This window comes from Periplaneta americana, chromosome 10 (assembly GCF_040183065.1).
Source record: "Periplaneta americana isolate PAMFEO1 chromosome 10, P.americana_PAMFEO1_priV1, whole genome shotgun sequence".
In the NCBI taxonomy this organism is placed as follows: Eukaryota; Metazoa; Arthropoda; class Insecta; order Blattodea; family Blattidae; genus Periplaneta; species Periplaneta americana.
Genome location: NC_091126.1, coordinates 175,545,215 through 175,606,162, shown reverse-complemented (window position 1 = coordinate 175,606,162; position 60,948 = coordinate 175,545,215). Strand labels below are relative to the sequence as shown.

General features: G+C 36.1%; 1 long non-coding RNA gene across 1 annotated transcript; it reads left to right on the top strand.

The window, feature by feature from the left end:
- Positions 1–2,060: 2,060 nt before the first annotated feature.
- LOC138707353 (uncharacterized) lies at positions 2,061–50,095 on the top strand. The gene is made up of 3 exons (XR_011334192.1): positions 2,061–2,507; positions 43,251–43,438; positions 49,569–50,095. It is a non-coding gene; the product is annotated as an uncharacterized lncRNA (long non-coding RNA).
- The last annotated feature ends 10,853 nt before the right edge of the window (positions 50,096–60,948 follow it).

Here is a 60,948-nt window from a genome sequence, read left to right as displayed (position 1 = left end):
CATAAACTAAGACATAAGAGGAGAAAATGGTGTGGGTCTCTGCCTGCCAAAGAGCTGGAACGTTTGTTATTTATGGCCTATTTAGGAAGACAAGTCACCCTATTCCCACCCCACTCTACCCTTGAGGCCGGCCCATGGTTGGGAGGAGTGAAACCTGACCAGGCCAGACGAATTGTGCCTCAGTTGCAACATTTTAAGCGCAACGTCAAAAGCCCGCGAAGACACACGAAAATTCAGAAGCAGACCCGGCACGAGCGATCCTGGCCTCAGGAACAAATTTTACTGCAAAACAGGTCTATATACATCAAAGTTTTCAAATGCTTCTACAGCGATATATGCTTCATTCAAATAACTAATACATTATATAGAAACATAAAATTTGATTTCAGTTAAGCCAAGTGACTGAGGCCCGGCTTCACTTGCCTCAGTCAATCAGCCGCCACTGCTATCCACCCGTTTGTTTATCTGTCGGTCTATTTATCTACCTATATACCTACCTGTATTATTCACCAATGAGGGAGGGGCACGGAATGGGGACTGCACTCGAACGTAGTCTCCTTGGGTGGGTTTATTATACTGCCCGGCATGGAATGGTGTGCATGCCATAGGGCCCCCGCACTAGAGACTCCCTTGCGGGCGCCTCCGAACTCCCCCATAGCTACAAAATCCTTTTTACCTTTCTGCGCATTCATCACCGCAGTCCCTCAACTCTGGTCCAACGAGCTACCGGAAGTCCAGGCGAGAGTCCACGACGCATAACACTACCACCAGCAACTAATGACCACATACCACGGGGTGTAAGTTCGGTGGCGGTCCGCAGCCGACTACATTTGAGAAATACAGTAATATTCTTATTAGAAGGCCTTGCCGTTCTCTATTGAATATTGTGTAATCAGTGACTTTGTGTAGACATCACGTAGGCCATTGACGATACAGAGGATGAGAATCCGGGTCTCGGCATAGCTCAGATGGTAAGAGCTATATAACGTCATTGAGAAAGAGCATTCAGCGCGTCAAGTTGAGGTCCTGGGTTCGATTCTGGGTGCCGGATCGAATTTTTCTCCAGTAATACGTAGATTGGAGAAAGCTAGGAATTTTGGAAAGAAACCGTGCGGTTTTTTTAAGCAAGACGTAAAGCGCTGCAGCAAGACGTAAACCATTCTTTTATTACATTTGCTTCACCGTCGCTGCAGCAGCGCTGTAGCAAGCGTGCAGCAAATCAAAACTTCGCTTTACGAGTTTGCTGCACGATCCATCATGGCGGAATGCGTGTTTTGGTCTTTTGCAACGTTTATTATTGTTAAAATCGTCTAACTTAGTAATGATAATTCCATGTCATTATCATGGAAGTCGAAACTATTTAACATGTTCGGTTCTTTTAGCGTTAAATTTATTACGGCAGAAATAGAAGCCAATATTAATTGTCCACCATTTTGCAGTCAGTTGACCTACTCACGTTTTTTTTCGACTCTCATTTTGCTGCAGCAAAGACATGAAGCGCTTCACTGAAGCGCTTTAAAAAACGCACGGAAACAGTGATGATGATGATGATGATGATGATGATGATGATGATGATGATGAAAGAGAAAAGTGTAATTATGATGGCGAAATGTGTTCTAAGTCCAACGCCGGAAGTTATCCAGCAATTCTGCTTAAATTATTTGAGCGAAACCTCGGAAACCAAGAGCTTGTCCCAACCAGAATTTGAACCTGGGTCAGCTCCTTTCGCGGTCAAACATGACATGCCTGTTACTCAATAGCGATTGACATAATATAGGTTTAAAGTGCCTACTTCAATGTTTTGCTATCCACCGCTGTGGAATTACGGTTAGCACGTCTGAACGTGAAAGAGCGAGCCCGAGTTCAAATGCTGGTTAGGACCAATTATTTGTATGAGATGCTTTCCGGTGTTTTCTCTCATCCAAATAACAGTAAACGCTGGGCAATTTTCGGCGCTGGACCCTAGACCCATTTCGCTGACACCTTAATTTCATTGAGACGCAACCATAGCAATTCTGAGACATCTCGTGGTGAAACTATTAACTACGCCTTCCGTTCATTTTATAGGACCGGTCATTCATCGATCTGAAAAGAGTATGACTGCTACAGAACATTAGTGCTAGTAATATTTGATACACCAATGCCCCTTTGGAATGAAATTTATATAATTGAAAAGAGACTAACAACCAACTGCATTACATTCTTCTAACCTAATCTGTAAAACTGGTACAGAGGCCGGTTCCGTCGCTCTCTCCCCAGCTTCCGAAACCAGTGTTGCTAGTTCGGCAGTTTTCCCGCTAGACGAATCTAGTTTACTTATTGGAAGGATATAGTGGTGTGTGAACTATAAACGCTGTTTGCTGCAGAGAATAGTAAGAATTATACAAGTGTTGAAGAAATTAAGTCTGTTTTATATATATGTATATATGGGTAATTCTTCAGAAGTGAACTAAAGAAGCCACAAATTCTAATTAACTATTGCTGCCTTCTGTGAGGTGCATACACAGGTAAACACGTGATCTTATTTTACTCTTGCTAATTCTTTCAACATAACTGTTATCCTAGATCATATATGATCTAGACTGTTATGCAAGACGGTAACTCCACCATACTGACTTACTAGGGTTGCCAGATTAAAAAAAAAATATCAAAGCAGAACATTTTAATGAAGCTGATACACAAGCGACTTAATAATAATAATAATAATAATAATAATAATAATAATAATAATAATAATAAATTACCTTGTACCAATGGTATACTTGAGCGGTCCGTGCGTAGGCCGTTATTGCACGCATGCCAATACTACGTGATTCATAAGTATTGCTATAATAATACAAGGCTGACAGTTTTATCCATAGACAAATAAATAGAAGTTTTGCAATTGAGAGCGTTGTTTACGAAGCCGACACTAGAGTCTCATTCTCTTCCGTTAAATCTCAATCTATAGTTTGAACCCAGTGACGGCATTATTTCCTGAGTTCGAGCCCCGAAATTTAATTATTCTTTATTATAGTTAAAATGGAATTCCTGGAAAAACCTAAAAATATCTATACACAATGTACCTCTCCCTGTAAGTATCTGTCTGTAGTTTGAACCCAGTGACGGCTATATTTCATCTCCGTCCTCTGTCCTCTCTTTTCCCCCTCTGTTCTCTCTGTCCCCTCACTATCTCCTATCCTCTCTGTTCTTTCTGTCCCTACTGTTTTATTTGTTTTCCCTGTCCTCTTTGTCCTCCATTTTATCCCTGTCCTATCTCTACCCTCCGTTCTCTCTGTTCCCTCACTCTTCCCTTTGTATTCAACTCCTTTCTGTCCTCTCTATTCTCCCTGTCCCTTCTGTACCTACTTGCCTACCCTGTCCTCCATTTTATCCCTGTCCCCTCTGAACTCTGGCCTCTCTGTTTCCTCTGTCCTCTCTCTCTTCTCGATTCTCCTTATCCTCTTTATCCTCACTTTTCTCAATGTTGACCATTTCCTCCCTCTCCTCTCTGTCATTCCTGTCTGCACTGTCCTCCCTGTCTTCTTTGTTCCCGTTATACTCAATACCACCCCTCTCCTCTCTGCCTTTTCTGTCCTTCCCCACTCTGTCCTCTCGGTGTTCTTTTTATACCTCTGTCCTTTCCCTGTCCTCATTTTTCTCTCTCTTTCCAGTTCCTCTACCCTGTCCTCACTGTATCTTCAGAAACAGATGGCAGAGAGAACAGAAAGGACACAAATAACAGAGGGGATAGGGATAAACGAGAGGACAGGGAGGACAGTGACGAAAAGAGAAACAGATACGAGAAAGAGGACAGAGAGAAAAGCGATTTCAGAGAGACTAAAGAATGCACAATGAGAGAACAGAGAGGATAGTGGGGACAAATAGAAGACAGAGGGCAGAGGGGACAGAGAGAGGAGGAAGTGAATAGAGAGGACAGAGTGTAAAGAGAGATCAGATAAGACAGGTGTGCGAGAGGACAGAGAGGAGAGCTAGAAAACAGAATAGAGGGCACAGAGTGAATATAGGGAGGACAGGGTGGAGAGCAGAGGGAGAATAGTGAGGTCAGAGTGAGGAGAAAGGGATTGGAGAAGACAGAAGAGTCTGACAGAACAGAGAGGACAGAAAATTTGAATTAGGTCAGGGAGGACCAAGAGAGGACATAGAGGGGACACAGAGGACAGAGAGAACATAGAGGAGACAGAGAATAGAGAAGACAGAGGGCAGGGAGGAGAGAAGACGGTGATAAGTAAGGGGCGGATTTCTATGACATGTCATATTTTTTCCTATGGGATTGTTTCGGTTTTCAGACTGATTTAAACTTAATTCCAAGCATGCTGAAGAAAATGGAATAGTTTTTATTGGACATATAAATGCATATTTGAACCGTTTTTAATTTTGTAGCATATTTAGTACGAAACTGCATATTAACCAGGGGCGGCTCGTCCATAAGAGCTGCGGAGCTGCAGCACTCCCTGCTTTGACAGGAAAATAAAAATAATATATATTTTAATTTGTAGAAGAATTGTTATAGCTTTTATTGGTAAATTGCTTTATATTTAATCTGGCCGGGAATATGTACTATTATCATCATCATCATCATCCTTCACGAATTAGGCCTCTGTAGACCTGTTTCGGCCCCATCTAGCAGTCTTCTTAGCGGTCTTCCTGGCTAAAAGTGGCAGCCCCACTACTGGACTACCTAACGATAAGGCTAGTAACCTATCTTAGGGAAAACTACATTACTTTCAAGCCTCAAACAAGCAGTATGTACTATTATCTTATGCATAATCTTTTTGCGCGTCGACTGTATTGAAATTGACGCTGCATTCAAAGTCGTCCTGGGATCTGCAGGGTGGGACAGCTCATAGAGAGTGTGTCTTGCATGGTCAGGGGGTAGAGAGGTGAAGAGAAGCAGAGGGAAACTGCCGCTGTTTAAAACCCATATTTCGCTGCAGTGGCTTGCAGAGCCAGGCGACAAGGGAAGATCTTTCCTCCACTCCCACACTGCTATTGTAATGCTACGTCAAATGGATTCTCTATTCCCTTGAAACTTAATAACAAAATTTTTATTTTCTTTTTACATACTTATTATTGTAGAATCCTTTCGAGTTAATATAACGAAATTAATATTCTCTTTTGCCTTATTATTACGTATATATCCAGCCTCCAGCAGAACCTAATATTTGCCTTCACTCAAAATGATTGCACGAGTATAATCCTTTTGATATAGCACGTAAAATACGAAAGGGACTTCTTTTCCAGTTTTAGAAAATTGTTGACCATCAGTATATCTGTGAGTGTTGCTTTGGTGTGACGTCTTAATACCGTAACTTAACCAGTGCAAATTTGCAAGCATGAGTGTGTGTGAATTACGGAATATTAATTTTATTTTTCTCAACTTTCCCTTGCGGAGAATATTGATGTAATGAAGTGAAATTAAAGGGTCGTCTGTAACCCGACTTAAATCTTACTTAAGCTTCATCCAGCCGAAATAGTGCATATATGTAAGGAAGTATAACAATGAAATTTACGCTAAGCATTTGTGGTTACGTGGATGTGAACAAAAAAATCTGTATTTTGTTTTCCTTGCCTCCTCTTCGGTGGTGATGCTGCATGGACTACGAGTGGTGTGACAGATTTAGGACATTTGCCCCTAAGAAGCAAAATGCACGAATCTTTGCAGTCTCACCTGAAAAATGTTGTTTCATTGGCTATGTTACGCAACTCATACTGCTGTGCAATTAAGTGAAACGAACAGAACAAACATTCTCAAACATAATCAAGAAGTGAGAAATAATCGTGAAATTATTTAAAAAAAAATATTGATTGTATCAAATTTTGTGGCCAATATAAACTTCCCCTTAGGGGACATGATGAAAAAACGATTCGAAGAACCCTGATGTGTTTCGTGGGTTGCTACAGTTCGTGAGTAATCTAAACGAGCCTCTCAAAAATCATTTGGAACATGCCACTATTTAAGGTTATTCTAAGACAATTCAGAATGATCTGGTAGATTGTAAGTTGAGTGTCTGCCGATCTGAAATTCAGACTGAAATCGATGGTATTAGTTTTTCTTAGGGATTAGCAAATGGTCCCACAGACATCTCCCAACTAAATCAGGAAGTTTTGGTTTTTCGATATGTAGTGCATTTATTTTTGTCCTATACTTATTAGTAATGGTATCAAGAAGTGAAATTTGTATGTACCGAAATCTACAGCAGCTCTCCCAATCCACAAGTTCACGAGCCGCCACTGATATTAACGTTATATTTTGGGAATAATACCCCTTATACTACTCACATTACCAGCCAGTACATCTCACTTGACGATGTGTCAGAGGAAGAACAATTGTTTTTATACATCTGAAGTCTGACTAGTGTAATATGTAGCTAGTCTGCGATGTATGCAATGGAGGGGAAAAGGAACTGGTCACTTTTCAGGAGAAGCAAAAAACATTCCATTAATAACACAAATTACATATCATTATGTTATAGAAGACAAAAGAATATTTAAAGATCTTAGTTCCTTCTTCCATTGTTCGATGCGCATGACATCTGTTGTTCAAATTGTTGCATAATCCAAAACTGCATATTTTGACTTAGTTCCTTTTAGCTTCGACCGATTCAATTAAACAAGAATGTCAATAATATAATAGAGAAACAGAAATAACTTATAATGTTAACACAATACTGAAGTAGGAGCAAAAGTAACATATACAAAAAGAGACTGACTTGTAAACAATAACATTAACTTTAATACACGAATCAGAATTATATAATTTCCATTATTAATCGTAAAGAGTTAAAAAAAAATCTGCTACAGTTTTTAGTGTTATGGTCACACATCACTATTTTTGGAGAGTACAGGCTACCAAACCAGCTGTTTTCTACTTTCAAGTTCATACAAAATCGACCCTAACAACTTGTTTTTTCCTTGCATACTTGCATAAGACAAAAGGTAAATAAGCTACCCACTATGTCCACAGACCCATATATTTCTGGAGAAATTTCTATACCCAAAATTATTTCAAATTTTCATTGAAAATTATTTTAAAATTTACCAGCATGTAGATATGAAAGATGATAGGGAATTACATACGTCAACTTAAACGGTACAATATATGAAATGTAGTCAAATTTTGGGACTATATAGAGAATGCACTTTGATTTCATTTATGTAAAATGTTATTATTTTGTTTTCATCGAGCCCAGTTCCTTGTAAAACTTTGTGTAGCAGAAATTTCAGCATTTTAATTTCATGTTTTTCTCCCCATGTAACAAAACCAAATCATCTGCACATGTTAAAATATTCATTTCGCACTCCATTCATCATCAACACTGTTTACTTTTATGAAAACGATGATGACATTAAAAGCTCAGTTTACTATTATTTGTGCTCACTTGCAACTGAAATTTGAAGTAGAAGATCGAAAATGGAACATAAAAAGTAATTTATTTCTTTTGAAATCGATCACTTGTTTCATAATTGCTTGCAAGTTGCAGAGTAAAAACATGTAACTTGCCATAAGATGAGCCTCAGAAATTTTCGTAACTGCGATTTATTTATTTCTGCAGCTGGGAAAGCTGAAGTACTGCACCTCTTGGCATATGGGACATGCGTTATGGAAGAAAATTGTATGAAGCATGAGATCAGATTTTGTTAAGAATATTTATGAGCACGTGGAGCACTGGAACTAATCAGGTTCAGAACGCTGGTATTCATCATCCTTCTTCTCTTGACTTTGCGTTTCTCTGTTCAGCTAGAAAGAAATAACATGATTTTAATAATGTATGTTGGAATTTCAAAAGAATAATAATGTATAATTTACAGTAGGCCTAAGTTATCAAGTACCATTAAGAGATATGTGATAATGCAGTCTCTTATTTATCTAAAAGACCACATATTTAGCAGCAGATATGTATTATATTAAATCTTCCTATCATTGTAAGTTGCATAATTTGACAGTGTACTGTACATAAAATGCTTTAATAAAACGAAAGTAGAGAAGTTCAAACATCGTGATTGCATGAGGGAAAAAATTCATACAGTAGGCCCTAATATCATTTATATTTTACATATTTTATAAATTATTTTGTATAAGCTTCAGAGATTGGCAAAATTGATGTATTCATTTGTAAGAATCCCAAGTGTTTTAAAGAAATCCACTACAAAGTGTGGTAATGTCCCACTCGCTCCTGTGAGAAGTTCTATTACTTTAATTGAGGAGATTTTGTATTTGTTTTTGAATAAATCGTTTTGTATAAGCTTCAGAGATTGGCAAAATTGGTGTATTCATTTGTAAGAATCCCAAGTGTTTTGAAGAAATCCACTACAAAGTGTGGTATTGTCCCACTCGCTCCTGTGAGAAGTTCTATTACTTTAATTGAGGAGATTTTGTATTTGTTTTTGAATAAATCGTTGGTTGTAAATCACCCATTTTTCTTTATCTACTTCTGGCTGACTGGCTCTGATCTCAAATCTAATGGCGGAGTCCAAAATCTACGCATTGCCCTGTGTACAGTTAAGGGGTTAGATACAGCTTACAGCAGTAAAATTTCGGAAATATTCAATATTTTTTTCCTCCATTACTGTATCTTGTAGAATAATGAAAATTAGTATGTGTAAAAGACTGTCCTTCTGCTATATGGAAAAATCATTTTTACGATTTAAAAAAAATTATATATATATATATATATATATATATATATTTTTCAAAATTCAGTTCACTGTGCAGTGATGAAGCGTTTCCCACATAACTCAAAAACTATCCAGCATTCTGTGGTGAAATTTCTTGTGTGTATTTATGCATGTCATATCTACAATATGATGCAAGATTACTTCTCTACCTTTGATAGATTGTTTGATAAAAAATAAATTTGTTTAAAATTGTTCAAACATCAGTATTTTCTTCTAACAAAAATTGAAAAAAAAAAAAATATATATATATATATATATATTATTAAGGAATGTAGTTGAAAGAGCATGATATTGTAAACATGAGTTTCAGCAATAAAATAAAAGAAAGAGTACATGAAAAAGTTAACAAGTTTATGAGTTATGAGGCAAATGCTTCATCACTGCACAGTGAACTACCATCATTATGAATTAAAAAAAGAAATATATATATATATATATATATATATGTATATATATATATATATTTTAAATCGTAAAAATATTTTTTTTCATATAGCAGAAGGACAGTGTTTTACACATAGCAATTTTCATTATTGTACAAGATACAGTAATGGAGAAAAAAAATGTTGAATATTTCCAAAAATTTTACTGCTGTAAGCTGTACCTAACCCCTTAATGGCAATGATGCCATCACTTGCTACATGTTTGATATATCCGAATGTCGTACATCTATCTGTCTGTCTACATCCACCCACCCATCTATCTACCTCAATGTTATCTCCTAAATTATGATAGTCAGAAGTCATTTCAATTGCATGCTAACCACCCTGCAATCAGACTGACTGCTCAAAGCAGTAGTTTACAAGCTGTCACCTTTTTCGCAGTTAGCACAGTGAACTTTGTACACTGAGGTTGTGTTATCAGGTTTTCTTTCTATAGTTTTTCCCTTTCCTTGTTTGTTTATTATCGGTATGTAAATGTTCCCCTAAGAAGCATACAGGACGCTTCATTTAAGCAGTCATGATTTGTTGTGTACGAAATGAGTCTCAGTCAAATCCTACAGTTTTAATTTTAGGCATACAGTAGGAAAACTTCACAATTAACAGACTTTGGTGAGGCAGTCATGAATACAAAACAAGTACTGTATATTTTCATGTCCGCCAAAACAGACGAGACCACTTGAGAACTAGACGATATTCCCGTATATTTTTAAATAATGTATTTATTTCGTACAAGGGAACATCACTCAATGTTAAGAAAACTTTATTTGGATCCAAAATTAGGATGGCACAAACACATAGAAAGTATATGTACTAAATTGTCGAGGGTAATTTTTGTTTTTAGGAAGTTAAGGCCATTGGTTTCAACAGAAACTCTCAGACAGGTATATTTTGCACTGTTTGAATCTCACATTAACTATGGAATTCATATATGGGGAAGTGCAACAGGAGTCAATAGCATCTTATTACTACAAAAAAGAGCACGAGGGTAATATTCAATAAAAATAGCAAGGAATCATGTCGACCACTATTTCCAGAGTTGAAGGTAATGTCAGTTTACAATCTATTCATTTACAGAACCTTGATATTCCTAAAATCCAACATAGATCTTTATCAGACTAGATCAGATATACATTCCTTTAACACTAGAAATAAAGATAAATTAGATTACACAAGGTGCAGATTGAGTGTGAGCTCAAATACCTGCTTTTTTAGTGGCATAAATATATTTAATAAGCTACCATTGGAGGCGAGAAAGTTACCAATAAATAGGTTTAAGTCCTGCATACATAGGTGCTTGCTGAACAGACCTTTCTAGTCAGTGAGTGAATTCATGGAGTGTGATGTAAATATTGTATTTTATAAATGTAACCCTTTCTTTATATTTTAATTTGTCTCTTTGTATTTTAATTATTCCTTTTGTACCTATATAAATGTGTTAACCTTCAGCTTACTCTGTTTATCTCTCAGTGTCTGTTTATTTGACTATGTATGTTTATTTGCTTATAATTATTTGTTTACTTGTCTATATTTATTCGTGCTAAGTTTGTTTGTGCATGTGTGAGTGTATGTGTGCATGTGTATACTATCGAACCTGACGATGTCATATCCAGGCCTTGTACACTGGTTTCTGAGAAATAAATATTATTATTATTATTATTATTATTATTATTATTATTATTACTGTTATTAAAAACAATTTATACACCATTCGAAAGAGCATCCTGCAATATGTTTAAATCTCTAATATTACTCCATTTTGAATCTTGCATACACCACTTTTAACACTTGAATATAATTAATTGATGAACTAGTGGACTTACTCGTGTTAAATATGAAATATCTGTCCGGCTTACAGCTGTTTCAGTGCTTCACGCACCATCATCAGAGCCTACTAGATCGCGGCGTCATCTCGAACTTCTCTGCCTGTTAGGAGGGTGTGTTTTATTGTTGGAAGGTGTTGAATTGTGGAGTCGAATAGTGTGTGTGTACTGAAATTGATTGACGCCAATCACATAACCAATACTAACCATACATACAATAACATAAATACGGACATGGAAATCCTACACACACAACCCAAGAACCAAAAACTCAACACACTGGAACAATATGAAATATACAAACACACTAAAACACACCCCGATCAAATCCTCAACACACAGATCAATTTCAGTACACACACGCTATTCGACTCCACAATTCAACACCTTCCAACAATAAAACACACCCTCCTAACAGGCAGAGAAGTTCGAGATGACGCCACGATCTAGTAGGCTCTGATGATGGTGCGTGAAGCACTGAAACAGCTGTAAGCCGGACAGATATTTCATATTTAACACGAGTAAGTCTACTAGTTCATCAATTAATTCTAATATTACATTCTGCCATGCACATATGGACCAACTAGAGGGAGTTAAAGAGGCGGGGGTGGGGGTCTCCACCATCCAATGGGATTATATTTGACCTGGTGGGCACGAGGATTGAATACATATGTTGTGTCGTCTGAAGCAATGTAGGGAGCGAGTGGCAATGGAAAGCATTGCATTTCCTAAACATGGCGAGGAGAGGTTACATACATTAAAAATAGTAAGGAAACACAAATCTACATTAAACATATGTCTAAACAATTTATGCATCATTTTTGAAACTATAATTCTGGGACGTATTAAAACTGCTAATTTCATATAGCCTACTGCTATTTTATTCCGAGCATGTGGGTGAGTGATCAGGAATTTTAAACACATTACAATGAATGCATATGAAATTCTCGAAACAAACATAAAATCAAACATGTACTCACCAATAATGTGACAGTTCCTGCAAATTCTCCTTCAGCAAATTAATTCTCCTGTGAATGATAATGATAGTTAACAAAAAAAAATGCTCGAAACAAATTCACTGCATAGATGGAAATAGTGTTTTTGAGAAAAATTGGATAAAAAATTTGACCGTGAGCAAGGAGTCAATTTCATAAAATATATATAAAAAATTTCATCATGTTTATTGAACAGACCCAGAAACAAAATTTGGGCCACCAGAATTTTCAAAGTTCCAGTTATAACATACTGCGCATGTTCAGTAAGCACTGAATTGCCCGAATTTCTTTTCTGGGACTGTACACTAAATTTAACGAAAAATTTGTTGAATTCCAATTACTGGTACTGGAAAAAAAGTACACTTTTTGATTACCTTTTGTTTTGGGAAAAGGCTTGTTGCCTTCATGTGGTGTCTGCAACTTAGCTGCCAGTTGTAGTCTAAGCTGGTCAATGCTGATTTTCGGAGCATTTGTTTCTCCTTGAACAGATTCCAGCTGTGCTTCTACGTCGATATTTTCGAATATTAGTTGTGGAACAATCATAAAAAGAACTTCTTCCTCACTCATTCCAGGACCTACAAATATATATGAATCAACACTGAATACGTATAGCTATTTATTAATAATGTTACAACAAGCTATTTCCCATAATTACCCACTTCATCCATTTTGTTTAATGTTAACAAATTCTTTGTAGACTGCAATCACTGTTCTTTACTTGAATTTGTGTTGCTTCAGTTAGCGGAATGTGTTGGTCCTGGCATACAGTGTGTCTGCATCAAGAATAATAATGAAAGTTGAGTAATTACTCAGATTCCTTTCCCAAAATAGCACCAACCAATATTGAAATGAAAGTAAGGTGAATTTCAGTGATTGTTTATTATGGAAATACCCACAGAAGAAAACATTTGTGATTCAAGTTTCACATCTAATTTTTTAGACGTTTCCAGTATGGTATTTGTTAAATATTGGAATTCATTTAGGCTTGAAACGAAAAACAACTTGACTGGAAGCAGAAGTAAAGTAAATTCCCCACCATTTCGCTGTAGCTCGTTTGTTTTTATTGTTAATTTAGTAATTGATTAACTAGCGGACTTACTCGTGTTAATTATGTAAGTCTGTGCAGCTTACAGCTGTTTCGGTGCTTCATCACACCATCCTCAGAGCCTACTAGATCTCAGCGTCATCTCGAACTTCTCTGCCTGTTGTGCGGGTGCGTTTGATTGTTGAAAGGTGTAAGCTGTGAGCTGCACAGACTTACATAATTAACATTTCAATACCTTTCAACAATCAAACGCACCCGCACAACAGGCAGAGAAGTTCGAGATGACGCCGAGACCTAGTAGGCTCTGAGGATGGTGTGTTGAAGCACCGAAACAGCTGTAAGCCGTACAGACTTACATAATTAACACGAGTAAGTCCGGTAGTTAATCAATTACTTATATTCAAGTGTTAAAAGTAGTGTGCGCAAGATTCAAAATCGGTTAATTTAGTGTTTTTTATGTCTCCTTATGTTTATTGTCGGTAATTTAATGCCTGTGAAAACCACTAGATTGTCTCATTAACCTAAGTATATGGGGATAGTATTTTGAGCCTGTGAAAACCACTAGATTGTCTCATTAACCTAAGTATATGGGGATAGTATTTTGAGCCTGTGAAAACCACTAGATTGTCTCATTAACCTAAGTATATGGGGATAGTATTTTGAGCCTGTAAAAGGCCAATGCATTTCTGTTTTGCTCTCTGTCTATATTCTGCAATTTCTCCTAATCATCCGAATTGATGTTTGATGAATTCCCTGTTCAGGTACCGGTATCTGAAAAATGTCTGCTTTTGATACATTTGCTAAACATGTTAACAGGTTTTTTTTTTTTTTTGCTGAGATGATATGATGAGGTGCAAGCGCATAGTCAAACCCATTTTTAATGAGTACAGAAATTGATGACTGTCTTAAAATTCAGCAGACAAGAAACACATTTTAAATATTTGTCAACAGAAACTGTTACACAGAGAATAAAAATTTGGAGCAGCAAATCACATTGTTTCACGAACACAAATGTTATTTCTCCCCATTTTAGTTAACTTACACTGAAAACAGAAACTCATATAGATATGCTTTGAACAGAATATTGATGTTTCTTTTACAACATGATTCTGAGAAAGATAATTTTAACTTTCCTCTACATTGGTGAACTCCAGATATCCAATTAAATAAACACTGATAGGGGAATTTGGAATGGTTTGCACCAAATAAACTTTGTTCTATGCAATTGCAATATATATTTATATATATTGTGAAAAAAATTATATACTTGTTGTAACAAGAAGGAATATGCGAGGAGTGTTTGAGAATAATGTGCTTAGGAAAATATATTGGGGCTAAGAGAGACGAAGTTACAGGAGAATGGAGAATGTTACACAATGCAGAACTCAAAGCATTGTATTCTTCACCTGACATAATTAGGAACATTAAATCCAGGCGAATCCAGAAATGCATATAGAGTGTTAGTTGGGAAGCCGGAGGAAAAAAGACTTTCGGGGAGGACGAGACGTAGATGGGAGGATAATATTAAAATGGATTTGAGGGAGGTGGGATATGATGGTAGAGACTGGACTAATTTTGTTGAGGATAGGGATCGATGGAGGGCTTATATGAGGGCGGCAATGAACCTCCGGGTTCTCTGGTGTAGTCCTTGGTATGACATGCATGGAAAAGATTATTATCATATAACTTGAAAGGTGTCGAATTCGGAAAAAATGGCATTAACATGTTTTGCAGCAAATCAGGTCCTCTATCACCTTCTATATCAGTGTGAAGAAGAATATATAGTATTCCATTTTATCACAAGATGAATACACTTTCTTGTTTACCTCCTTGGAGATATGAGTTGTTCTCTTCACGTGATACCAGCACCTTGGCCTGTTCTTTGAGCTCGGTGTTTATTTCTGGAACATTTGGCCCAGATTGAGAGTTTAACAGTATGTCTATTCCAAATTTGTGTGCAGGGTGGAGAGTAACGAAATCAATTTCATTTGTTTCTTCTGGACCTACAAATATACAAGAATCAATGCTGAATATATCTAAGAATAATTATACAACTGTCTATCTTTCCCATATTTTTCCCACATTATCTGTTTTGTTTAATCTGCACAAATTCTTCAAAGATTACGTTCACTGTTCTATCTTGAATTTTATTGCCACAGTTACGAGTAGTCTTGATCCTGGCATATGTACAGTGTGTCTGCATCAAGAATAATTACCGGTACTCAGCCTTCTTTACCAGAATTATAGAAATCAACGTTAATATGGAAAGGAAGATCACAGATTTGTTTATTATGGAGACACATACAGAACAACTCATTTGCAATAGTGAAATTTCGCAACTAGTTCTTCACAAGTTTTGTGTTTGGTAATTATTAGAATTCATTTTGGCTTGACTGGATCCAAAGGAGTAACGGCTAGTGCGTCTGGCCGCGAAACCAGATAGCTCGGTCGGGGCAAGTTACCTGGTTGAAGTTTTCTCTGGAGTTTTCCCTCAACCCATTATAAGCAAATGCTGGGTAACTATCGGTGCTGGACCCCAGACTCATTTCACCAGCATTATCACCTTCACTTCATTCAGACGCTGAGATGTTGATACAGCACTGTAAAATAACCCACTTAAAAAAAAAGAACCAAAGGAAAAATAAATTGAGAGTTATGTCACTGCAGATTACTTGATTTATTTGTTAATTTTTGCTTCCCATTTGTAATTATTTTTTTAAGTTGGTCATTTAATAGTGACAGTATCAACTACTTTTTTTAGTTTCAGGCTTAATAGATCGACTGTTGATAAGATTTTTTGTATTCGACAGATATTGGAAAAAAAATGGGAGTATAAGGGCACAGTACATAAGTTATTCATAGATTTCAAAAATACATATGACCCGGTTAAAAGAGAAGTTTTATATAATATTCTTATTGAATTTGGTAATCCCAAGAAACTAGATCGATTAATTAAAATGTGTCTCAGTGAAACATACATTATAATCCTTATAGGCCAGTTTCTGTCTGACACTTTTTCAATTCACTGCCGGCAAAAGCAATAGTGGCTCGCTGTAAAAAAATAGGTGAAGTGCTGTTCACATACACAAATGCATGAAGAGTTTACCAATATAATGAGTAGGCCTACTATTCGTGAAGTACGTATATTAAATTCAGATGTTTGTGATGGGCAGGTCATGTAGCACAGAAATGCATATAGAGTGTTAGTTGGGAGACGTGAGGTGAAAAGACCATTGGGGAGTCCGAGATGTAAATGGGAGGATAATATTAAAATGGATTTGAGGGAGGTGGAATGTAATGGTAGGGACTGGGTTAATCTTGCCTAGGATAGGGACTGATGGCGGGTTTGTGTGGAGGCTGCAACTGCAATGAACCTCCGGATTCTCTAAAAGCCATTTGTAAGTAAGTATGAACTACTAGGTATTCTCATTATTGTAAGTATAGATGGATAGTATAGTGATACTGCAGAAAGGCACTCCATTTGCCTAAGTGCCGCAGTTTTCCCTATGAACCAAATTGACATTTGATGAATGCCCTGTTCAAGAATCTGAAAAAAAAAATGGCTTTCTAATAAATTTGCTAAACATGTTAACAGCTTGAATAATTTCAAGGGAAAAATTGTTCCAGAGCTGGGTATCGAACCCGAGACCTTTGGTTGAGCGCGCCAAAGCTCTATGGACTGCTTATTCTTCAACAATATATTATTGTTTATATTTATATTTGATTCCTGTAAATTTGGGACAGGATTGTAGGTGAAATAATGGAAGTGATGTCTTGTGCAGAAAACATTTACTTCCTCTCTTCAAAGATAATAAATAATGATGATGATGATGATAATAATAACAACAACAACAATAAAAATATCACAATTATAAAACTAATTTATTAAAGTATAAACATTTATCTCACATTTTAGACATCAATATATAGAATGAGACATTTAAGTGTATAGTTTTGTATTTTTAATTGCTATTTAACCAGTGGTCTCTGTGACCACATCACAACTCAAGATTTAAGGCTATGAATCTTGTGTCACTTCATGGCAACTAATTGTGAAAACATGTCACTTCAAATTCTTGCTTAACAGAGACTTTGGATTTGGATATGAGAGTGTTGAGTTTTATCACTGCTGGAAATTATGCAATGAGAAACACCCTTCGGGAGTACACGGTGCATATTCATTTAATTAAAAGCACTTTAAAATATTTGTACACAAATCTAAATTGGAATATGTAGTATTCCATTTTATGGAAAGAGAAGTACACTCTTTTGATTACCTGTTTGAAAAAATGATCCAGTTTGAGGAGTTTGAAACTGAGTAGTATTTTTGGAAAATGTTAACTGATGGAGAATTACATAAACATCTTCATTACTGAGTTCAGCTGCATCTAAAAAAATAAATGAATTAATAATGCATATATTTAATACAGTAGTTACAATACATCAATCCATTTTCCAACATCATTTACATTTATTAGAAATATTTATTTTTCAGTCACTGACTATACTGCAATATTTGTAAGGTACAAAACCTTTACATTACATGTTTTAAAAATCGTATGCGAGTCCTCACATAGCCATCGTACAGCCACCATCCAACAAACACACACATCTACATTAATTAAACTTGACAGCTGACTTGCACCTTATTACATATTTTACCACAATCACAATATTTGGATACCGATTATAAAATCATCTTGGGTGATTAGCATCACCGTCCAATTAAGCATATACTGCTAATCAACATAAAACAACCTAACATGGAAAATATTGTTGGACATTAAGACATCCATAATAATTTTGAACAAGCACCCAAGACAAACCTACAAGATATACACCACGATGCAGACACATATCTGAACAGTGCATCAATAAGAAATAAGAACACGAACTTAAACAAATTCACTAATATAGTTCAAATACTGTAATTGCATCTCTTCACATTTTACAATATGCAGTTCATTCCATTTTTATTTTTTATTATTTTACTTGTGAAGACTTGCAAACACATATATTGTAATTTACACGTGTACTTTTAACTATTTGATAATAAGGGCAGTCACACAAGAATAACATCTGTATCCTAATGTTGATTTTAGTATGGTTTATTATTCTGTGTGCGATTTAATATGTGTTGTATTTGTAGAGACTAATGATATTGCTAGAGTGAATGTTGTATCTGATGATGTTGGCATAGTCCAACGAAAATGTTCATACGATTTTTAAAACATGTAATGTAAAGGTTTTGTACCTTACAAATATTGCAGTATAGTCAGTGACTGAAAAATAAATATTTCTAATATATATTACAGACTTTTCTGAAAATCAATAAAAAATGAATTGCAAAATATCATTTACATTTTTTAATATGAACAAATTTGTCATAATTATTCAGTTTTTATTTACACAATTTTGACACTTTAATACCAATAATGGTTTTATTAAAATTGTTAAAACAACTTAAATGTCTTCACTGCTTTATATATTGAATCTGTAAGGTACTTTATCTAAGTGACTATTTTACGAAGTATGAAGATAGGATAAAGTTCCACCAGAACTACTCACTTAGGTAAAGTACCACATAGTTAAGATATTTAACACAGAGAAGATATTTAAGTTATTAATATAATAAAATTTAATAATGTGATTAGTGAATTTAGTCTTCATAGTCACTTTTCTATCTTTACTTGAATTTTTATTGCCCCATTTATGGGTATATATAGTCCCGGCATGCAATGTGTCGTCATTGGGAATAATAATGGAAGGTAAGAAATTACTCATCCTCCTGTTAAAGAATAACAGCAATCAATTTTAATATGTAAAGGAAAGTCACTGATTATCCTAACAAAATTTCGACATATCGTGAAATACAGAATAGAAATGTATTTCATTTTTTCCCCCTTCCTCGTCACTTTCGCTTTCTGCATCTGCTTCACTACTCCTACCTGTTGCTGCATCTGCTATCTTTTGGTCACTTGCTGAAAGCCTGGTTCATTCTCACTCGCTCACTCACTCACTCACTCACTCACTCACTCACTCACTCACTCGTTAACGCGTTAGAAGAAACTGCATTGTTTACTTCCATCTATATATTTCCAAACTTTATAATTCTCGATTGCCCTCTGTATGTTAAGCGTAATGTGCATAATCTTTCTACATGTTCATCCATTCATAATTATTCTACCCGTTCCAGACTTGACATATACTTCACCAAGTACAAATTCTGTATAGTATATCTTATAAACTTTATAATTCTTTACCATTGCACATAAGAAACACGTCATATTTTACTTTCAGAAGGATGGTGAGGAGGACATTGATGGCAAATCCAATCTACAGTGTCAGTGATTTTAGCAATATTACGTTTTAGATACTATTTGTTTTAACCTGATGTAATTGACAAATCTGTACATTTAAACCTGATTTTATACTATTTCTTTTAAAACTTTTAACCTGTTTGTGATTATCTGGTGATTGTATATTTATTTATTTTTTTTAATTTTTACATTTATTCATATTGTAGTAACCATGTGTGTGTATATATATATATATATATATATATATATATATATATATATATATATATATATATATATATAATGACATTAAATTCATCTATCTATCTATCTATCTATCTATCTATCTATCTATCTATCTATCTATCTATCTATCTATCTATCTATCTATCTATCTATCTATCTATCTATCTATCTATCTATCTATCTATCTATCTATCTATCTATCTATCTATCTATCTATCTAATCTATCTAAATCTAATCTATCTATCTATCTAATCTATCTATCTATCTATCTATCTATCTATCTATCTATCTATCTATCTATCTAAATCTAATCTATCTATCTAAATCTAATCTATCTATCTAAATCTAATCTATCTATCTAAATCTAATCTATCTAAATCTAATCTATCTATCTATCTATCTATCTATCTATCTATCTATCTATCTATCTATCTACCTACCTACCTACCTACCTACCTACCTACCTATCTAACTCATTTTTCTAAGCTTTGGATATTTTGTACATTTTCCTTTACTGAAAATACTACTCTACCTACAAATGTTGTAGATCGTGACTTTTTTATGCGTGTGTTCTTGACTGTGTGCTTAATAACATTTTCTATGAAGACTTCCTTCAGATCAATATTTTATGTCTATACAGTGCGTATACTAAGTGGCTCCACAGGAGAATTGGCAAGCAGAACGCCGGGACTCAAAGAGTTGCGTTGGTATCGTGCAGGTAAAGTGAATGACCTTGGCCGCATTTAATGGTGGAGGGTGGGAGGGAGCAAGAGAGGAGATGTAATATCCCTACGTGTTCTAACCAGGCGTTACACAGTACCAACTTTGCATCATTGCCGGGTCGAATACTGACTGCCGCTTGTTTCACTGCGGAGCCAGTTAGTATACGCATTGTATATATAAGTAAGTAAATAATGTATGAATTATTAATATTCTTGTGAATTTAAATGACATTGTGAAAAATCGCTACTCTTTTCACAAATTGAAGTTACAGGACAATGGAGAAAGTTACACAATGCAGAACTACATGCATTGTATTCTTCACCTAACATAATTAGAAACATTAAATCCAGATGTTTGAGATGGCCAGGGCATGTAGCACATATGGTTAAAACCAGAAATGCATATAGAGTGTTAGTTGGAACACCTGAGAGAAAAAGAGATTTGGGGAGGCCGAGACATAGATGGGAGGATAATATTAAAATGGATTTGAGGGATGTGGGATATGATGGTAGGGATTGGGTTAATCTTGTTCAAGATAGGGACTGAAGGCTGGCCTATATGAGGGCGGCAATGAACCTCCAGGTTCTCTAAAAAATACATAAGTAAGTAGTCCAGAAGTAAGTAGTCCAGTGACTTATTACAAGCCTTTCTTGGGATTTGTGAAGTTGACATTGTTCCTCCTGCTTGTTGCAGGTTGCCACTGATTGAATGTTTGTTTAACACGAAATTCTTAAAAAATATTTATGCTCGACCATGTCGAAATGTAGTAATTATACACCTGGCAGCAGCCCTTTAATGGACCTCATTAAATTACACCTATTCATTAAAGTTCAGGTGTTCCAACAATCAGAAAACACCATTGTAGCAATATGAAAGCACAAGTATCGATTATTCTCGGATATGCAATCGAAAGACAACTAGCGAAATGTCACGGAGGCTGGAAATCCAATACTGTCGCAGAAGGTTATGTTCTGTTACTATAATAATTAGCGTTAATTGTAAATAATATTCAAATAAATTCAATTCGTCATCTCGTTTTTCAATGTCTAAATCAATTTAAAGGTTATATCAAGATTAATGTTTATTTTACTCTCTAGATTATATCAAGGTCAATGACATTTTTTTCTCGGAAATAATCAATACTTTCGCGTCTGCGCACATCTCACAATTTACGAGATATTGCACAAGGTCAGTTCCGCTTCCCAGTCAGATAAGAATAACATGAATACTTATGAATAATTTCAAGTTATAAATATGGTCGAGCATAAAAAGTCGTATGAAACTTGCCTATAATGGTAGTAATTAAGACGCTCATATGAAAATTATGAAACTCACTTGTGCTCGTTTCATAAACATACTCGCGTCTTAATTACTACCATTATAGGCGTGTTGCATAATGTACTATATTGATTTTGGCTTCCCATTTGTTAACAGAATTAAAATAGGTCAGGTGTTTTATTTGTATTTCCTCTTTCATATGATTTTTTTAACATTGTTCATATTTTAAAATTTGTGTGCGGAGTACCGGTACCTTTGATTCTGGTGTAATTGTGCATTTACTGTAACTTTGCTCCTGTAAGCTGAACATTTTTGTAAAGATGTTTGCTTTTTTTTTATTAAATACTCTTACATATATAAGAGAAAGTAAAGAAACAGAGTAAAATAATTTCTGGTGTATGCTGGTGTGTGTGTTCTTTTTAGTTTTCTTTAACACAGAAATACTTACTGCCAATCCTCATTGCAGAAAAAACTCTGTCGATATTTCCCATCCGCTGAATGTATTTTGCAATCTCACGATAACAACTACTATTTTGACTCGTCATTACAACTACTAAATCATTCTTGCACTGCCCTAGAATAAGCAACAGACAATAAATTTTATCAGTGAACATGATTCAGAAACGATTGCATAGTGAAATGTATCTTGATTCCGAAGTGAAATAACTATACGTTAAGAATATGGCATTCTTATTTGACTTTGTGTAATACAATGTGAGAGTTCTATCATTATCGTTTGACAACTCCAGTCTTCTCGAGTTGCTCTCGAGTTTACATCCTGCAATCTGCTACTTCCCTTTGCACTTTGTTGATTTTGCCAAGCAAGCTCATTCGGTTTGCTTTCAAATTTTGTGCTTCTGCAAATGAAATTAAGTTGTCGCAAGTAATATTCCTTCCTCTCTTTAGGAATGGGCATGCAAGCTTCTTTTCTACAAAGTCAATAAGATTTTCAACACTAGGACGAGTTTCATGTACAGAAATGTATAGGCCAGGAATGTACAGGCTATGATAGTTTGCTTGAATCTGCCAAATATCACTGTCATGACAGCAAACTCGTCATATTTCAATTGCTCGAAGCGAATTGACCTCAAACTAAACCTCAAGAACGTCCACTGTGTTTGGTTGATTGTGGACCAATCATCTGTATCTCTGAAACTCAACAATTGACCCTCCAGTAGTCGCGTGCTCAAATCGAACGTTAGTGGTCGTGTGGACTTTGATCCATATTCTACATATAATTCTATTTTTTAACTTTCTCTGGTTAATTATTATGATTACACATTAACAGAATCTAAATATATTCATTTCTTCAAAATTCACAAAACAATTGTTTGTCCAATTACATATTATAATAAATGCTGTAAAGACATAAATTTAGAGACTGAGAACATCTGTGTGGAGCACAGTTGTGATCCAAGAATGCACCAACTTCATTATGCGCCAAAAAAACAATTGCTTAACACTCGTCAATTACAGCGCCTAGTTGAGAGTGTAGAGAAATATACGAACGAAAGATACCCAGATGACAGATATAATAAGTGCAGCCATCTTGGATCACCAATCATAAATAAAAAACTGGATCACTATTGTGACCTCAACAAACAAGAGAAACTGGACACATGTTTTGAACACTACCTGTAGCATGAAAATGATTAAGAAAATTGTTTTTCTGAGTGTATAAATAGAGCAGGAATATTATGGAACAAAATAGTCAAAATCAGTCAGAATGGTGACGTGTTTTGTTTGAGGCCCTTTGCTCCAGTGGCAGATGCAGGGATAAGTCAAGCAAGTCATTATTATGCATTTAGAAGGAAGCACATATCTGTTTCAATGAGTAGTTTTGAAGTCTGTAGCAGTCTCGGAGAGATACAGTTGCTGTTTGAGAAATAAATAGAGCAAGAATTTTCCATTCTTTGAGCATCCATGAATACGCCTAACGAATATCGTTGGTTCTCTTAGAGTGTCTTGATTACAGAATTTTTTACTAACGAGTATTAAAAATAATTAGCTTTGAGAGAGAGCATATAGCTTTCTTCTTACCAGATGTCCCCACTATCTCTGCCATTGTTTGAGTTCTCTGATTTCCCACTGGTTCTTCTGCAATTAATATATAAAGAACGTTTTAATATACACAATGCATGTAACATTGTGAAATACATGAGTTATCAAGTGAATAAGTTTTGTGGGACTGGCATACATTACTAATGACAGTTGTCAACTTCATGTAAAATTGTAAGCCCACCTCTTACTTTTCATAATTTAATTGTTTGAAGTTTTCATAATAATAATCCGTGGCGCTACAGCCCGTGAAGGGCCTAGACCGACCATCCGGCTGCTGACCTCACGCCCACATGCCGAAGCAGAGGTGGACGATCATCTAACCAGAATGGAGGTATCGTGTGGTTAGCACGATGATCCCCCCAGCTGTTATAGCCGGTATTCGCAACCGGATTTCGCTACCTATTGTAGCTCCCCAAGTGCATCACGATGCTGGGTGGGCACCGGTCCCATACACTGGCCGAAATTTCATGAGAAAATTTCTTCCCTCACGAGGACTCGAACCAGCGCGCATTCCGTAATGCGAGTCCTAGGCGGGATGCCTTAGACCGCGACGCCACGGCGCGGGACTTGAAGTTTTCATGTGGCAATAAAGTTTTGTAATTCTGCCACACCCACAAGACTTCACTGAATAACCCATGTTATATGCAATCTTTACATAATTCAAACTACGTTCTAAAATTAAAAATATTTTCTAATCTGCACAAGAGTTATTAAAAATGACTATTTATTACTCCCAATTACAGAATATGAAAGTCCAACACATAGGTCATTCGGAAATTCTGCTCCCCTAGTGGAGACTAATGTAAACTGGTGGTATGGGTTGGAGTTCATTCATTCATTCATTCATTCTATTCCATAGATCTTACATGAGCAATGAAGCTTTAAGATGTGGAACAAGTAAAAATTTTACAATATTACAATTACAATTTTTACAAATTTTTACAGTTTTACAATTTAGTAATTCTCTACAATTTTTACAATTTTGTGCAATTTTTTTACAATATTTTGGCGAGATGTAGTGAGATGAGGTGAGGTCCGAGGATATGCCAAAAGATTACCCGGCATTTGCCTTTTGGTTGGGGAAAACCTCGGAAAAACCCAACCAGGTAATGAAATCAAAGGGGTTGATGCCGAGGCCTTGCCATAGACCATCCGGCTTCAGTCCCACAGCTGGGGAAAACCTCGAAAGAAACCATTCAATGAGACCAAAGGGGGATCCAACCCAAGCCCGAACGCAGCTCCGAATCAGCAGCGCATCGAAGGCTCTACTAAAAGTATACAATACATAGCCAATCAGATTATTAAATTTACAAATGCAAATGATCATTCATCAGTTGAGCTATATGTATAATACAAAACAAGTAAGTAAGTGGTGCCTAATTTGTGTTATCTATAAGTTATAAGGTAATAATTTCATTGATATTGTATATGCAGTAATTATAATAATAGGACTGTTATTTGCAATGCCCTAAGGAAAAGTTTAGCAAATATGCGCAATCATGCTTCTTTAAAATACATGTTGCAGGGGCAAAATTGCTAACCAATATCATGAAGCATTATGGGAAGTTTGAGTCTCAGTGACTGTGATCTTTACCCAAAGTTGAAATAACCACTGAGTGGGATACTCTTCATTATAATAGCTGTAGAGCAGACAATTTGAAGCTTAGAGCAAAATAGTGCTGTGGATGGCATCTGTCGCCTTCCAGAAGCGTGTCATGATATCAGAGGAGATTACTTTTAAGTAGTCCACACCTGTGGAGTAACGGTCAGCGCGTCTGGCTGCGATACCAGGTGGCCCGGGTTCGAATCCCGGTCGGGGCAAGTTACCTGGTTGAGGTTTTTTCCGAGGTTTTCCCTCAACCCAATACGAGCAAATGCTGGGTAACTTTCGGTGCTGGACCCCAGACTCATTTCACCGGCATTATCACCTTCATATCATTCAGATGCTAAATGACCTAGTTGTTGATACAGAGTCGTAAAATAACAAAATAAAATAAATAAAAATAAAACTTTTAAGTACTGTACATATCGATGGTGTTTTGTAAAAAGGACACTATCAAGAAAATCAAGAGATCTAAAAAAAACTGTATAAGATCCATCATTTCATAAATACTTACATTATTTCAGTATTTTCACTATTCTTTTTTTAATTTTTCATACATCAAGGAAATGAGTCGATGGAGAAATTATTTATAACTGTTTATTAATGTAAAACCACAAAATTGTTGATAAAGCACTTTTTACAAAATACCCTATGTCAATTGTGAATAAATAAACTTTTGCTCTTAATTGACTCTTGCCACTAATTTTCGATTGATCCATGCATTACAATAATTTTACTGTTGAATGGTATTGGTTAGGTATAGATTGATCATTCAAATATACTGACTTTGTAGAGACTTCCTCCAAACCCTGGAACTGGGCATACCAATACAGTAAGGTGACCAGATTTACAAAATAAAAACGGGACATTTATTGTTGTGATGGTGCGGATAGGAAAAAGCCTGAGGGCAAGGACGGATTCATGTCAAAGCACAGATTTGAATTCTGTTGAGCATTTGTTAAGGCTGGTTCACAATAAACCTGGAACGGAAACGAGAACGAGAACGGAAATATTTTTAAAATAAATGTATTTAAATGTGAGCATTCACAATCGACTATTGTGAATGCTCACATTTAAATGCATTTATTTTAACATTATTTCTGTTCTCGTTACCGTTTCCGTTCCCGGTTTATTGTGAACCAGCCTTTAGACAAATTGGGAAGAATTAACCAGACACTCGGCAGAACCCGAGGGAGCCATTTTATCTATGTTTATTCATAATAATTACTTCATATCGGGCTGCAGTGTGTATGAAATTTACCATAATGATTTTAGATGACACTAGTTTGGCCCCATCAAATAATACGTTCTGGTATAGCCTATGGTTTTATTCTGCCTTTTAGACTTGTATAGGTATTTGCAGAGACTAGTTTAATAATTACTTGACGACAGTCCAAGGTGCTAGTAAATTGCCGTCCAAATAATGGTTTTAGGTCGCTTCCTTCGTCACTGATTTTGCTGTCGAAATGAACAAAGTAGCATTAGGAATTTACAATGACAGTATGCTACAAATGATTGTCAATTCACAATTATCTTCGATGCACATTTTTATACATCTTGATTACACAACTTTTAACACTGTATCACTTCGGAAGATGACCCAAATAGATCGAAACATGTTAACAAGGTACGTGAATAATATTTAACACAAGAAAGTTCTCATCATGCATATTCCGCACATTTTTAATTTAAATTTAACCCTAGCAATACCTAAGGCCTCTAAGGCCCACAGGTTCAGTTTTTTCATGAAATATTTCGAATCAAATTAATATATATATATATATATATATATATATATATATATATATATATATATATAAAATATTGTCAGTTGGACTGTAAACTGACAAACTGTGAAATATTTTTCAAATTATTTTCATAAAAAATAATAAAAAATTACAAATTTGTTATGGACCTTGGAGGTCCCCCCGTTGGAAAATTCAAGTTTTTTAAATTTATATTTTATTTTCCATTGTGATTTGAACGTTTGAAATAGATATTTCTCTTCAGCAATAGTATTAACAGCTGCGAGGTTTTTATTACAAATTCCTGCTTTTTTGAGAACTTGTCTTTCTCTTATTTTCTGTTCGTAGATATAGCCAGATAGTCTAGTTATGTCGGCGTGTGCAATTCGTAGAATCTCCATGGAGACGATATCTTAGATTCTGAAATTGAAAATGCTACACACAATGTGTCAGTTAGTGGAGAAATCTATACACCAAAATCTGGACGTGTATATGTTACACAACCTCAAGCACGATTCTCACGCCAATCTGTGCAGAATATTGTAGGCCTACGTGAAAAATTGGTCTTCGTAGACAGGGGAAAGTAAATTATATGACGGAAGCAGTACAGCTGTTCCTTACACCAAATATCATGAACCTGATAGAAGTCCACTCCAATGAATGAATACTGAGTCTGGTAGGCTATGTAATTTTTTTTTAATTATTGCAGATAAATAGCATTTAAAGCCTTAATTAATGATATAAAAGCAAAATAGCATAATTTGAAAAAAAATATATATATATTTTATTTCTGGACATGAGAGGCCCAGATGTAATGCACGTTACAGATTATGGATTAGTATTGTTAGTGTTAATACATCCACCTTAAATAGCTGAATTAGGATATTTGCTATGTTTAGTTCTTTTTCCTATTGGTGTATTAGACCCATGTTCAGTTTGAGATTTTCATTACGTCATAAAGAGCTGTGCGTCTGCAGCGACTCCATCAGTAATAAATTTGAAGTACGGATCGTAATTATGTAACCTTACAACACAAAATCGCGAAACACAGTCTTTGAAACTTTAACTTATCCATAAATCGCTGTTAAAATACACAAAATATTCATCAAATATTTCAAATTTCCCATCGACGCTAAATAATATAGTAGTTTATACAACATAGTTAAATAAAATGAATTAGATAGTAAATACATCGTAACAGAATTGAGAAAATAATAATATTGTAGTTGTAATACTTTTTTCTCTATCGCACGGCAAATTACCAGTGTCAGGGACGACAAATAAAATTAGAAGTTCGCAGTACCTGCTTCTGTCTCCCATAAATTTCTGGAAGATAAAAATTGTTACACAGATAAATATTCCATTTTTCCCTATTATAAGGTGACCCCATACTAAATTCAGTTCCGATGTGTTAGAAATATTACAGTATTCAACACTTTAGAAGAGTTTAATAAATCGACCTACCTCGGTGAATCCCAAACTTGTCTGATTCGGTGAATTAAAGAAGGTTCCAGTACGCGTCAATGTATCCTTCCGATCTATGATGTGGCATTAATAAGAAAATATATGGTGACAGTATTTAAAGTCTTGAATTCAGATCCTTTTCCTTGCGCTTAAACTTCACTTGATTGTAACAAAAGTATCGTTAAGGCACGAAATTAGACTATTTACTGTGTTTACGCTTGATTCCAATTATTGTATAGCCGCAGTTTCAGTATGCTTTCGCCGCGTTATGAAGTTCTACATTCGACACCAAACAATTTTACTACATAATATATACCGGTAGTTAAATCTTTACAGAACAGTCCTTCAACTTCAGGAGACACTATTAATATGTATTTCATATTTGGAACTTAATATATTCTGAAATAAACAATTCGATCTGTACTCTTAAAAATGCTTACGACGTTGAAATTTCACTTTCTGCTTTTGACGAATCAAACAAATTCTCTCTCACAGAAAACACGCCACTTAGTGCTGTAATTTCACTATTTTCTTCTCAGTAGTTCTAATGATGATTAATTAAAAACACACTGTAACCACTGATTTTTTATCATCTGAGATGGCGTACCTACCTGAGAGCTGGACGGCGGTATGCAAGCGCACCGGTAATTTTCAGGAAATAGTTCACTCTTATTTTATAGAATCTAATAATGCTCCAGTCGGCACGAAAATAATAAAACACGACTTGCAAAAACTGCCGATACTTACCCAAGAAACTGATGTCGAAAACCTCACGTTAGAGCTTCCAGCTTCGTGAATCGAGTGATCGGCTATGTCTTCACACGTATCTACGAATGGAAGAGAAGGGGGCAAGGTTCTTGGAACTCGATATTCTACACCAGTTCTTTTCATGTTTTCCGCACTTCTTAACTAATGCCGAATTTGCAGTACATGTAACCTCTGCTTCGCAGAAACAGACATGTCCCTGTAAACATGGTAAGGAGTAGGCTATAAGACCTCAGTTGTTGGATTTAATAAGATTACCATTTTCTAAAATATATATATATATATATATATATATATATATATATATATGAATTTATTATTGGATTCATTCTCTCTAAGACATGTTCATTATATATTCGTAAATCCGTTTCTCATAAGGTGGGTGCTCCTGTTATGGCCATGTTCCTGATATGGCCACCCCCCCCCCCCCTATTGTGAGTTGGTTAACCAAAAATTCCGTTAAATTGCAGCAGCATCCAGTGAAAGGACATCCTGGTATGTCACTTGATCGTTTTCCATCCAGTCAGGTTGAGCAATATGGCGTCAGTTGCCTGTTTTGCGGTTTTCATGTGACCTCTTCTTATTTTTCTCTGGTAAGTCTCCTTTTTCTAATACTTGTTTCATGAAAACCATCGTACTCCATTCAGTTTTTAATGTTCTGTTGATTGGTGTTGTAGTTGATGGCGTATCTTTTACGAGTTGTTCATAATCAAACGATTTTCGTGAAAGCTTACCTGCTCCTTATAGGGCCATATCAAATGCACCATGGCCATATCAAGTTCATTTCACTTTTATTTTTTCACCTGACAAATTTACATGCCTCATAGCTGGGATTACGCAAAAGCTTTGTATTTTAAGAAAAACAACTTAATTTTTTATGGAAAACCCTGTTTTGACTTTTGAATTATAAAAAAGATTATTAACTGTCATATTTATTCATTTTACACCAAAAGTATTTAATTTTAGCACAACTGCGCTATCAAACTGAAAACAATCACGATTTGTAGAACATGGAACAAGGGTGGCCATATCATGTGCACATGTTCCTGATATGGCCACTAAGTAGACTTTTGGAATTTGGGACTTTTTGGACAATTAAAGCTATTTTTATGGGGAAAGGAAATTGTTTTAAGAAAGTCCATTAGACTGAGAACGAGTAAGAAAAAACTGGTTTACATTTTCTTCAAAATGGCGGCTAGAAAAATTCTCAAACCTTAGCATGGCCATATCAGGGACACCTACTTTACATAGCATTATGGAATTAACTTACGTACTTTCGTAAGCTTTTGCTGGAAAGGAAAGAGGGTTGTATACCACTTAACCCTTAGCAGAAATTTCGAGAGTCCGAATTGATCTCAAAATAGCTGTAGTCATCGTCTTTCCCAGGGATCGACTCCACGCTCTTCCAGTCCACAGCCAACGGCTTTATTTACCCCTTCATACGCCGTTCCCATAGCCCAATGCCGAGGTTCTCTTCCAGCGTTGACTGGAATTATAAGTAAAGTATTAGACAATATGGGTAGCTGAAGTTTTCTACCATAATATTTATTTATATATATTATTTTAATGTATCGAAGTACATATGATATTTCCATGCAGATATTCATCGTATAATATTTATTGCACACAGCATTTCAGCATACTCTTCCTCGCTTTTTATGTCCTTAAGCAAAATAAAAATATTTCAAATTAAGGTGCGATGCCGGACAGAGACGTGCCGGACTACAGCTTCCCTCAGAGCGTGCATTCGTGCCTACCCCTGGAATTCGGAGTGTTCCCGTAGCTGCAAGAACGTTTTGCGATGATACTCTTCGACATCCAAGGGATGTCCGTGGTACTAGTGGACGCCATGTAAATGAAGGCACACCAAACATTCAGGCCGGGGTTTAGGTTAGAAAATAACATCTCAACACACAAAAAACACAAACAAATAAATACGACCACACAGGTGTATACAAACTCACATGTAATGGTTGCGACAAGTTCTACATTGGACAGACAGGCAGATCATTCCAAACACGCTACAAAGAACACACTAAAGCAATACCAGAGGACACAATACATCTACATACGCCGATCACATAACCAATGCTAACCATACATACAATAACATAAATGCGGACATGGAAATCCTACACATACAACCCAAGAACCAAAAACTCAACACACTAGAACAATACGAAATATACAAACATACTAAAACATACCCTGATCAAATTCTCAACACACAGATCAATTTCAATACACACACACACTATTTGACTCCACTATTCAACACCTTTCAACAATCAAACGCACCCACATAACAGGCAGAGAAGTTCGAGATGACGCCGAGATCTAGTAGGCTCTGAAGATGGTGTGATGAAGCACCGAAACAGCTGTAAGCCGCACTGACTTACATAATTAACACGAGTAAGTCCACTAGTTAATCAATTACTTATATTCAAGTGTTAAAAGTAGTGTACGCAAGATTCAAAATTGAATAAATAATTGTCGCAAAGTTATATTTGTGCAAATTGCGAAATGCTTGTGCAATATTATAAATAATTGTGCGGAAAGATAAAATTAATAAAGCATGCAGAAACAAAAAGTTACGTAATTTGTTTCTTGGAGTTCTGTTACTTTCAATCCATCTTATCACACTCTAGATATACTTATGTAAGTAAATCATTACACGTAGGTATGTTTAGAATCAATTACTGCTGAATTTACTTCACGTTAAAATACGTTATTTTATGGGCACTCTAAACATTGAAATTCTTTACGAGTAGGCCCTTCAAGATTTATTGTTAGCAGAGTGCTAACTCTTTTTACTGAAAGGCGGTTTCTAATTCCAGTTTTTACAAGATTCATGCAACTAAATCCTCGCTCACAATTTACAGTATGCGATGGAATTATATAAGTCAATTAGAAGAAATTGTTCACTTAACTTACATGAATTGCACCAATTCTTTGAAATCAATTCCTGAACATCTGTTGCTCAATACCTTTTCCAACATTGCTCATGCCATTATGATTTCATTTCATTTTAGATTAACTTACACTGTGGCGCTACTCACCTTGTAAGGCGTCTTCAAACGCCTGACAGTATAGGCAACTCTTTCACTTACACGAAAGCTTACATAAAAACAGGAATGGATCGCTAACAAGTGAACATTCTCATAATGCCAGATTTAAAAAGTTATTTTTTTTCTTCCATCATGTTAATAATGTCGAAACAAGTGATTATACAAAATTTGGCCACGCGAGCGCAATTACAAGGTCCGTAAAATAAGTTTCCCTGGGACCGTGTACAGAAAGGAAACACAATTTCATGGAAACATTTATTGAAACAGATACAGCAATCGTTGAGCTATTTTTCAACAAATTTTTCACCGGAATTGAGATATTTATCATACCGTGGGATAACTTTGTATCCCTGTATCGTACAAGTCTGCCGCCCGGGATGGGAACCAGTGTGTGACAGCCGTTTGCCCGTCTCTGTCCATCCCAAGGTATGACAAATGTCTCAATTCCAGTTGGGAATATGTTGAAAAATAGCTCAATAGTTGTATCTGTTCCAATAAAATTTTCCAATGAAATTGTATTTTCTTTCTTTAAACGACCCCAAGGAAATTTATTTTTTACGACTCTCGTAATTGCGGTCGAGTGGCCAGAATTTGAATAAGCGCTTGTTTTGTCATTAACATGGTGGTATTTTTTATCTACCCCCATGAGAATGTTTGCTTGTAAGTGTTAAAATTAATTTGTTAAATATACTTTGTATACACGCTGTTCTGAGTTTTTATTTTGTGGTGTAGATCTTCTTCCTGTCACGGAGGTGTTCCGGGTTCGAGTCCCGGTCAGGTCTGTGGTGACACTCGTCACGGACAAGGTCGCAGTTTGGGTTTTTCTCGAGGTTCTTCAATATTATCACCGACATCATTCCTTCTACATTCCACGGAGGGAGCCGGTCTGGGGACGAGGGGGGTTGCCGGCAGTCAGGTCATGTGTGCTGGAGAGCAAGCGCAGTAGATGTGCCCTTCTAAGTTCGTATTTACCTTTTCTGTTGAGTGGTTGAAGTAGAGTAGTTCATTAATGTGGCGAGAGATTTACACCTTAGTCCGAACCAGAACTTAGATAGGCCTATTCATTATTGTCGTGTTAGGACATATACATATATTATGCATATAATTATAACAAACGCAATACAAACTAACTTTCTTATATACAAAACATTAAATACACTATCCAGAGAACGTAGAATTACATGTAACTAAACTTATCATTGTGTTATTATTATTATTATTATTATTATTATTATTATTATTATTATTATTATTATTATTATTATTGGCGGCCGGGTATCTCAGTTGGTAGAGCAGCTGACTACGGACTGGAAGGTCCGGGATTCGATCCCAGGTGGTGACAGGATTTTTTCTCGTTGCCAAACTTTCAGAACGGCCCCGAGGTTCACTCAGCCTCCTATAAAATTGAGTACCGGGTTTTTCCCGGGGGTAAAAGGCGGTCAGAGCGTGGTGCCGACTACACCACCTTATTCTAGTGCCGAGGTCATGGAAAGCATGGGGATCTACCTCCATGCCCCCCAAGTGCCTTCATGGCACCTTTACCTTATTATTATTATTATTATTATTATTATTATTATTATTAATTGTATATTGTTCCTGTATTTCTGCCATTTTTATATTTACTATTGTTCTTACACTGGTTCATTGGAAGAGAAGGCTTTATGGCCTTAACTCTGCCAATAGAAATAAATCTACTAAATAAATAATTAATTAAAGAAATTGGTTAATATTGTAAAAAGGACTTTTTAAGCTAATTACTTGCTTACAAATGGCTTTGAAGGAATCCGAAGGTTCATTGCCGTCCTCACATAAGCCCGCCATCGGTCCCTATCCTGAGCAAGATTAATCCAGTCTCTATCATCATATCCCACCTCCCACAAATCCATTTTTATATTATCCTCCCATCTACGTCTCGGTCTCCCCAAAGGTCTTTTTCCCTCCGGCCTCCCAACTATCACTCTATATGGATGTCTGGGTTCGCCCATACGTGCTATATGCCCTGCCCATCTGAAACGTCTGGATTTAATATTTCTAATTATGTCAGGCGAAGAATACAATGCGTGCAGTTCTGTGTTGTGTAACTTTCTTCATTCTCCTGTAACTTCATCCCTCTTAACCTGTAAGTACCTTTTTAAGCTAATTATTGTATATAAAGCACATTTGAACTTACTGCATGTAGCTGAATGAGATTGAAATGGTAATTTGTTGAACATAGTAATACCAACATATGTAACCAATTCTTAATTTTAGTCAACGGTGCATGTAGTTGAGAGATTAGATGATTGTGCAATGTTGCGTATATCGCTTCTGGCAGTGAAATCGTTAAGATTATTCTTAACACAATTGAAACAATAAAAAATATACAGATTGATAACTGTTAAGATATAAGTTCTTGTCCACACCTGTGGAGTAACAGTTAGCGCGTCTGGCCGCGAAACCAGGTGGCCCGGGTTCGATTCCCGGTCGGGGCAAGTTACCTGGTTGAGGTTTTTTCCGGGGTTTTCCCTCAACCCAGTACGAGCAAATGCTGGGTAACTTTCGGTGTTGGACCCCGGACTCATTTCACCGGCATTATCACCTTCATCTCATTCAGACGCTAAATAACCTAAGCTGTTGATAAAGCGTCGTAAAATAACCAAATAAAATAAATATACGTTTTTAATTTACGTATGCCCATTTAAGGGGAGATTAACCGGCCTATTCTGTGCTACATCAATGTTAAATTTCCTTTATAATGATCCATTATCTCAGGATAAAGGCACTGGGTTTCTAAAAAGACTGACGCAGATTTATAAGTTGTAAAATAAGTTTTGATATTTTAAAATAATGTTGATTTTATTTTGTTACTTTTTATACAAAATACCAACTTCAGGTTGCTCAGAAACATTATATCTTCATATTGTGACATTTCCAGTAGGTCCTGAACTAAAATTAGCATATTACGGGTTAGGGCAGTTCATCTTCCCTTAAGATTATTTTAAAATTTTGTAATTTTGAATAACCTGGTAGATTTTTGAAGCACATATTTTTTTACATATTTTGGCATTCAGAATATTTAATAATTATATATAACAAATACCTCTGACTGAGGTTCTGGTTGCTATGTACAGTACATCTATTATCAGGCAGTACATCTCACTTGACGATATGTGTCGAGGAAGAACAATTGCTTTTAAGCATCTGAAGTCTGACTAGCGTGATATGTAGCTAGTCGGCGGCGATGTATGCAATGGAGGGGGAAAGGAACTGGCCACCTTACTCCATTATCTCCTGGCCTAGTTGCCTCATAAGTGGTGCCTTCTTGGTATCACTTGTGAAGATCAGACCTGTCTTCGGACAGTTGACTAAAGAACAAGTAAACATATCTTTATTTTTTTAAGATAACGTCATTATTCAATTCTCAAACTAGTACAGAATTTTTTTTCCTATACAAACGAAATTTTATCCAAATTTTGTAGTTCTTTCGTTATATCGCTTTATTATGTTTCATGAGTCTTATACAGGATCAAGCGTAAGCAATGTAATTAATGTCAGGGGGCCGTTCTTTAAGGTATTTTTAAACAAAAAAGTTAAATACAATTTTGCTCGTTTTTGCTTCCTTTTCGAGATAAAAAATTGTTTTATATTAAATATTTCATAGCGTATTTTGGGAAAGCCATTGATTTAATTCCCAATATGCTAAGTCAGTTCAAGAGAGCAGTGTATTATGATAATAAAGCATTGAAAGATTTTTAATTTTGTTCTTTAAATGTGCAAAAATTTCTTCCCAACAAATGTAACTTTCGTTGTGAAAACGAATTATAAAATGTTACATTGTGTACTACGAGTATCATTACTCCATTCGCAGCTTGTATGTAGTCCGTTGATATCTTCACGGCTGTGCTTACGCCCACACGACTTCACTTGTTTTGTCTCTGTTTCCGCGTCACACAATTAGAGCAGGCACCGCTTTGTAACTTGAGCTCTCAACAGGATGCGGGGTCAGGCGTGCGCAGAAGTCAGGTAGCAACAAGTATTTTCCCTTGCCTACCGGTACGTCTTTAAATACGGTTTTGTGAATAATAAAATTCTTGTCTTTATATTCATTTACGGACTTTCTTGTGGCACTGAACATTTCGTTTTGTTTTACGTAACCAAAATTTGATTTCCGATTTGAATGTTCGTAAGAGAAAATCTTCATTGACAAAGCTCTTCCTAGTAGAGTGTGTTGTTGTTTATTTATTCAACTGTCCGAAGACAGGTCTGAACTTCACAAGTGATACCAAGAAGGCACTACTTATGAGACAACTAGGCCAGGAGATAATGGGGTAGGGTGGCCAGTTCCTTTCTCTCTCCATCGCATACACCGCCGACTGTTATCTATGCATTTCGAACTGGCGGATCAAGATCATGTACAAAAGTACAAACCACGCACGAGTCACTGAACTGAAAAATGTGAACTGAAGCCCTGGTAATTCCGGCTGTCCCAGCTGACTTTAGTTGAGGAGAATTGTCCAGGATTGGGGTAAGTACACGTGGCAAATACAGTCCATTACTTGACCTTGAGCCGCGAGTTCTAAATGCACAGATAATAGCCACATATCACATTAGTCAGACTTCAGATGCACGCAAACAATTGTTTTTCCTCTGACACAATATATCAAGTGAGATGTACTGCCTGGTAATATATTACATTACACATCAGCCAGAACCTCAGTCAGAAGAAAGAGTGTTTTGTGGTGATACAAAAATGTATTTAGATATTTTGTCGGATATATATGTTTGGAGCTTCCTTGGACATGACTTGTATCTCTGTCAGTGCATTTCTGTTCAAAGTTTTCCTCTAAACTATTGGGCGGATTATGTTCATCTCAGCTCCCAAGTATCTACGAGTCAATGCATATTAAATGTAGCCGCATTTATGGCTGAAATACCAGAGCGATCGTCTTTCATCCAGGAAGCTCGGGTTTAATCCCAGAACTGGTCGTCATGGAATTTATAGTGGAAAAGAGCAGACGATATGGAGACTTTTTCCGGGGTACTCCCGTTTCCCTCTGTCATTCCATACTATCCCCCCTCCCGCTCATTTTATCTACCATATGCAATAGTAAAATTAGGCTGGAGTGAAGTCTTGGGCGCAGTACGGTGATATGGAGCGGGCTTGGGGTTTCGAGCCGCTGCTGGGGCTTATCAAGCTATTCGTCCTCGAATGAGACCTGGCTGTATCGGCGGCCGAAATGGTCCACGATTCACGAATGCCAACAACGCCACCTCCCGATCACCTGACCTACACCCTTGGGAACATGGGAACATTTAAAGACATTATGCAACGAGCCTATAATGATAGTAATTAAGACGCGTGTATGTTTGTTTATGAAACGAGCGCAAGCGAGTTTCATAATTTTCATACGAGGGTCTTAATTACTATTATAGGCAAGTTTCATACGACTTTTTATACTCGACCATATTTCTAACTTGAAATTATTCAGAAGTATTCATTTTATTCGCATCTGACTGAAGAGCGGAAGTGACCTTGTGCATAGCTCGTAAATTGTGAGATGTGCGCAGACGCGAAAGTATTGATTTTTTCCGAGGAACAATAATGTCATTGACCTTGATATAATCTCGAGAATAACATGAACTAATTTTGATATAACCTGGAAATTGATTTAGAATTGAAAAACGAGATGAAAAATTGAATTTATTTGAATATTATTTACAATTAACGCCAATTATTATAGTAACAGAACACCCTGCGACATTATTGGATTTCCAGCCTCCGTGACGTTTCCCTCGTTGTCTTTCGATTGCATATCCGAGAATAATCGAAAACCTGAACTTTAATGAATAGGTGTACTTTAATGAGATGCATTAAAGGACTGCTACCAGGTGTATAATTACTATATTTCGGCATGGTCGAGCATAAAATATTAAAATATTCTTTGTCTATACGTTGATTACGTATGCATATGGAATCTAACATACTGACAGTCAATCAAGGGAAATGGCTTCAAAGCTTGGTTCTTGACAAAATTAGCGCATTTTTTGACATGGGAGCATAGATAAATAAACCTGCCTGCCATTGAAAATCATTCCTTTTTCCCTCCACCCCTATTTGATTGATTTATTGATTGGGAATATATTGGATGAGCTCTTGAAGAAATGGGCCACGGACATATCACCTACCAATATACGTTTCGGATTTCCAAATTTTGTCGTTTACTTATCTTCCACTGGCAACGGAATCTAGGTGTTAGGGGTGCTCTAAAATACCGGCAGGCATCGGGGACTTGGCCTTGGCGATACTGCGCTTCTCCCTCAGTTCGATGACTTGGTTGGGATGCAACGGTAGTAGCTGTCTATGTTTTTGGAGGTACTCATGCCCTGCTGACTGAACTGTCCAATCACTTAATGTTCTATTGGTTGTCGGTCTTTTCGAATTCCTCGCTTCAGAGTTTTCTTAATTTCCTTATTTGGAGCAGTGAGAACGAAGTGAGACAAATTGCCTTCAGGCTAGGAGCTCACATAAAGTTCAAAATGATTCTCAAGGGCCCTTGCAAGGACGCGATTATTATCGTGACGTTACGTCGATACCGTCTCATGTGGCTGGTATAATAGGTTACGTCCATATTCGGCTTTTCCTTTTCAAGTCTCTAATGTTTCTTCAAATGGAACGTCGGAATGAGATGAGTGGCTAACAGGCTTGGGGCCCACACAGACACTTCCTTCCAGTGTTTTCGCATACGAACATTTCAAGTGTTTCTCCTATTTCATTCATTCATTCGGCCTGGATAGCGCAGTTGGTATAGCACTGGCCTTCTGTGCTCGAGGTTGCGGGTTCGATCCCGCCTAGGTCGATGGCATTTAAGTGTGCTTAAATGCGATAGCTTAAATGCGATAGGCTCATGTCAGTAGATTTACTGGAATGTAAAAGAACTCCTGCGAGACAAAATTCTGGCACACCGGCGACGCTGACGCAGTTGCGAGCGTCGTTAAAGAAACCATAATTTAATTTTTCATTCATTCATAGGATCCATTTGAACTATAATTTTATATTTATACATTATAAACCATATTTGGATTTTTTGACGTAAATGTACCTATAAACAGGGTAATTCAAAATAACACCGACAACGCTTAGAGTATTGTGTGTGATGGCAAACGGATCATTTTTCATTTCCATATCCATAAATGCATGTTTTGGGCATTGTGGGGCGTCAAAGTTTCTTCGGATTGTTTTTCATGTTATAATAGTTACGCATTAGCCATCAGTGTAAGGTGCATGGACGAACTGCATCTAATAACTTTACTGCTAATGCACTACATTCCTCCATACATCCTAATGGGTAGTTTGTGTTGTGTACCAGTGCAGTAACGTTGTTGACAGCATTAAGCTCCAGCTCACTTTGATGTAAATGTGCAGCGTCACCTGGACACCACCTATTCAAATCGATGGATTGGTCGAGGGGGCCTTTTCCATGGCCACCACAATCACCAGATCTTACACCTCTTGACTATTTTCTGTTGGATACCATGAAGAGTATGGTGTATGCTACTCCTGTAACATGAGAGGAGGACCTTATCACACGAATCCATGCAGCGACTGATATACACTTATTTGATCATGTGCGTGAATTCCTGCACCACCGTAGTCAAGTAGAAGGTGAAAATGTTGAACCCCTTTTGTAATTCACTGCATGATGTGATGCTCTTGTCGAGTTCCTTGACGAAATATGAAACGCACACCCAGCATCATATCCAAACCATTCTCAAATTTCGACGCCTCTCAGCGCCCACACTATGCATTTCCAGACAGGGGTTCCTTCTTGAAAAATTAATCAGTTTTCCGTTATGCGCAAAACATACTAAGCGTTGTAGGTGTTGTTTTGAATCACCATGTAGAAAGGTTACTATGCCTGAAAATTAATTTTAATAAATAATGTATTTACCAAAGGAAGAGACTAGTGAAGTACTTTGATGGAGTGTGGTATTGTATGGGGCAGAAACACGGACATTATGACGAAGTGAAGAGAAGTGAATAGAAATATTTGAAATGTTGATATAGAGAAGAATAGAGCATGTGAAGTGGACAGACAGAATAAAAAACGAATGATTAAGGGTAGGTGGAGTGGAGAAAAATTGTCTTTGGCACCAGGACTGGAACCTGGGTTTTCAGCTCTACATGCTTACGCTTTATCCACTAAGCCACACCGGATTCCAGTTCTGATGCCGGATTGAATTCTTTCAGTTTAAGTTCCACCTCTTAGTTTCCATTTAGTGGCCAACTCTCATGCACTGTGTTACAGATGTGTGACAGTGGCACAATGTCCAACACATTATGTGCAGATGTGCAGAGATGCACTCATTACGAGTGACTAAGTGGCCGGGATCCGACGGAATGAGCGCATATCATATTATTGTGATGTACTGAAGTACATATGATATTTCGATGCAAGAATTCTGCATTACCATATGATGAAGGATGGGTGGAGTGGAGAAAAATTCTCTCTGGCACTGGGCTTAATGGATGAAGCGTCAGCACGTAGAGCTAAAAATCCGAGTTTGAGTCCCAGTGCCAGAGAAAATTTTTCTTCGCCCCACCCATCCTTCATCACATGGTAATGCAGAATTCCTGCACGTAAATATCATACGTACTTCGATGCATCAAAATAATAAGAAACAAAGTTGTGTTGGAAAAAGTGGATGAAGAAAGAATGATGCTCAAACTGATCAGGAAGGGGGGATAGGAAATGTTTGGATCACTGGCTGAGAAGAAACTGCCTAGGCCCGTGAATTGGTAACCTTGAAGCAGTATGGATTGTGACGTCATAATAGATGCCGTAAGCTAGTGACAAAATTCCTACTAGCAGCAAAGAAACAATTCCAGAATACATACGAGGATATCGGAAAAGGAACTGGGCAGAAAGTGCAGGTGCGTCCGTAACTAATTCAAAATATGAATGTCACCTCCTATACAAGAGAGTTGCGGGTTCAATCTCCACATTAAGAAGAAATCAGTGGGTAAGAAAGTGTGTAATGTGTAATATATACAAGTTACATTTATTTTGTCCCCTTTCACTTCCTCCTAGCTCTACTTTGTATTTAATTTTTAAAAATTATGTTTCATTTAACGACACTAGCAACTGCTGAGGTTATATCAGCATCGCTGGTGTGCAGGAATTTTGTCCCACAGGAGTTCTTTTACGTGCCAGTAAATCTATTGACATGAGCCTGTCGCATTTGAGCACACATAAATATCATCGACCTGGGCACCCTCGCGCATGGAAGGCCAGCTCTATACTGACTGCATCACCCAAGGTGATTTGTATTGTTTTACTCTATATCGTAATGAATACAGTAGTTAATCAGAAAGTACTTTATAAAAATAATGCCCCCCTCCATGAAAATCTCCCAACTTTTAGAAATCCTGTGCACGTTACTCAGCATCATGCTATTTTGTATGCATGTTACATTACTTAAATTATTTAATTTATCTCTATGAGTAATAGTGTATGTCTTTTAAGAATAGTTCAAGGAAATGAAGACAGCATGAACATGAATATTGGGCTGAATTGTTGTAAAAAGCATAATGAGAAATTATGTGTCACCTTCGTAACAATGATTTGTAAATATTGCATTTTCCACAGTTTACGCCTTCTGGTCTGTTTCGACTTAAATTACTTAAAGCTCCTCTTTACAGCATTTCTTTTGTCTGCCTTCCTATTTGTGTATTAACTGTGAAGCTTAGAACTTGCTGGTTTTTACGTGGGAAGTTACTGGCCAGCAGAAAACCAGGTGGCATTTGAAGGGGGTCATGGTAGGGCAATTGTCACTTAACCAGACTTTAATGTATAGGGGAGACTTTTGTACCTTTAAACACTTTTCACATTTTATTTTTTTTTATTTTGGGAAATTGCATTTTTTAAATAAAAAAATACTTTAAATAATTATTGAAAATTCCTTTACATCTTCGTGTATATATTTTCCTATTCTACACATCTATTAAGGATAGAAAAAATAAAATGTAATATGTTCAAAGGTACAACAGGTTCATGTACCTTAGAACATACCCTCTTGTAAGTTAGAACACATGTAATATAGGTGTAAATATAGTTGTAAGAACTGACAATCATATTTAAAATGTATTTGCAATCATAAACCATAGCAGGCTTCTGTGATTTAGATTTTATTTCCTGGAGGAACAAGAATTGCTTCAACAGCTTTCTTCAAGGCATCTGGATCAATTTGGGACCTCTTAACTCCAGACTTATTTCGTGACATGATCTTAAAATAAAAGAAAGACAAAATCAATAGTATTGTGTACCTTGGAACATGTTCCATGGTACAAGATGTTCTGTGTTCAAAGGTACAAGAGGGTGCACGTTTAAACAAATATGACTCCCAAAACTAGAGATTCGAATACATCATGAAAATTATAATATGTTATTACTCACGAGATGATAGGGAACACACTGTACTTAATGGATGGTAACAAATTCAGTCTGGTTTTATGTTAGATAACATATATCAATGAACGAAATATTTACTTTTGGTACTAAAAAAGATTATTTCGTTCACAGAACTCACATTGCAATAAATCAAACCAAAACTACGACCATAGCTACTTAGCGGCTTTCCCTACAATATACTTCAGTTTGAGTCCTCTAGATAGTAGCAAAAAATAAAAAAACAAAAAATGTTCAAAGGTACACTATGCTAACGGTACAACAGTCTCCCCTACATCTTGACTACACAATTTGAACTCGCTGTATCACTTAAGAATACCCATATTGTTAAGTATGGAATAACGATTTTCTTGTGTCCATATGAAAAACTAGGTGGGTGACTAGTTTCGACTTTAGGCAGACTGTTGTACATTGACACGTTTTTTGTTTCTTATTTCTGCTGTTGCCTGGAGGAATCAGACTCAAGTACATTGTAGACAATATCTTTCTTTTTTTACTATTATTTGGCCGTATGTGTAACCTAATCCCTGTCTTTAAGAATTTATGGTATTCTTACTTTACTGCTTACAGATGTCAGGGTGTGTGTCCAGTTAGGGAGTGTCATCACTAGGTTTACAGTTTCCTGCTTTCTTAATAATGAACGACCTGTTTAAGGATTTTGGAGACAGCATGTCTGAGCTACTACTGCAAACCCTTAAAAAAGACATGTACAAGTACAATAAAGCATGGTAAATTACACTTGGGATTGGCTTTTACAGGTAATGTTTCTGCATTAATTCCCAAATTTCAAAAATTAAAATTTCGATATAGGGCATCACCCATGGAAAAGCGTATATTTAGGCTCTGTCTGCAATAGAATTGGTGCAAATGAAATCGGTAATTTTAGGTAGACTAATTTTTATAATTGAATCGGTGAGTTGGAAAAGGGGTCAAGTCCATCATTTTTGAAAATGGCGTTTATTGGCGATACCTGACTGCTATGTCTGTACGCATCATTTGGTATAACAAGGGGTCATGTCCCATCCACAGAAGTGTGCATTAGATTGGTATTGAGTTGGAGAAGGGGTCATGTCCGGAGATGACCCTTTTTCGAAGTATTCCATGGTAAGATACTACGTGTCGCACGTGTCACAGAATTGTGTAGGCCTATAGCCAGAACTTCCATTTTGTTTTAAACTGTTTCTGGCGTCTGTTGTGTTAAGTTCAGTGAGTGAAACTTCTCTGGTGCAGAGTTTATTAGTCGATAACAATGAGTAGTGACAATGATACATCCAGCAGTAGTGGAAATGTGTTAAGGCGAAAACGTCGACGTCGCGATGTGACAAACTATTCACCGTACAAGAAGAAAATGGCACAAGTTAAAGGACAACCTTTCACAATATCTAGGGGGAAACATATCCCACCTCGCAAGACTGGGTCTGACTGTTCATAAGTACTTGTTTATGCTATTGACGCGTAACACTAGCGGATTGTTTACTTTATTAGTTATCATACGTACCACTTATCCATTAGAGATTATGTTTTCGTATATGTCATGTTTTACTTGCAGGTGTCAAATGAGATGCTTTGATGCATTTTCCAGTGAACAAAAAAAGCAGATAATTAGCAGAATCAAAGAATGTGACAACAAAAATGATCAAGACTCGTATTTACAGTGCCTCATTCAATATCACGCTGTTGAAAGACACAGAAGCTGGAATAAAACAACGGAATCTACCCCAAAACCCAAGACATATTTGTATGAATATTATGTGAAGGTGAGTGGTGAAACAGTGAAAGTATGTAAAACAGCACACATAAACTTATATGGTGTTTCAATGAATGAGTGGAGCGTTTGCAAAAGCTGCTGGTTCAAGATAAATTGCCGAAAGATCAACAAGGTAGAAGTGCCAATTCCCGACATAATGTCATACCACGAGACATTTTCCTCTCAATCCATGCCTTCATAAAGTCGATTCCTGTACATGAAGTGCATTAGAGTGACACAAAGAAGTACTATTTTTCAAGCAATTTGAACATGAAAATTCTGCACAACATGTTTATCACGAAAAATCCTCAGAGTGGGGTGAAATATGACTTCTTTGTGAGTTACATGCATGAAAATTTCAACATCGGGTTTGGGCAACCACAAGTTGATGTTTGTAGTTACTGTGAAGAAATGAAGACAAAATTGCTGATTCCTGCATTATGTGATGCAGTGAAAAGGGTTGCTGCTGGTGAACTGAGTATTCATAATCGTAGAGCAAAGAAATTCTACCACAAAATGCAGGAAGTTCAGCAATTGTGCAAAGAAAGAGACGATGTGGCAGGCTTTGTCTCTGATTATATGTCAAATCTTCCGCTACCACACATTCCTGTCCAAGAGATTTTCTACTATCGGCAGCTGTGGGTGTACGAATTTTGTATTCATAATTTGAAATTGGGCGAAGCATAGGCCTACATTTATTCCTACCATGAGGGTCTTGCTAAAAGAGGACCAAATAAAGTATGTACTTGTTTGTTGCACTGCATCATGGAAAACCTAACTTCTGATGTGAAGCAGTTGTATTTGTTTGCTGATAATTGCCCTGGCCAAAACAAGAATCTTACCGTTCTTAGATTCTTGCTAACAATGATGCACCTTATTCCAGAGATACATTATTGCTTTCCTGTGCATGGTCACTCATTCAATGCATGTGTTCGCGACTTTAGCGTCGCAAAAAGGAAAATAAAAGGAGAGGACAGGATATATACTCCAAAGGAGTATGAAACTTTGATACATTCATCGCGTCAGAAGAAAAACTTCAGCGTCATAAACCTGGAAACAGAAGATATTCTGAACTTCAAGTCGTGGTGGCCAAACCACTACAAAAGGAATGTTACCTCAGTGTGCTTTTATGGTAGCAAAACAAAAGTGCAGTTTCAGATATATATGTACAGCCACTTCACTTTCCGTTGCGATTGTCCAGGAATCATTGAAGCCAGGACATCCATTGATGACCTCTCTACAGTACAGTTTTCACTGCTCAAAGGAGGCTGTAACGTAGATATTCCAGATTAACAAGCATATAGTGAATCTGTTCCAAGAAACAGGAAGAAACTAGATGATGTAAAGAAAATTCTGCAATACATACCTGACGAGCACAAACCTTTTATGACACTATCTGCCAGTGGCCAGCAAAGGATGGAGAAGATAAAGATGGCTGAAATATACCTACCATTGTCTGCATTTGTGACTGTATTTTGGGTATATTGTGAATAAATGTGTATGCACAAAACACTCTTTCATTGATATCTAATGTACGAAACATATAACCTTGCATAAAATGATCATTCCCCTGCAAACAGATGGCTAGTGGCCTCATCAGTGTCATCAGGTTCGAAAAGGGGGTCATCTCAAGTACGTTTAAACTGGATTACTGACCACACTCAATGTCTAAATTAACTTGTAATGGTGTATATTGTTTCACCCTGGAACCCATTGCTTTGTAGCAACTCCACGACACCATGCTTAAACCCTTTGTGTAGTAAAACAGTTTTTTGTCTCTCCTGAACAATTTACTTTTCAGGACATGACCCCTTTTCCAACTCAACGATTCAATTTAACTGCATAGCCAACCGCAAAGAACAAATTTCATGTCTCTTAGTAACAATGGCATTCATATTAAAACCTTCTGGGTATTTTTTCTTCATTGTTCTATATACACTTTTAGCACTTATATAATCACTGATTCACTTTATACCTTCCTCACTGTTTTAATACGAGGAAATCACCTGGCTGACTAGTTTCGAAGTGATGTTCTTTATTGTCCAAAGCCTAGTGTAACAAAGTCTTCTGTTTTTATGGTCAAGTTTATTTCAGTTTACTTACTTACTGGCTTTTAAGGAACCCGGAGGTTCATTGCCGCCCTCACATAAGCCCGCCATTGGACCCTATCCTGAGCAAGATTAATCCATTCTCTATCATCATATCCCACCTCCCTCAAATTCATTTTAATATTATCTTCCCATCTACGTCTTGGCCTCTCTAAAGGTCTTTTTTCCTCCGGCCTCCCAACTAACACTCTATATGCATTTCTGGATTCGCCCATACGTGCTACATGCCCTGCCCATCCCAAACGTCTGGTTTTAATGTTCCTAATTATGTCAGGTGAAGAATACAATGCGTGCAGTTCTGTGTTGTGTAACTTTCTCCATTCTCCTGTAACTTCATCCCTCTTAGCCCCAAATATTTTCCTAAGCACCTTATTCTCAAACACCGTTAACCTATGCTCCTCTCTCAAAGTGAGAGTCCAAGTTTCACAACCATAAAGAACAACCGGTAATATAACTGTTTTATAAATTCTAACTTTAAGATTTTTTGACAGCAGACTAGATGATAAAAGCTTCTCAACTGAATAATAACAGGCATTTCCCATATTTATTCTGTGTTTAATTTCCTCCCGAGTATCATTTATATTTGTTACTGTTGCTCCAAGATATTTGAACTTCTCCACCTCTTCAAAAGATAAATTTCCAATTTTTATATTTCCATTTCATACCGTTCAATATTCTCGTCACGAGACATAATCATATACTTTGTCTTTTCGGGATTCACTTCCATACCTATTATTTCAGTTTACTGTATGAAAAACAGTTCATTTCAGAGGAAATAAGGAGGAAGTATATTAAATGATATACACTATAAAGCAGTGGCGTGTGGTGATAAATAATCCTGGTGGTGCACAAATATTTATTATGATTATGATTATCATATTATTATTATTATTATTATTATTATTATTATTATTATTATTATAGGTACTAACTACTACATAACTATTAACATATGTTATGTAGGTATAGATTTACATAATTTTGTTAGTCAAGAAATTGCAGTTAGTCAGTTTCCTATGTGGTCCAGTAATAGCAAAGTAAAGTGTTCAATTTCTATTGCAGCATACCGCAAATAATATTTTTTTTCGCTATATTGCGTTTTATAACACAGTTCACACGTTCACAAGCATTCGATACATATGTCGTCTCATCAGCCTTAACTGCCAAAAAGTCAGCAGCTTTCGTTATTTCTTTGAAATCTCATCATGGCATACATCAAAATGGCTTGAAGGATTTCGTTCTGTATAGTGTTTTATGTGCTCTTAAACACTGTTCCTCTTTCCAAATGTTGCTTAAGAGTGCTTCTAATTAAGAACTGAAATTGATGAGCCCAAGAAAATACTAGCGTTTAAAGATGAGTTTCCGTCTTCGTGACCTCTTAAAGCCAACTAAAAGCTCCACAAAACCGCACGCACATATCTGTTCTTGGTAACTTTATCATTGTGAAGTGCAACAATCCAATTGAATCCAATTGTGTCTGTATGTTTGTTTGACTCAGCACTGCTAATTTAACATTATTGTTGATGTGTGCAGCTGAAGAATCGTGTTTTTTAACTCTTTCATTCATGTGCTTCAAGTCAATCATATCTGCAGAACGATAATTAAAATTATTTAGTTACTACTCACAGTCCTAAATTCAAACAGAAAAATAAATAAAATTCACAAAACATACTTATTTTTGCCAATAAATGTTCACTGTCGAACAATAGGCAAGGAAAACAAAAGACAGCGTTTTTTATATTGCAGCCACATATTGCATTTTTCGTAAGTCCGAATGTTGAATTTTCTTGTCACTTCTCTATTACTGTTCTTCGTCACTTATATTTTAATTCACGTGTAGGTCTACCCATCTTCTTTATTTTGATCTTTTCGTGTAAAGGTCTTATAGAAAATTACACATTTAAAAAATTTTGCACACTATTCATTGTAACATTTATGATGGAAAGAGCTTGAGAACACATCTGAAAGTGCTCCTAACCCCTCCTACGCACACTGTACTGCCTCCCTACCATGCTCCAAAGCCTGCCAGTGAAACAGCACTACTGCGCATGCTCGAATGGCACAGTGTGCCGCAAGTGTTGAGCGGTAAACGTAAGTCCCAGGCGTCAACAAGAACAGTACACGTGCAGCGTTATTTTTACACAGTACCGTATTATAATAAAGAATTATGTCGCTCACATAGTCTACTGCAGCTCATTGATATGTGTTATTTGAAGAGGTGGTGCACTGCTCCTGTGCTCCTTAAGAGAAATCGCCACTGCTATAAAGTCTTCCCTAAAAAATTTGTCTCCCTCTCCCAAACAAAAACTGCGAAGTCGCCCCTGTGTCTATCATAATATTAAACATATTTGATTGAGATCTGCATATATTTCCATGCTTATCACTATAGGTCACAAAACTCTGCCTGTCTGCTCCCCTGCCCACCAGCTGATTGTCTGCTATCGGGGTAAGGCAGGAATGCTATTTTTTTTTTATTTTTTTATTTTAGTCGGTTATTTTACGACGCTTTATCAACATCTTAGGTTATTTAGCGTCTGAATGAGATGAAGGTGATAATGCCAGTGAAATGAGTCCGGGGTCCAGCACCGAAAGTTACTCAGCATTTGCTCATATTGTGTTGAGGGAAAACCCCGGAAAAAACCTCAACCAGGTAACTTGCCCCAACCGGGAATCGAACCCGGGCCACCTGGTTTCACGGCCAAACGAGGTGTGGACAGGAATGCTATGTTGCACTTACTCCCTACAGCTTCCCCATGTTTACTAGAAATGTCGGAAGTCGAATTCTTCCCTGTGACCATAATAGTATTACTGCTGGGTTCTTGGCGATTTCAGTGCCACTTGTACTAGAGCTGCCACTGGATTTAAAGTGTTAACTTCAGTCAGTCAGTCTGTTTCTCTGTTTGCCTATGTGTCCCTCTTTCAAAGACTGGCTGATTAATTAAATTCACAGATTGAGACATAATTATTGAAAATTGCCATAACTGAATAGAAAAAGAACGCCTTACTTCAAACATTTTACTTTCTCTTTTCCAGATCCTGACTTCGGGAAAGGATATCTTCTCATGAAGGATGCGTTGATCGAAATTGACTCCACACTGCTAAATGAAATGTGATTTGTCCTGTAAAGTGTTACATCTGTGTTTGTGGTTGTTATTTGTTAATGTTGAAATTATTTATAATTAATGTTGAAATTTTGTATGTTGTATTTTAATTATATTGTACCTTAGTAATTACCAGTATGTGTTACTTGTGACATGTCCCATATCACGCAGTATGTGATCAGTTGGATGCAGTAAATGAATATGAATATGAATGACTCACCAGAGACTTTGTTACAGTTATTCTCATCCTTCCAGACAATCAAGCTGCCTTTAAAGCACTTGCTTCCATCAAACTTAAGCCTAAAATGATACGGAAATGCCTTCAAACCCGAAGGAACTGTCACAAAACAACTCAATGGAGCTGCGATGGGTGCCAGGCTGTCTGGTTAAAAGGGAATGAAAAAGTAGACAAGCTGGCCAAGGAAGGAGGAAGAAGCTCTTACATTGAACCTGATTCGATCTGCAGCATTAACAAATCAAATGCAAAACTGCAGTAAAACTATGAACTAAAAGAGAAGATGTTCAAAATAACCGGCCAATCTCTTGTCAGAACTCTTGTTAAATGCCCCAATCAGGCTCTCACGAAGTCTCCCTGCATCTGGACAGAAGAGAACTTAAGACAGTAGTTGGGTTAAGGTATATGTACACCTTTACATACAAAAAATTTTGTTTTGCATAATTTTGCTCTATAAAATTTTTATACAATTGAGAATGGTACCAGAAATAGAATGAAGTGAACAAATCCCTTGAAATTATGTCTAAATTTTTTATAAAAATTATTTTGTTTATAATTTTGACATACAACTTGAAACATGATAGCTCATGCAGTTTATAGCTTTCATACCATGGCATGATTGTGACTATAATAGTATTTAATCCATTAATATGTCACATCAACGGACGTATATACGTCACCCAAACATCGTAAGATGATGATTAGATAGAGCCATATTTTTTTTCACTGTTTTATAGCTAAAACTATTCTTTAGTGCCTGACATAGAGCTATTTTTTTTATTTTCGTTTACATTAATTAAACATTACCATATATGTAACGTATACTAATATTTTATGTTGCATAAATCATCTAAAAAATCCATAGATAATAATTAACTACATTAATGTTATTTTTCTCATTGTCAGGCACTAGGGGACATTTCAAGCCTCAAAATGACACCAATATCTTCTTGGTATCACCATATTTGACTGAGATATCATGTTTAAAAGAATTAAATATTCTAAAATTACTATTTACAGGAAATGAACCACAAACTTTCAGAACCTAGAAGACTGCATCGTCATATGTCACCCCTTAAGCAGCTTCATGTCGGTCCTGTTTCAGCATCTTTCTGCCTCTCAAATACCTCCTCCTTGTTTTAACTTCAGGTGTTGAATGTTTTTTGGCATTTTTGTCCTTACTTTCCATTGATGCAACAAATCCTGCGATGGTGCTTGTTCCAGGGTTTATGCTCATCCTCCTCAGAATTTTAATTTCTCCTTTTGAACTCTTATTAAAATGACGTACAACATTACTGCAACACAAATTTACAGTTTTATGACTAACAGTAAAAGATTATAAATTACTTCATTATGTAAAAACGTGTTTTCAATCTAATTATCATGCCTTGATATCTATGCATCTATTTTGGGACTAGAAAGAAGTTTATTTTACAAGCAGTGCTGGACGAGGGGATTGACAGCTAAGAGGATCACTCCAAAAGTAATCCACAATTTTTATTTAAAAATTAGATTTTTAGCCTCAGCTTTGCTATTTTCATAGAATGTAGATACATCCTTCAGGAACAATACGTCGCTTTTCCACATAATCTCTGCACCTTTCAACTGCCTTACGCCACCTTGGAATGAGGGCCTGTATACCTGCAAGATAAAAGTCTGAACCAACACGTCTGAGCTACTCTCTGGCACCACTCCCGGGAACGACTTAAATTAAATTTGAATACAAGGGGGAAGGATGTATCTATGACCTCCATAAATTGCAAAGGTTTAGGATAAAAAATAATTAAAAAAAAATGTTGTGCATTACTTTTGGAATGATGTTTGTAGAAGTGACCGTGGCTGATGACGCAGACTTTTGGAAAATGGGACTTATCTGAAAAACCATAAGGCATAAATCGAAAATTCTGATATCAAATTAAAGGGGAGAAAATACTCTATTAAAATAGTTATATTTTGAAAATTCTAATTTTTCATCATTTTTTGCGTTTTGTGGGTGTACATATACTTTAATTACTGTGTAAGCAGTACAAAGAAACTGTAGCTCTTAGAAGAAGGAAACTCCAACTCTTTGGCACTCTGTCATTGAGCAGTATGAATGTTCTGGAACTTATCAAGAGTACGAAGTAGTGATGGGCATATCAGTAGCTGAAATTTACTATCCAATGAATTCAATACTGGTTGTTTCATTAATTTTCGGTGAAGTTTACGTAAATAAGGAACATATTTGCATTATCATAGCGTGCCTTTGTTTTTTATTTTATCACTATTAAAGTTGAAGAATTTCACTAATGATAACGTAATTAATTGCAGTTAATTTACATAAATTTGTAGGTTACAGCCCTGATCAGGGGTTACAGGTTCTTCTGCATTCATAATTTCAATTGCTTCTACAGAATGACTCCACTGTTTTCGTTTCAAGTGGTCGAGTGAATGTGATATTTTGTTTTTACATTTAAAGCCTCTTTTTGGAAAGCAGACATAATGCTGAATTTTCTGCCTTTTTTCTCCAAATATTTCCGAACACGTGAAATATGGTATTAATTTTATTCATGTTAATAACACGAGATGCAGAATTTTGTGACTTGAAATGTGGTTTTCTGTTAACTACCTCAGTGACATATATATATATATATATATATATATATATATATATATATATATATATATATATAATGCAAATCTGGCTTTCAGCCTAGATCATATATACCCAGATTGCTCCGAGTCACACAGAGTTTGTGTGCACTCAAAATTGGGTTTCTGGCGTCCTGTCAGCCCACTGAGGTGTGTGGATATAAAGAGAAAAGTTGGACAGTGTCGGGTGTAGTTTCTGTGTAGCTAGTCGCAGAGCATTGGTGCGCTAAGCCAAAGGTCCTGGGATCGATACCCGGCTCCGGAACAATTTTTCCCTTGAAATTATTCAAATCTGCTTCACACGGAGCTATACCTGAAAGCCAGATTTGCACAGCAAGATCTGTTTACAAGTGGAAGACTGGTGACGTTCTGGAGGGAGGAATTGATTGGACATACTGTAAGTTTCTATTGTTTTTCATTTATTATTTTTGGAAGAGATCTTATTTTCTATCTAAATTGTCATTGTCATAACAATGTAGATTTGAGAAAATGAACTCAAACCTGTCTCTCGACATTGCCACAGCAATTGTTTCATTATATGTATCGTCTATTCTCTCCCAATATTACCTCTTCCTCGAAACTTCAATATTTTTTCGCCTATTACGTATTTTTAGGTATTAATAGCAGTACGGTACTATTCAATGATGATAGCATTCTAGAGTTAAAATGAATGTAGCCACAATGCATCGCTCTTCAGAATAATATTAGTAATAGTAATAAACTATAATAAAATAACAATGTAATAATTTGTTAATAATAATAATAATAATAATAATAATAATAATAATAAATTATAACAATTACATTGTTTCCTTTCATGTAAGCATAGTTTACAATTATTCCTCAAAATGTATGCTCATATGCCTACTGTCCTTTTAAAAGGACACCTATTTCTAGCTCAACCAGTTACAACTAGAATGTTTCGACAACATAGATGTACTTCAAATATATACTGAATTAAATGTGATTTGTAAAATACATAAAAATTGCAAAAAAATATTTCAGGCATATCTGGGTTAAAATATAATGGATTATATGCAGAAACTAAGATAAAGGCAGAAAATAGGAAAGATTGGAGAATGCTAGGTTTCATATCAAACGTCTTTGGGCAGAAAACTATGAATGAATGAACTACGCTCAACATGCAAGTGGAAACCAGAGCCTCTTCTGCCGGGTTTTTGGGTATTTGCTGGGTCTTCACATTTATCGAGATATAGCATATGAGGCGCCAATAATCCATTGAAAAAACCCAGCAAACCAACCCATACTTCCCGTTGCCCGCCCCACGGGACGAGGACCCAGAGGTTGGATTTTGAGGGGCAAAGCAACTACAAGCATTACTCAACCACTACCACTAGCAAAACTACCACCACCACTAGCATTAGAACTACCACTATCGCAATTACTATGGCTAGCATTACTACTACTGCTACCACGACCACCAACATTATCACTACCACCATCACCACCACTACTACTATTACTATTACTGTCACAACTACCACTACTGCTATCATTACCACTACTACAATTATCACTACTACTACCATCACTACTACTACTACTAGTATATCTACTACTGCAGTACTACTACTACCACTGCTACTAAAATATCTACTACAGTACTACTACTACTACTAATATATCTACTACTGCAGTACTACTACTACCACTGCTACTAGTATATCTACTACTGCAGTACTACTACTACTACTAGTATATCTGCTACTGCAGTACTACTACTACCACTGCTACTAAAATATCTACTACAGTACTACTACTACTACTACTAATATATCTACTACTGCAGTACTACTACTACCACTGCTACTAAAATATCTACTATAGTACTACTACTACTACTACTAATATATCTACTACTGCAGTACTACTACTACCACTGCTACTAAAATATCTACTATAGTACTACTACTACTACTACTACTACTAATATATCTACTGCTGCAGTACTACTACTACCACTGCTACTAGTATATCTACTACTGCAGTACTACTACTACTACTAGTACATCTACTACTGCAGTACTACTACTACCACTGCTACTAAAATATCTACTACAGTACTACTACTACTACTAATATATCTACTACTGCAGTACTACTACTACCACTGCTACTAGTATATCTACTGCTGCAGTACTACTACTACTACTAGTATATCTGCTACTGCAGTACTACTACTACCACTGCTACTAAAATATCTACTATAGTACTACTACTACTACTACTACTACTAATATATCTACTACTGCAGTACTACTACTACCACTGCTACTAAAATATCTACTATAGTACTACTACTACTACTACTAATATATCTACTGCTGCAGTACTACTACTACCACTGCTACTAGTATATCTACTACTGCAGTACTACTACTACTACTACTAGTACATCTACTACTGCAGTACTACTACTACCACTGCTACTAAAATATCTACTACAGTACTACTACTACTACTACTAATATATCTACTACTGCAGTACTACTACTACCACTGCTACTAGTATATCTACTGCTGCAGTACTACTACTACCACTGCTACTAGTATATCTACTACTGCAGTACTACTACTACTACTAGTATATCTGCTACTGCAGTACTACTACTACCACTGCTACTAAAATATCTACTACAGTACTACTACTACTACTACTACTAGTATATCTGCTACTGCAGTACTACTACTACCACTGCTACTAAAATATCTACTACAGTACTACTACTACTACTACTACTACTAATATATCTACTACTGCAGTACTACTACTACCACTGCTACTAAAATATCTACTATAGTACTACTACTACTACTACTAATATATCTACTACTGCAGTACTACTACTACCACTGCTACTAAAATATCTACTACAGTACTACTACTACTAATATATCTACTACTGCAGTACTACTACTACCATGCTACTAAAATATCTACTACAGTACTACTACTAATACTACTAATATATCTACTACTGCAGTACTACTACTACTACTACTACTAGTATATCTACTACTGCAGTACTACTACTACCACTGCTACTAAAATATATACTACAGTACTACTACTACTACTGCAGTACCTACTACTACCACTGCTACTAGTATATCTACTGCTGCAGTACTACTACTACCACTGCTACTAGTATATCTACTACTACAGTACTACTACTACTGCTACTAGTAAGGCCTATATCTACTACCATACTACTACTGGTATGGTACTACTACTAGTATATCTACTACTACAGTACTACCACTGCTACTAGTATATCTACTACCATACTAATACTACTACTACTACTACTGCTACTAGTATATCTACTACTACTGGTACTACTACTACTACTACTACTACTACTAGTATATATCTACTACTACAGAATTACTTAACACACTAATGAGTTTACAAATTACATACAAGGTAAATCTAACTTAATAAAGACCTAAATTTCTAAAATATCTTCATAATTAAAAATACAATACAATTTCAATTTTAACATACTTAAATATTTAGATCAATGTTCACTTGAATTCAGTTTATTTTAATGTTATAAATTAAGGTACATATAAATTGACATACATTTTAAGTACCTCAGTAATTATTTAATCATATTAAACTTAAATTGACTTATATATCAATGCTTAAGTGTAATTACCAAAACAAAACATAGAACTCCCTTAGAGGCATTTACTGTACTATTTATCATTGTCTTCCAAATTCAGTTGTTCGGCTTTATTGCCGTACATATCGGCTTTTTCTTTTCATCAATGGTTACTTGAATTCAGTTTATTTTAATGTTATAAATTAAGGTACATATCAATTAACATACATTTTAAGTACCTCATTAATTATTTAATCATATTAAACTTAAATCGACTTATATATCAATGCTTAAGTGTAATTACCAAAACAAAACAAAACAAAACATAAGAACTCCCTTAGAGGCATTTACTGTACTATTTATCATTGTCTTCCAAATCCAATTGTTTGGCTTTATTGCCATACATATCCGCTTTTTCTTTGTCTTTGTTGACGCCATATCCAATACTGTACCAAGACTGCAGATTGAGACATGATTTTGCGTCTCCTAGGTTACAGGCTTCATCAAATTTCTTCACAGCTTTCTTTAGTTTTTTGTCCCAAAATAGTTGTGGTACATCTTCTGTGTACATCTCTCCAAGGTAGCGACAACAATACTTATTCTCTTCACTGCAACACATCTCCATTAGTTTGAAAGCCTGTAAAAATCGAATAGAAAGAGTAGTGTGACTATTTTTTTATTGGTATACGGCATGTATAAGGTTTTTTTGTGTTGGGAGAAGGAGATATTTTTCTCAACCTGTTTATTTAACTTTATTTCCAGTTAGTACATTAATTACGTAAATATTTAGTTTAAAAAGATTCTTATTCTCTGGAACTATCTTACATCAGCTTTACCATTTCCCTTTTAAGACAATGAGGAATTGTTGAGACAAGAAATGGAACAAATGAAGAGGAAACTTAAGCAGTACCGTAAACTGGGGTTACTTTGAACACAGAGGAAACTTTGACTATTTTTTCAGAAAATCATATTTAGGTTTCTACATGCTGCAATTGTTATAGATGGAGGTAAATTTGGTATGAGAATGATTTTATGATAATTTACCTCCATCCATAACAAATGCAGCATTTAGAAACCTAAGTATGATTTTCTGAAAAAATGGTCAATGTTTCCTCCATGTTCAAAGTAACCCCAGTTTACAGTACGAAATAAGTCAAAGAAAAGGACACTGTTATTCCTCGGAGTCGAAGAAAAGGGACGTGAATGCACAATAGAAACCGGTGAGACAGTGCACAAAGTGTGCTACGATGTTTTCAAACTGGAGGTAAGAGCAGAAAACATCGAGGAGACTTATAGAATTGGATTAGGATATAGCAGGCCTATTGTGATAAGATTCTCAAACATAATAACCAAATAAAAAATATTAAGGAACTTACACAGAGTGCGAGGAATGAAAATGAGAGTTGAAAAAGACCTGAGCTACGAGATGAGATGTAAAAGGAAACTACTACTCCCTTTCATGAAGACGGCAAGACCAAATGAACACTTTGCCAAGTTATATGAAAATAAATTAAAAATCAATGGGAAATTCTAGAAGTAGAATTCTGTAAAGAAAATTAAAATTACCCAATATTCAGATTAAACGCGAAAAAGAGACAAGATCAACATGAAAGAGAGCAGAAGACATCTGAAGAAATGGACACGAGATCTCAAGGTACTAACGGACAAACTGATGGAATTACAATCGTGAGGAAGAAGTATGGCCAACAGAAAAATAAAATGAAGCAGCTGCCATTATCGCACAAACTGTAAAAGGGAGAAAATCTTTGGCATAGATTAATACTTAGCAGCCATGCTAAGCGGAGGTTAAGAGGAGATCAAAATTCGATCTGGGACAAAAAATACGTGACAAGTGATGGATAGTCTGTTCAGTGAGCAGTTATGGTGGAAAGTAACACATTGTGCTGGGGGAAGCGAGACAGAACCACGAAATATAAAAGAATAACGAGGCGAAGGAAATGCTGAGACCAACAATACATAAGAAGAAAACATATGTGAAGAAAACAGATAAGAGTGGCTTAAGTACAAGTGCAATGAAGTCCAGTGACATGAGTAAAAATTCAAGTGATTTGGGAAGTGAATTAAATAGCTAGAGGGAATGAAGGTCAGTGCAGGGATGAAATGTGGAGAGGTGAAGAGAAGAAGAAGGAAGGCGAGTTTATAACACTTACGGGTGAAGTTGATGATCCTGGTCCAGTGAAGGTTAAGGATGTAGATGATTTTGTAAGTATAATACATAATAAATTAGGAGAGTGTCGTGGCAAGTTGAGTGAGATGATACAGACGTGTGCAAATTATTAGACTCAAGCAATAATATATATGATTCATGTAACATGTATTCTACAAAACTCATTTATTACACACTGTTTGTAACAATTAATATTTAGTATGAAACCCTTTGTTCTTTATCATCAATTTTATGCGGTTTGACATGCTGTTCATGAGATTTTCACATTGTTTTTCTTTATGTTTTCATCCCTGTGCCATATTTGGATAAGTGCTTCTATGAGGTCCACCTTGGTGGTAATCGTCGTTTTTTTTTTTTACGATAGACCAAAGATTTTCAATTGGATTTGGGTCTGGGCTGTTACCTGGCCAGGAAAGTACGTCTACATTATTTTCAGCCAGAAAATTAGTTACTGATCTGGTTTTGTGAGAGGGTGCTCCATCCTGCATGAAGACACATTCACCATCACGGAACCGGTCCCTCATTTGTGGAAAAATTCGGGTTTCTAGGACTTTTTTCTACTGATCCTGCCTCATAGAGATCTACAGAATTATTTTGTGGCCAGTAATTCATGATAATTATGAAAATGTAAAAAATGTGGTGCTGAGTCTAATAATCCATGTTGAATCTTTCGTACACTACTTTTAACACTTGAATATAAATAATTGATTGAATGGTGATCTTACTGCTGTTAATTGTATAAGTATGTGCAGCTTACAGCTGTTTCGGTGCTTCTTCACACCATCCTCAGAGCCTACTAGATTTCGGCGTCATCTCGAACTTCACTGCCTGTTGTGTGGGTACGTTCGATTGTTGAAAAGTATTGAAATGTGGTGTCAAATAGTGTGTGTTCTGAAATTGATCTGTGTGTTGAGAAGTTGATCAGGGTGTGTTTTAGTGTGTCTGTATATTTCATATTGTTCTAGTGTGTTGAGTTTTTGGTTTTTGGGTTGTATGTGTAAGATTTCCATGTCTGTATTTATGTTATTGTATGTGTGGTTAGCATTATTTATGTGTTCGGCATATGTATGAGTCTAATAATTTGCACATGTCTTTAGAGGTACCTAATGAAAATAGATGGGGAGGCTAGCCAGGTTAATGAAGCATAGCATGGAGAAAACAAGTGAGGTAAGAAACTGTAATACACGTAAGAAACAGACATAATAACGATCCGATTGGATAATGACGTAGTAAAGATTAGCAACAAGTATAATTAGAAACAGTGTGTGTTCGATATAAGTGAACTGGAAATCAAGAAAGGAGTTGTAAAAGTGTCAATTTTGAATGAACTAAATTAAGTCATTAGGTTTTAAAGGTGGGAATACAGATCAATTTAGATGGAGACAGAAGTGACAGACTATAGTAAGGATACAATAATGAGGGAATATAAGCAAGAAATATGAATCTAAATTAGAAGAGCATCCAGAAAATGTATATTTGTAATGAATGTAATTGTGGCACCGGATACAAAATGTGACGTCCACATTACATGGATGTAAATGTTGACATCAAATATATAGGATTATATCAATTTATATTTTAAGACAATTCGCTGTTATATTAACAAAATGACTACACTCGTCACAATACCTAGTTACTTCTGTATTCATCAGTAACAAAGAAAAACCAAAAAATATACGATCTGAATGTAGTCAGTCTAACAAAACCACATCTGCCATCAATAATGTTAGGTATCTCATTCTGTATGTATTACGTATTCATTTTCACTAAATTTTATGTAACCTGAAGCTTATGTATGATTTCGTAATTTCTTCTATTATCCATTAATGTCTATCTCAAATATTAAGTATAACATAATCAATGTTTTAAACAATTAATAATATATGTAAGATTTTAATATAAATACGAGTACATTTAAATTTTGAAGGTTTCGCATATCGAATTGGAATGTGTTGATAGCTGAAAGGCATTAGGTGTGTCATACAATAGTAATTATTTCAATTCTTTCCTTTTCAAAGAACATAATTATTTTTTATGTTTTCCACATTTAATACCTTACACACATGATACTTCAACAAAACGGATTTTATATTACTTACTCTGTCGAATTTTTCGAATGATTTGGTTTGTTTCCCCTCTTCAAAGTAAGTTTGCGAAGCTTCAAGGCACGATTTTTCGTGTCCAAGGATGCACCCTTGCGCATATTGCTTGGTGACCTGTATGGAGATTAAACATTAATAAAAAACTTCAATCATTAATTGAAATTGCAATGTAAAACAGGACATTGTCTTGTGATGATTATGTAGTAAGTTCTTGCCTCAATTGAAAAAATAGGTACCGGTAACAAAGATAGCAAAAGTACACTTAAGTTGTCTCTGGTGACAGTGCGGACAGTGTTGTTCGAATGGTTGGCAGCCTGATGCCCATGCAATCGCTGGAATTCTCCTCCATGAAAGTACCAGTGCTCTTCTTTCCTGCACTGTGGTTAGTTGTGAGTGAGAATTCATCGGAGGTTGCAGTAGTGTTGTACAATGGTGAGTGTGTCGTCGTGTATTTGTCTTGAAGACATACAGTCAGTGGCGGTTTCTCGGGGGAGGGAAAGGAGGAACATCCTCCTCACATTTTTCTT